A 72089-nucleotide genomic window follows, 5' to 3' on the forward strand; every position below is an offset into this window, starting at 1 on the left:
TTATACTTTCCATTTTGTATATGCTATGACTCAAAGTAATAAATGTTACTAAAATATAAATTTATCCTTTCACTGAGTTACATATAAGGTGCCATGAATACTTAATACATTCAATATGATGTTTCCTCATGTTTTGAAATAATTGTCTTTATTTCTGAAATGCATTAATAGAAGTACAGCATAACAAACAATATGTAAAAATAATTGAAGAACTTTGCTATTATAGTCTTTATGTGTATTAAGATTTCAATTTTAATATTTACTAGCTTATGAGTCTATGCTATACAGAACCTAAATAATTTTAAGAAGTTTGTAACTGGAAGAACACAAGTCAGCAAAAGCATATTCTGTTTAAATCACTCAAGATTTTTTTTTAATTTAGATACTATCATAGGCATAAAAGTATGTTAGTATATTGGTAAGGACTCAAAAACATGCTACTACAGTTTATGTTTCTGACTTGACATTGTAAAGTCACTAAGCTTCTAGTTACAGCAAATTAACATGACAAAGTTATCTTAAAGGAAAGGAAAGGAATGTAAAGAGAAGCAGTTGGATTGTGTCGGCAGGGAATTACCTTATTTAAACCAAATCTTCCTACCCTTTTAGAATCAACCTGCCTCTTGGCAATATATCTGAAAATAATACAATAGATATTTTCTCTGTTTTCACTCCTTTTAAAACTTTATAGTCTATTGCTCTCCCCAGTTAAAAAATATCAACTCCCTAGGATTGCTAAGACTGACAATAGATTATCCTGGTTTCTTTCATGATCCTCCTCTAACTTTTGATTTTAAGAATTTTTTAAAATAAAAATATAAAACCTACTTCGTTATTTTTCAGTGTAAATACAGCTATTTCTCCCTCAATTCATTAAACGTGAGTTTGGAATCTTTCTTTTTAGCATCAACTGGATATGTTTGTCACTGACTTTTCACTGCTACAAGGTATCTTTCTTTTATAAAAAGCTTCATTCAATTTGGTTTCCTTTAATATGTATGCATGCCTTGGTAAGTGAATAAAACTTTGCTTTTGCTTGATAGTAGGCACTTCTTCCTCATTATTGGGACTATGCTAAAACCTTGACTACTTGTCAAAGATTCATTTTATAATCCTGAGATTGGTTTGGCATCCGTGATTTACACAGGGGCTCTGCTTACAATAATTGATTCATACCATACTTAAAACCCACTGATCTCATTTATAGGCATCTCAATTATAGGAAGGCATTTTATCTATTGCAATTTAGACTTATATCAAAAGGAAAAGAAAGAGACACCCTCTACCCCCTTTGAATTTCTGCAACAATGAAAGAATTAGGTCATATCATGTATCAAAATAAAATCCTGTTACTGACCTTTCTAGACTCAAATGGTTACCCTGAAAATGTAAAATAATGAAATGTATTTCATCTTGAGCAATATTTGCATAGTCAAGAATGAAAATATTATCAATCCTGTTATCTTCAGGTACCTATTTTCCCATTAACAATTTTATAGTAGTAAAGTGACAAAAACAGTTTTGACCTATAAATTCTAACATTTAAGTCAGTTTTCTACACAGAAGCTATCAATTCTAGCTACCCAAATTTATGAAATTCAGCATAGTAAGTGTATTTGCTAAATATATGAACAGGCTAGTTTGTCTTTAAAGATATGTGTTATGTGGTATAAAGAATTATTCCATAAACTATTCTGTGAAGATGTGAAAAAACACATCTTCAAACCCAGTTGATCATATTACCTAATGTGTCAGAATGCTTTTCATTTTTGGAGACTTGGATAAAAATGCAGTAGCTCCTAAAGAAAACATGGAAAGTTCCTTTTATAGTCAAATATTTTTGAACATTGAGAAGACAGAGAATAATTGGTGCAATACTGGTTCTGAAAGGCAAACTGAAGTAATATTTTTATTTCATAAATCATTTAAAGGCTATTTAATACAGTACATCTCTTCTAGTTATGTGTTTTTCATTGAAAATTCATCATTGTTACAAAGATTTTTTTAAAAAAATAACCATAATTAGAGTTTATCAGCATTGGAATTTTTACCCACAGCAGAAAACATGTTTTGTAAAATAAAAGGGATGTTTTTACAACAAGCATTTTCAAGCAATTATTAAAAGTTACATTAAAAAAATACAACAAAAATTAGATCAGCATACTTAACGTACTTGCTTGTGAAACATACTCATTAAGTTAATATATCATTCCTATGACTTACCACCTCTTAGGTATGGGAGGACATTTCTCTGGAGGGAAGAGGAAACTTTGAGTTTTCCTGTCAACTGTGAATATTCTTGATTTGGCTGATGGGAGTCTTGATCTCCCAATCCTAATATCTTCAAGTGCAAGGAAATCTAATTCATTAACTTTTCCAAATGGTTTTAAAAGTTTCTGTTCATCAGGGACCATTTTGACCTTCTTTATCCACACCACTCTAGAGATCAGTAATACAAATGACAATAACTGATACCCATTAGTCAGTAGCCCAAAAGCCCTCTCTGTTTGACTAGACAATCTAAAGGCAAATTATCTTTGTACAATAATATCCATATTTAAATGAACTCTTAGACACATGATATTAGATGACAAGTTTTCTAAGATCTGTATAATACCATTTTACATGTTTTGATACCAAAATTGAGACAAAATATTTTCTAAAGTATGTTCACAGCAAAATGTATTTTAAAAATATCTGTAGATAATTTGTCTCTCTTATGTTTAAATCAAACACTAACAGTAAAGCAAAATTCTAATAAATGGCCAATTTTCAGCACAGAGGATAATTGTTTTTGTTCAAGTTACTCCAAATTTAGGAAATAGTGTTTTTCAAAAGCTCATTTATTTAAACAAAAATGAATCAAATTTATATGTATTCTCTTTTTTAGCAAATGATCCCTTAATAATTAGAAAATTAATATAGAATGTCTTCTAAATAATCAAAAGGATAGCTGCATTTAAAAGAATTTTGCTCATTAAAGAAAACTATTTTTAAATGTTTATTTTATTCACAATATGAACAAACTGTTTATAGTTCACTTGTTACAAACTAATAATTTTATAAGTCAATGTAGCTTAACATTTATGGAAATAAAAAGGAACTTTTGTGATTTGAATTTAGAATACAATGGAGTTTCTAGCAGGCAGTAAACAAATAATTTAAAGATTTTTAAAGATTAAGACAAATGAAGACTAATTTTCAAGGTTATCTATGCTTGTGGGTGGTGGTATTCAATTCTCAAGACTATGAATTTACATTTTTTTAGTTTCACAAGGTTGAATTATGCCTTCCAAAGGGGAGGAATGCATAAGTTAGATTTTTTATTCTTTAAAATAAAAATATTAATATATTAGTATAGATATTGTTACTTTCCTTAGCCAACTGGAATTAACTTCATGAAGGGGAGATAAATAAGTAAATCCTACTGCTTTTAATTTAAAATAAATAAATTAAAATTAACTAGAAATTCAATTTTGAATTGTTACTTTCCTTAGCCAACTGGAATTAACTTCATGAAGGGGAGATAAATAAGTAAATCTTACTGCTTTTAATTTAAAATAAATAAATTAAAATTAACTAGAAATTCAATTTTGAATGACTATATTAGTGAGAATAAAAAAACTATCAAGTACTTTAAAATGAATTTATAGGGAGTGAAGGTGTGATGAGATGAATTCTCCTTAAGATTCCTTAATTTCGTATTGCTCAGCCTATTTCTTTTGACTTCTAGAGTTTAAGTTTCATATGCTCTATAAATTTTATTGAAATTATACAACATTGTCCATAAGCAAATATATATTAATCAAATAGGAATTTCACACTGTGCTAATAGTTTATGTCTTAGAACAAACAGAAAGATTTTAAAATAAAGCTTAAAAGATTTGCATAAGATTTTCATTCAAGATAATTTTTTAATTGCAATGTACATTTTCAGTATTTTCTTGAAATAGCATGTATACATGAACTTCTGTTACTCTTGTAGAAAAGATTTTCACCTTTTCAGGAATAACTAATATACTGAAATCACTCCCCCTTAACTTCTATAATTGCAATCATTAATAAACATTTGTGTGGCAGTGTTATTACCAAGCAGTACCTAAGGTAAATACGGTACTTTACAAATTCTGTATTATGTTCTCAATTTGCACTCCATTTCTTCTTTCCACTTGGCTATACTTCTCCCACTTCCCTTGTTTATTTTCTTAATCGCAGCTTCCTGCACCTGTCCACAGAACCACAGTGGGTACAGTTACAGGCACTGGATACCCAAACATTTCTATAGCCAGTTGATAAAGAATATTGATTTATTTTGGGTGCTTTTTCTTGCCACTCAACTGTTTTCTGTCCTTGTCACATTTGCTCCTGGTATTGGACACTTTTCTCTCCGCTGTTTATTTCATCACATACCCCTACCAAACCTCTGGAAAGACTACTCCCAAATCTCATGGATACATTTACTTTAATTTAAAAGACTGGGTTTCTTTTGAGAGTCGGCTTTGTGATTGGGTGTCTTAAAAATCTGTTTACTTCGGGAATCACAGCATTTATGAGAATTCTCTTCTCTTGTTTTCCAGTCTACACCTTAATGCCAAATAAGGTGGAATTGCATATTTTTGTTAACTTTATGTACCCCCAAAATACTACATTTGTAATGCCTAGCTCCTGAACAGAATGTTAAAGAAAAATAGTATGCAGATAGTAACCCCTAAAGATGGTTTAAATTTTTTTTCACATTTGCATAGCAAGATTTAATTTCCATCCCTTAAATATGACGAATTGCTGAGATTTTCTCCAGTTAATGCTTTTAACAGCTCCCAATAAACTTCATTAATCAGGCAAGCTCGAGGCCCAATGTGTAGCCTGGAAGCAGCTAATTTGCTTGATGAGACCCCGACTTTAGTGAATAAACAGGTGTATAATCTGAGGGCTTTATGGCCTTAATTACAGTCTAATCAGTTCAGCAGTTGGCGGGCAAAAGAGAAAGAAAAAAGGTTGGTAGTGGTAGGGGGGACTCAAAGCCACTTTTCCTAAAAATAGGAGACATGCACTCTTTCTTATTACATTACTAGCTCCAATTGATTCTCCCAGTCTGTCTCCTCTGTCCCGGTCTCTCACTCGGCCTTCCTTCTCCTTAACCTCTGTGTCCCTGCTGCTTCTCCCGCGCTGTCTTAGCCTCTCCCCTGGAACCACCCCGCTTCCCGATCTCGGGTTCCGCACCTCCGCGGAGTCTGGTCTCTGCTTTTCCTCAGGCGGTGGGGTCACTTTGCTCCCCCTCTCCGCTGCGTCTCCCTCTTTCCTCCCTTCCTTTCCCGCCCTCTCCTCTCCCGCCGGCGCCTCCCGCCTCCCGCTCCCCGCCGCACATCCTCCCTGTCACCCGTGGGCCGCCTGACAAATCACTTCAAGGGCAGCCGAACTTTGAAGGACAAGACAAAGCTTCAGCATATGGTCCAATCCCCAGATGTTTGTCTTTCTCCCTCTCCCCCCGCCTCCCCCTTCCCGGGGTTCCTCTGGAAACCCTGCTCCTCGCCGCCTGCTCCGCGCGCCGCGCGCCGCTCCCTCTCCCCCACCTCCAAGTTCGGCGGCACGGAGAAGTAGCTTAATTTCCCTTTACGTCTTTTGTTTCGCCGGCCTCCCTTTCTAGCCGATTAGTGGGGGGTAAGGCGCGATTTCTTTAAACCTAATGATTTATGTTTAACTCTGAAATTAAAGGCCGTCTCCCGGTCAGTTAACGCGAAGTCGGGGTGCGGAGGAGGGACCGGGAGAGGCCGCGTGCCGCGCGGGGAGAGGATGCTGCGGAACACTGGAGGGCTCTGGACGCGGCACGGTCCCAAGAGGTCTTTCGCGGCCCCTGTGTGGGCGCCGTCTAGGGGGCCGCTCCGGGTCCCCGCGCCGCGGAGAGCTGGGAGCCCCAGCCCAGAGAAGAGGGCGCTCAGCAGTCGGCTGCTGGGTGACACCCCCACCCCTCCGGGCCCCAGCAGCGGAGGAAGCGAGCCTCCTTCGCTCTACAGACCAACTCCTGCTGTTCATCTGCAGGGAGGATGGTGGAGGAGACACCCCCAGTTTGGGCAGACTGATGCTGCAGCGCCTCGGGTGGGGTGGGGAGGGGTCCCGCGCGCCGCGCGCCGGGTCAGTCTGGCAGGGCATCTGCCCCCTTCCGGGAAACTTGAGGGTCTGGTGGCGGGGGAGGCGGCGACCCGCCTTTGCGCGGACCCAGGGCCACTGAATCCAGCTGGGTTCATGCCCCAGCGCCCACGAGGCTCTCCACTTGGCCGGGCCCCACCGGTTCAGTGACCAGCCCGCATTTCTCCCCTATTTCGGACCAACCAGACCTCCCACCCGGTGTCCAGGGTTCAGCAGATGACCCGGCACCGCCGAAAACTGGTTTGGTGTGGAGTCGCGCACATCTGTCCACGACAGCTCTGGGGCGAAGGAATTGTTCCACTGAGCCAAACTGCCCTGCAGTTTACTTTATTCCACCCCCTGCACCTCCATCCCCTTAGCGGCGAAGGATCCGTAAGCGCCCCAAGTCAGTCCCCCTCCCTTCTTAATCAGCTGCCTCTATACATAACCACACAACTTTACAGGCAATAGGTCAACAAAAGCGCAGAGAGCGGCTAGGAAGATAACCGCAGTGCAAACAATGAAATAAACGGGACGTGTATGTTTGCATATACATTACCTAGTGAAATCCGATTGTCCTAGAACAAGCTAGCACTCAAACGCTGCACTTATTTTATTTCTCAGTAATTTTATTTGCCTATATTGAGAGAAGGTGGAAGGTAATAATCCTGCATTTAAAAAAAATAATAATAATAATAAAAGGCAGTCTATTCTCTTCCACAAAATGTTTTAGGAGTCTGGGCATGTGAGGATGTCCTGTAGCACAGCCAAACAGGGCTCATACAGAAATGCAAATTCTAACCCAAGACACTGAGTTTACATATTCAGATGTTGTTTTTATTGTTTCTGCCCCCACCCCTACCCCCACCCCCACAAACACCCCGGTTGGGGAGAGTTTTCAGTTGAGTGGTGGATGTTTTTGTTTATTCCTCTCTCAAACATTCCTTAATAGGTAACATTATTATTTTAACAAGTATTTAATTATTTTAGAGATCCAAACTCATATATTCATGAGTAAAAACAACATAGTAAAAAAATTATCAATAGTCTATTCTTAACTCCTATACTAGAAAACAGTTCTACATAGAAGTATCAGCTCAAAATACTGACTTATAAAATAGGCACTTTAAAATATATTTTCAGCACGTATAATTTCAATAAGTGGCTGAATTGGCAGATAATTAAAGTATACACATTTTAGTTGTGATTTCTTAAATTAGAAAGGCAGTATAAGAAACCATTTAAATATTGTGATTTTAAATCAGTTAAAAAAAAAAAAAAGAAGAGTGAGAACTTAAAAAAAAAAATGGAAAAAAAATTTTTTTCTGCTACCCTAAACTAAGATCATATAGTCTTTTTGGACAAAAAGTGAGCCTTGACCTTTTGTTCTTTTTCCTTTATGTGATCATAAAGAAACAAATGTCTGTACTAGGACTGGATGAGTGAGACATCTCTAAAAGAATGGCCACGGTCAGCATCCTCTACTTATCTAAACTAAATTACAGCTTAATAATATCGTGTCTTGCTGCACGGGTGCTCCTGTACACCTGAGTGGACTGGGGCATCTTGCTGCCTAATTTCTCTTTTGTATTATGTCTTGATAATCAAAATATATTATTTCTTTTTTTTCAAAATATAATGGGAATCCCTTCTCCCCTGCCCCCAAGTTCTGAAAATTCTCAAACCGCCCTGGAGAAATACAAATGCACAAAGCACAGGCGAAGCAGGCCCTGTGTTCAGCACTCAATCATTTCCTGTCACAGGTGCAGCCACTATGCATTATCCTGCCATGATTGATAGAGTGGGTTTGTGCAGACTGGGGGAGCTGGGGAGGCTCAGATGGGGTCCTGTCATTTGGGATCCATTCCATACTACCTGTAGGGAAAAGGAAATTCTTTGTTGGGATTGGTTGTTTAGTGAGTTTTAAATTTTAGTTCCTCATATATAATGGAAAGTTCATAATTTGTAAAAGTTAAGAGTAACTTTAGGCTTTATCTTAAAGTAAACTTCATGCTGGGGGAAAACAAAATCAAAACAGCTAATTGGTAACAGACTTCATTTAGAGTTGGCATGCTGTAGATGTACACCTACATCCTAATTTCTCAGAATTACATTAAGTATGTAGAGATATTTTTCGTAAACCTTAGTCTTTAAACAGAAAAAAACCAAAAAACGTATTTGGCTTATCCTCTCAAGTAGCTTAAGGATGCAAGTCTCTAATACCGAAACTGGTGTCAATATAAGAAGTCTAAACAGTGCTGTCATGTCATTGTGAATCACTTTACTAGACAACAAATTACATTAGTTGCCATTTAACAATACACTAAACATAGAGAATGTAAGATAAAACAAAGCAGAAATCTTTATCATTTTAGATTGTGGCTATCCTTCATTTTAGCTGGGGAGCAGATTTTGAGTTTGCTTTTGCTGTGATCAGTCAGGATCTTAACTAATTAATGTAAGATCAAAGTTGACAACCATCTCACCAGTGTTATGTAAAACTGTAAAATCCTCTAGGTCCTTCATTTCTTTTTGAAATGGCTAAAGGCAAAATGATTTGCATAAGGAGGTCTCAGATTTTAAAATGTAAAACTTCTTTCATTGGGATTATTAAGTGGCTTTCAATGATGTCCACAGATGTTCAAGCACCCACCACAATGCTTTAATATTTTTCCTTGTGGTTCTTACATACAGCCTGATAAATTGTTTAAAAATGATAGAACTGGGGAATGAAATGGCTTTCAAAATGTTCCCCAATTTTTTGACACCAGAACATTCTTTTATGTCAATATAGCTCCATTTTATAATTGTAGCAAACAATGTTAAATTTTTCTGGAAAAATTACTGACTAAATTATGTTCCCAAATATCAAGTTATGTTTTGCATATTTTTTAACTGACAATTTGAACTCAAATAAGAGTTAAACATTTTAGTCAGAAAATACTCTTTCAGAAAAAAAAACACCATTATTGACACCATTTATAAAACGTTTTTGTTTTTATATTTTTCCTATTACAGAAACTGTCTGGCAAGTACAACAGTTTAAAAATCTGATGTCTCAAATCATTAATCATTTGGGGGTAAAGGTTTATATAAGGAAAATTTATAAAGATATATTAATGGTAATTTATATTGCAATCTTCTCTTTTTTACAAGAATTAAAATGCAAAGGAACATAAAATCTTAAATGTTTCCTAGTATGTTTTCAATGTCTAGCAAATTAATGGACATTTTTTACGTGAGCATACTGCTGAGTAAATATAAAGATTTCTATATTTGTGAGTATATCATACTTAAATATAAACAATATCAATCATTATATTTAAATAAGTGTGCATTAGTTTTATTTGGAACAATTATATTTTAAAAATCAAGACTTTAAATATTTGGAGGGCTTTTAATTATTTTGTTAGGAGAGCGCATTTTAAGATGTTACATATAAAGATAACATTAAAATGCATGCCACTTTATTATAATTAGCATTAGGCTGTACTAGATTCATAGTTAATTTTGTCCATTTTTTTTCATGCCAACCATCAAGCAAAAATAGTTACATAAAGTGTCTGTGTTACAGAATGCTTTAGCATGTCATTTATTATTAAAGGTGAAAAATGTTTTCTACTTTACATAATAATACCACTGCAATAAAGTTCTTATTCAAGAAGAAATAACTGTATACATAGAGAAAAACACAGTTTTCTTGAATATCAGTGAGTTTTAGGTTTGAATTGAATTACATTTATGACTAACAAATAAGATGGATAGAGGTTGAAAGATGATTGTGGCTAAATGCAATGGAAACTTTGTGAGAGGATGCAAGAAACTTTGATTGACATCGGATGTGAGTATATGTCTGTTCTTCTCACAGAGGGTATTCACCCTGTTTTATAAATACTGATAATGGACCTCAAAATTGACTGAGAAACCAAACTCATATTACAGAGAAACAAGTGAACCTCTTTGTTGTGTGTGTGTGTGTGTTATGCTAAAAGCAAACCCAAAGCTCTAATGTGACCATCACCAGGTAAGTTTATCAAGGCTAGATTCTGTGGCAGGAGAAACTTTTTTTTTTTTTTTTTTTTTTTTTTGTCTTTGCAGCTGCTTGCAACAAGAAAGAAAAGTAGAGAGGTTTTACTCCCAAATGTTGGTGGTACTGTTCAGTAAATAAAAACATGCATACATTTCTTTCAAACAGACATGGGTACATACAAAAGCATGCACACATTCAGTGGTATTCTCCGAAGAATACCACAATGGCACATGGATGGGAATGAAGGAGGAAAAAACAGTAGAAGAAAATATGAAAAACTGAAGTGTGAAAAAATTTTGGTTACTTTGAATAATGTCATTCCATTTTTTTGTTTGTTTCAATTTTTGCTTCTTGGGGGCTGTGGACACTGGTTATCAGGTTCAGAGCTCCTAAAGAAGCTTTTGGTTAAAAGCTAGGACAACACCTTTAAAACTCTATTTCCTTGTGAATTGAGGAACCCAATGAGACAGCTACCTAAGGAAATAAGGCTTTTGAGTTCTCTATTGGAAAGTCACAGTTCTCACTTTCTGTATCTCCCTTTTCTCCAAATAGATCTCAGTTCAGTTACTTTTTGTTTAATGTCTTATAGCTTTTGATTCTTCATGGCTTATGAGGCTAACTTTTTTCCCCTGAAAATGATTATGCATATAGTCTGTTAATGAAACTCTTTGAAGTAGAGTAGCATAGTGATTTATTAATAGCAATACTAATATTAATATACATAGGAGTATTTCTTGAGTGACAGCAATATAGTTAGTAATATCGAGAATACAAAAAAGACAGGACTCAAGTGCCTGTCAGAGAAAAAGACAAATCATGTATAACCAAATCAGAACACAGGTGCCCATTCAACCCAATAAATGAACTCAACACTGGTGTCATTATTTTCTTTTTAGTAATTTTAAAAAATATTACTAGAGCTACATAGAGACAAATTGGATAAAATAAAAGCACTTAGGTGGAAACTTCATTTTCCAATTTTAGAATTGCAACTTTCTGGCCTCTATAATAACCTGGCTTGGCTGAAAATACAAAGTGGCCACTGCCATTAAGGAAAGCTGGCAGAGTGTCATTCAAAGCAAGGTATGAAAAGTGTCAACTGTGCATCAGCAGCATAGGCAACATTGAACCGCTGGGTCTCCAGGCCAGACCTAATGGTCAGATTCCTGGTGGGCAGGGCCCAGGAATCTGTATTTTAACAGACTCACAGTTTTTTCTTGAACATAATAAAGGTTGACAATCACTATTTAAGACTGTAGCTAGATATTTTAGTCTTTCTTGAGATTGTATTTTTCTAAATTTATATTGTAAGTAGATTTATATCAGAAGAAATTTCTTACACAAGCATTGAAACTATAAATCTTAGAAATTGTGAATCTGCTTAAATTAACCTTATGGACTATACAATTTATTTGGGTTGAAGTCTTTAAAGTTGAGATGATGTACAAACATTCCCACCTATATCTGTTTTAAGTGTGTAAAGCACAAAAATGTTAAGTAGTTACATTTCCAGGCAGTGGTCATTTAGATGTTTGTACTGACTATATGTGTCACACTAAAGGCTCTGAAAAAGCACTCATTCTTTGTGAGTGTCTGTCACATGTTCGTTTTTCTTGAGTATATCACGTCCCACTCCATCACAAAAAAAGGTAGGAGAGCCACAGAAACACTGGAGAAATAAAATCATCCCAGTGATTGTTGTTTGACAAAAATGACAAACACTTTAATAAATCAGTTAAGTCTAAAATGCCCATAAGAGAATAGGCAATGTAACATAGACTTGTCCACAGAAGTTCCTTGAATGGGTTAATAGAAGTATGGTGAAGACCTCCTTAGAAAGCTTTCAGTCACTTCTTTTATCTTTAAATCTCTTCTGAACTGCAGTCCCTTTCAATGGAGCACATCCTACCAGGGCAGTTAGCAAGTCACAAAGCATGTGACACTATTGCCTGAAGAGATGATGAGTTTGTTTCCCAAGAATCAAACCGGAAGTGTGTGCTGAGTGCCTATTCTATACCAGCATAGTGGGAGGTGCCAAGGAGAAAAATCCAAGAACCAATGGACATTATTTCACCCTGAAGAAATTTTCAACTGTGTAGGAGAGAGTGGTTGCTTTTTTTCAAAAAACAGGAAAGCCAAAATGAGTATTATCTTTTTATTATAAATGCAAATTGGGTTCAAAGATTATGGTAGGGCTCTTTGTTGCACTTTTCAGAAACTGGCTTAAACCCAAGGAGTATACAAAGCTTAGAAACTGAGAGTTTTTGAACTTGCATCAGAAAAGACCACATTGAGTATCTCTCCCATTCACCCAATCTTACATTTTTCTTCTAACTTAACCTACAGCAGAGTCAGCCTCACCATAAGCCTAATTCCCTCAGGTTTCCAAGAGGTTTCCCAGCACCTACATGCTTGTTTGTGAAGGAGGAAAAGAGCATGCATCTTTGTCCCTGTATTTTAGCAAAATCCTAATAATTGTCATATGCCTGTCCCTGAACTAAATACACCACTAAGGCAATTCAGCGTCTGGGTTTAGCCCAGATCCCAAGTCCTACTTTTAGAGCTGAGGATGGATTTAGCATTCTTGGAATCTCGAGACTTGCCAAACAGATCTTGGGGCTGTTAAGAAGGAAGGAATGGAGGATAAAAAGACCAGCACATACATCTAATATAGGGGCTGAATAAAAGTGAGTGGCTCCAGGCTGGTTCCATAAGAAATGACAAAAGGAAAGAAAGAAGAGAATATGTCAAGTAGTGCAAAAGGAAAATGAAGCACAAAGTCAAGAATTGGGAATTAGCATGGATGACAGGAACAATGAAACAGTCCTCAGCAAGACAAGAAGAAAAAAAAATTACATTGGAGAGTACCAGAATTGGTGTTTGGGGCCATATTTTGCAGGGCAAATAAGTTTAGATTTAATGAAGCAGGCAGTAGGGAAGCATTATAGGTTGGTTGAGTAAAGGGAGTCACACTGTAAAAAGTACTTACTTTACACAATTTTGTTCTTTCTCAAACTAATTGCATGTGTCTTTGTTTTTCTTTTTACTCTAAGTAAATTGTTATGCACAAGGTGCTGGATATTCAAAAATAAAAGGCACAGTCAGATCCTACAGGTAGAGTTCCCAACCTACTTACATCAGTAACAGACCTCATTATGCAAACCATGCCAAATGGATTTTAAGTTACCGACTCACTTATTAAAAATATTATTTATATTCTGCGAGAGAATAATTATGTTTCCTGAATTCTTAGGTCTTTAGGTCATTCATTCAAAGCCCTGCTTGGTCTTCTGTTTGGCCACAATAAAATAATTCCAAATGAACTGTGGGTGTGAAAAAGGAATTGTCAAGTCTACGCTGTGAAGGGGCACTCAAGTTATTTTGGGAAAATCATAAACAAAAACTTCAGTGCCCTACAAAGGAAGGTGCAGAGCCGGAAGAGCTCCTGCGTGCTGAAGAAGGAGCCCTCACGTCTCCCAGTGGGCCCCAGCAGCCGGGCTGTTCTGTTCAGCGGGGACGGGTGTCAGGTTGCTGCAGGTGTCGCTGACGGCCGGTGAGTGATTGCGCCATCAGCTTCCTACCGCGATCCATCATGCGGCCCCAGCCGGTGAAGAATCACAGCCTCAGCAAGGTGCTGAGCCCAGCAACATATCATTAAACAAGGTTACCACCGGCAGATTTGTTCCCATGATCAATCTGGTCAATAACCGTTCCACCTCACTGTACAATTTCTCGCCCACCCCCCCACCTTGAAACATAAACAAGTAGTATGAAAGCACTTGAGAACAATGTGAAGCTTTCAGAAGTCTTCATTTCTCCTGTGGCATTCTGCAAGCTTCTTTAAAAACCCTTATAAATCATGAAAAATAACCTTTACTACACGATATATCCTCAGGCAAGTGCTCTACCCTAATTCCATATTTTATTACCTGATACTGACTGATTTTTTTTTTTTTTTTATCTCCAATTGATTACTGAATAGCATTGGGACAATTTCTTTTTTTATTTCCCCTCAAGTCTGCATAGCTCACTAGTTTCTTCCCTTAGGAGGTCCCAAATGAGATAGAAGTAAAACACTTATTGCTTTTACTGCTCAACTTTAATTCTCATGTTTTGCATTTAACTCTTTGTAAGCCTTGGCAGGCAAATTATTCAGTGGTGTTGGGTGTTTGCCTCACAGAAAAAAAGTATCTTGACCTTGTTACGGTGCAAGTAAGATTGGTAAATATTATAACCATTAAAATAAAAAGAATTGAACAGGAATTGTGCAAGAAAAACCTACTCAGTTTTCTCTGCTTGGCTGTTTTGAAACAGAAGATCCTAGTATACATGGAAATAACAAACAAAAACGAACAGCTCAGATATATGAGTGGTTATTCCAGAAAAGAAACAATATCCCCCAAATAGAATCTACCTTTTCTGACTCAGCCCCCGTGACTGTTTCAGAAACCTAAATTTTATTTTGGTATTTATGTGGTGGACAAAATATTAATCTTGCTCAAATAAATATTTCCTTCCTCATTCCAAAATTAATTTTTAAGCTAATTGCACCTTATGGCTCACTTACAGTTGTAAATTTATGTGCATTTAATTAAAATATATATGTATATATTATTAAAAATAAGCATACAGGTGATCCTGGCCTTCTTAAAATCCATTAGAGTTGAATTATATAACCTAACCAATTAATGACTGGTAAAACATGTCACCAACATGAATTCAAATTCCATACCAACTTCCAAAACTTTCATTAATACAAAGATGAGTTTTGTTCTCACTCCTACTTTTAGGCAAGATGAGACTGTCCCAGGGGGATAGATAGAACAGATCTCGTTTTTAAATCTTGCCAGAAAAGGGTTTCTAAAAAGTCCCTCTTACGGAATTCACTGAGTTAGAAAATCCATACAGAAACTCAAGTTGTCTATCTTATTTTTCTTTATTCTTTCCTGTAAATCCATCTACTTCATTACTTCGTCATCTTTTTTGTGGAGATAAATCACAGCTGTGGGTTTAAGCTTGTACAGAACACCATGTATTCTTAAGCATTCATGGATGAAGATTAATTCCTTTAAATGTTCATGGGTATAAAGCATACCACTGGCTTGGTCAGTCTGAGACTTCTTCCCAAGTAAAAAATTCAGATATTTAGAGACAGTAGAATTCATTTAAAAATATGTCATTGTTTCTCCTTTTAAATGTAGGATATATTCCCTATTTACTAATGGGATTCATTCTTTACATTATTTACTTAAAATGTGTCTTCTTTAGATTATTTGTGAATATTCTTGGAGAAATTCTTGCTAGCAAAGAAAGTTCTAAGAAGAATACCTAACCAACATTGATATAACCACCAGGAAATTGATTGCCCACTGGTGTAAAAGATTAAAAGAAGGCCTTGTTCTTTCAGATGTGTGTTAGTCTATTGTACTCTGGCTAATGTGAGTTCCAAATTCTCCTTAGGAATATCATTTCATATATCAAAGCTGATGACATGATAAAAATGTTATAGATTGGTAGCTCTTAATTCACTTGCAGTAGAAAAATAGGAAAGATTTGTAGTAGGTCTGGGTCATTTCTTTAGTTCAACAAATATTTATTGTATGCCTATTGTGTAGAAGGCACTGTGTTTTAGTTTTCTCTTATAATAATTCCTTGGTTGCAGATTACATTGCTATGCTCAGAAGATACTAAATCTGAGTCATGTAGTAGAGACTTAATTTGGTTAAAACAGAGATGACTTATAGTCTAGACACAATATTCATGGCAGCTTCGTAATGGGCTTAGGTGGCTCTTATAGTACAATAATGCAAAAGATTGAAGGAAGCTATTGCTTCCATAATATACTATAATTTGACTTAGGCTCTGCTTAGATACAGTCATCAATAACTCAGTAAAAACAATTTCACATCTAAGCATCAGCTTTAACGACAAAAATGCCTGGACTCTTGAAAGGAAGGTGATGGAAATAAAAAGCATTTCTTCCTATTAGCTATTATCTTTTTTTTTAAATTGATTTAACTAGTAACTTAAATTAAAATTTTTGAAAGGGCATAATAAATATTATAAATATAAATATGAAAATACATTAGTCATAGGTGGAGTTAAAGAACATTTTATAGCACTTTTGGTATTCTCCATAAACTTAGTTTCAAATATTAGTAAATAAACAATTATGTCAAATACCAGCATTTCATTCTCAATTCAGTAAATTTTTTTTCTTTCAGTCACACTAGACTAGGAATATTTATCTGAATTTAGGCATTATGTTAAAATTCCCATTTGGGCATATGTGTGTATTTTTATGTATTTCTGGAGCTGTGTTATAAGCCCCGGTTCTGTGCCTCTCACAAAGTAGATAATTTTTAAAAACCCTCTAACTCTATCTTAAGCACATTTTACTCTCAATGGGAGTATTGTAGGAGTCAATCAAATACTTTTAAGTTTCTTTCATGACATTTACCACACATTCTTTATTTAATTCTTAATTCACAAATCCTTCCTAGGAATTTCATTCATCTCAAAAATTGAATGTGTTAGCCAGAAATGCAACGTGAATCCTGGGAGACTTTCGTGGCATGGGCCATTTGAGTCTTCTTCCACACTTGTTTTTGTCTGGATCATTCTCTTCAGATACTATGATCAGCAGAAAATATCGAGTACACATCAAACTTTGCCTTAACAGGGGTTGATTCCCACTCTCACATCTGGCATATCACGGAGATCTGGTATGTGATGCAATTAGCATAAGGTTCAATGCCAAATATTATGCATTTTAGACCATTCTGTTCTGTCTACTTTGAGTTCCAGTTTCTTCTCAGTAATAAAATTTCACATATGTCCTTAGGTAGGAAAAAAGAATCCCCTTTCTTTTGAGAAAAAGAGAAATGTGTTTAGTTCTGGGGTGAAGATTGGAAGTGGTATGGAAAGCGACACTTTCGTTTTTGTTTTTAATTCCCTTCCGGGCTGGAAGTGAATTTACTAACTTAGTGTAGTAGAGAACAGAATTGTATAAGAGTTTTGGTTGATACTAGTAAAGATGTGAACTTAGTTGATCTTGAAGTACTTTGTCTTGGATTTTCCATTGCTTGACTATGCCTTCTTAGTTTCTACTTTTGAAGCAGCACCAACAGCGATCAACCCAAAAGAGGTCTTGGCCCTCCATCGTACCTACTGCGGAATTCCCAATTCCAGGTTTAGAGTCCTGCAAAAGGCAATAATCTCACAACTGTTCAAACTTTTGCGTAAGACATGGTGCCTCTTGTTCTACAAACATCAGGCAGCTGTATTATGTTTTTGTTATCATTTCTAGATAGAGCTGTATGCACCATGGCAAAACAAGACTAATTGAGAGTTTCCATGTGTCCAATCAGCCGTGATGCATTAAGATGGCTAAACATGAACAGCAGGAACCTGTAAGTTCAGGCTCTTGCAATTCATCTCACTAGAGTAGACAAGTTGCAGGAAATCACATCGTCTAAAGCACTAAATGCACTAGATTTTACCATGGCCGTGACGTTTTGCTTGCTTGCTTGTTTCATTGAACAAACACCACAGGGGACTTCTGCAGGCTCTGTGAAGACTGGGAATTTAAGAACACAAGTTGAGAAACTCAAAGTCTAAGGCAGCAACCTGAGAAGTATTGAGATCATCCCAGGATTATGGAATAAGAACAACAACAAGGGTATGCACAGAAGTCAGGGAGCTGTACTTTTACTATCATATCAGGAAGGGTCTTGTGAGGGCATTAAAAGCATTAAACTGCAATCAAAGCAATGCAAAAGGGCTACCCAAGAAGAGCATAGATGTGGAAGAGCCAATCTTCCCATCTCAGTCCCTGAGGAGGGTCATGTGTGGCTGGACTACCAATTTCCTATAGAGTACAGGTGAGAAAAGACATGGTATTGATGGGTAGGACCCACTTCCTGAAGGAATGTGCTGAGAGGTCTAGATTTAGTGCTGGAAAAGTGCAAAGTAACTAATCAGTGGTCTTGGAGGAGAATTCCACCTCTTCTATGAAAGACTTCAACTCAGTGCACTAACCAATTTCGGAAAAAAAAAATTCATTTCTTGTAATATTACAATTGTAAAAGCAATTTAACTCTTGCTTTCAGTAAAAAGCCCACAGATCTCAGCTTTGTAGAGCTTGATTGCTGCTGTGCCCATTGAAAGGGAGAGCAACTCTCTATGTCAAAGTCATCAAAATAAAGAAGTAAAATTATTATACAAATAGGAAATTATCCAAAGCAGAAAAGGTGTCATTTGAAATGAAAAGCAATTCACATATCTAATGAAATTATAGAGATGAAGTAAACTATGTAAGTCTCTGCACATATTTATTCTTCCTTTAAGAGGTATTGCTGTCTATATTAATCAACTTTTCATTGCTGAGACAAAATATCCAAGATAACTCAATTTAGTAAGGGAAAAGTTTAATTTTGGCTCATGTTTTCAGTTCATGGCCAGTTGGGGCTATTGCTTTTGGGCCTGAGGTGAGGCAAAACATCAGGATGGGGAGTATATTGTAGAACCGAAGTCCTCACCTCAGGTTGACCAGGAAGCAAAAAGAGGGAAAGGAAGGGACTGGGTTTCCAATATCCTTTTCAAGGACAGGCCCTCTTGACATACTTCCATTAAGCCTCACTTTCTAAAGGTTCCACCACCTTCCAGTAGTGCTACAGGCTGGGGACCAAACCTTCAGCCTTTAAGGACATTCAAGATCCAAACTACAGCATTGCCCAAAGGATTTAAAAGGACAAAATGGGAGGTGAAGAGGAGGTTCTAAATTTCTAGGAGGTGTTGTCAAAAACTATGGCCAAATTGATTTCAGGTGATAAAGTACTAGATACATTCTCTCCATTTGTCAGCTTCTCCTCTGCTAACTGATGAGACTCCTTCTTATTTCTATTTCGACAGTGAAAGCAGTTCTGCTTCAGTGAGTGGGCTGAGTTGGGCCCAGGTACAGAACTCAGTGGTTAGGAGGACAGATATGAATTTGGGGAAGGTGGTCCCCAAGCCGTCAATAGGAAAAACTTTTTACTAAACATTTATTATAGCAGTTAATTGGAGAAATCTTCTCAAGAGAGGATATTGGAGTTAAAGATGAAAGATCACATATTTCTATGAGGAGTATATAGAATAAATAAATAATTAAAGCTATTTGACTTTGGCCAAAAAACCCAAAGTGGAAACAAACATCAGACAAAATCCTGAACAAAAGACATTCAAGAACTGACTTTCTGTTCACGTTTCAGTTTCCAAGATAATATTATTTTAGGCCTATGTCTTTGCCTTCATGTGCGAACACTTGGAGAGATCAGATAAAATCTATTCAAAATGCAGGCTTATTCTTATTATCATATTTGCCTTTTATGGAGTTAATATGGTTGGGATCATACTGCATATATTTTTTGCATATTGCTTGTTTTATTTAATATTATGTTTGTGAGATTCACCCCTGTTTTATGTGTACCAGTCTTTCATTTTCCTTAGTATACAATATTTCATTGTACCAGTAAATGTCATGGTTTGGATGTGAAGTGCCCCCTCAAAGCTCATGTGAGACAATGCAAGAAGGTTTGGAGGATAAATGATTGTGTCATAGCCTTAACCTAATCAGTAAATTAATCCCTGGTGGGATTAACCAAGCGGTATCTGAAGGCAGGTGGGGTATGACTGGAGGAAGTAGTTCATTGGGCGCGTGGCTATGGAGTATGTATTTTGTATCTGGAGAGTGGAGTGTCTCTCTGTCTCTCTGCTTTCTGATCATCATGTGAGCTGTGTTCCTTGGTCACACTCTTCTGATATGATGTTTTGCCTCACCTTGAGCCCTGAGGAATGAAGCCGGACTTGTATGGACTAAAACCTCTGAAACTGTGAGCCCTCAAATAAACCTTTTCTCCCCTACGATTGTGCTAGTTGGGTCTTTTAGTCACAGCAGTGAAAAAGCTGACTAAAACAGTAAACTAAAATTTATTTTTTTCACTAATGAGATTTGAGTAATTTCCAGTTCGGCTCTATTATGAATAGTGTCATCATGAGCATATCTTTTAGGGAACATACATATAAATTTCTGATGGGCACAGGTAAAAGTGGAATTGGTCATTTGTACTGTGTTTGACTTTAGTTATTGTTTTTGAACAGTTTTGCTATTGCTGCCAGGGATGTCTGAGAGTTTGTTGCTCCATATTCTAGCTAAAATTCTTCTTTTGGATAGTTTGAAGTGGTAACTCATTGTGTGTTTATTATGCATTTCTCTGATGAATGATGTTGATCACTTTTTCACAGGTATATTGGCTGCTGAATATACTCTTCAAAGTACTTTGTTTAAGTCTTTTGTTATTGGGATGTTTGTATTTTTCTTAACTGATGTGGAGAGGTTCAATTTATATTCAGGATTTAAGGAATCTGTTGGATTTATATATATGTCATTTTTTCTCCCATTCTGTGGCTTTTTCATGCTCTTGCTTAATGCTGTCTTGATAAATAGAAGTCTTATAATCAGTGAGCTCTAATTTATCTTTTTTTTTTCTTATGATCGTTGCTTTTTTTTTTTTTTTTCCCCTCCAGGGATTGAACCCAGGGGCACTTAACCACTGAGCCACATCCCCGTTTTAGATTTTATTTAGAGACAGGGTCTTATTGAGTTGCCAAGGCTGCCTTTGAACTCACAATCCTTCTGTCTTGCCTCCCAAACTGCTGGGATTACAGGCGTGCACCACTGCGCCTGGCCATGATTGTTGCTTTTTGTTTCCTGTTTAAGAAGTCTTTGCCCCTTTCTTAGATCCTGCATATACTTTTATGTGTTATAGTCTAGAGGATTTATTATTTTACTTCTCGTATTTAAGAAACAGTCTGGAGTTGATTTTGTGCTATGTGTGAGATGGTAATTAAGAACTTTTTTTTATGTGAATATCCATCTGAGTCCTTTATTGTACTAGAATATCTATGCAAGTCTGTTCTTGGACTTTTCTATTTTACTAGTTGGTTTACCTGTTCTTGGACCAGTGCTAAATTGTCTTAATGCAGATGTGTAAGTCTTCTGATGGTTCAAGTTCAATTTTATTCATCTTCAAGGTTATTATGACTGATATTTATCCCTTCCATTTTTCTTATTAATTTCAAAATCTTTTGTATATTTTACATTAAAAAAATCTGCTTTTACATTGGGATTATTGTTTTTCTATAGACTAATGGGAAGAACTGACATCTTTACAAGATTGACTCAAGTCATCAGCATGGTATATTCCTCCATTTATTAGGTCTGATTTAAATTTTAGTAATTATTTTGTATTTTCTGTGAGATATTGCACATACTCATTTTATTTACTTAATTTTATTTTTATATCATTAGTGATATGATTTTAAAATGCCTGTCTAATTACTTGTTGCTAAAACCTAAAATACAATGATTTTGCTTTATTGACATTTTATCTAAAAATCTTGCTAAATTTATTTAATATTTCTGATAGTTTATCTCTTGATATTTTAGATTTTTCTATGTGCAAAATGAGTTCATCTACAAATTATAGCAAAGTAATTTCTTCTTTTTTATCCTTTCCTTTTACCATTTATTTCTTTTTCTTGATTTAAGGCCATCTCAGTTATTTCCAGTTTAATGTTGATAGTAGCAAATATCCTTATCATTCTCTGTGTTATAGGGAAAAGTTTTCAATGTTTTCTGATATGCATGATATTTCTTATGAGTGTTTTGAAAATATACTGTGTCAGATTTTTTCTTTCCTCCTATTTTTAAATGCGTTTTTTATCATGAATGGGTGTTAAATTTTATCAAATGCTTTTTCTGTAACTTTTTAAATCCTTTATTATGTTAATGTGGCTAATTGCTTTGATTTTTAAATATTAAAACACCCTTAAAATTCTAAAGTAAACTCAACTTTATCATAATTCATTTTATTTATTTTGAGAAAATATAATCTAAAGGATTTTAATTTACATTCCAAAGAGTGTAAGCAAAAGGGTTTCAAACTAACAATTCAAGTCCTGGGGAAATATTACACTCCATTTTTTCCCATTGAAATTTTTAATTTATGGAGATTATAAAAAACAGGTCAAAATAGGTCGATGTTTATTTTTAAATGAAAAAGAATTCACTGTGCTTGAATATACAAAACTACAGAAAACTATTGCACCATATTTGGAATTAGATAACCTTGGTTAAAAATTGGCCCCATAATTTACTTATATGACTTTAGATAAATGACTCTGAGTTCCAATTGTTCAGAAGTCTTATTTTCAGTTTTATTGTATGACTTAAATAAAATCGTGTATTTAAAATCTAGTTTCTTCTACAGAACTTATGTATTTTTGGTCAGTATGGAGTTTTTAGTAATTTGAGTGATGCTCTTCATAATGTGTTAGTATGCTTTACTGATGCACATCGATGCAATGTCCCATCGTTCTGAGGAGATAACAATTTTCAACATTTCTAGGAATACTAGCCAAGAAAAGACGACAGCACCAACAGCAAACCAAACGGCGACCTTGTTGTTACTACTGCTAACTTTGGTCAACTTCTCTTTCATTTTTCTATTAAATAAAGCAAAATTGGTTGGGGAAACTTGTATTCTGAGAAAATTATCCAATGCTTATCTTACTTAAAATATTTTGTTATAATTTGGAGCAGTTGCTATAATAATTACAACATGTGATCTTAATTTATCACAGTCTACTTTGGGTTAATGATGATTTATTTCCAGTTGAATGTGGGAATTTGCTCCAATAGTGCAAGATTTTCTACTCCTTACTTTGTGCTATTATTGTCATATTTTATTTCATATGTTATAAATCAAACAATAGAGAATAATATTACTTTATACATATGTAACACATGAATTTTATGTTTTTCAAAGAAACTAAGACCAAATAACTTCCTACACATGTATAGATCTTTTATATTCACATATTTATATTTTTAGTGCTTTTTATTTATTCCTATAAATCCAAGAGATCATCTGGTATCATTTTTTTTTTTCTATCACGAAGGATTTCTTTTAGTATTCATTTTGAAGCAGGTATGGAAGCAATGAGTTTTCCCTGCTTTTCATAGTCTGAAAATGATGCTTCTTTACTCATTCTTACCTTTTGAAGTAGAGTTTTGCTGGATATGGAATTCTTGGTTAACAGTTACTTTTCTCACAACTTTTGAATATATCTTTACACTTCCTCCTGGGCCCTGATACTTCTGATGGCAAGTCAACTTTTAATATTATTGTTCTCTTTCACAAGATGAGTCAGTCTTCCATCTATGCTTAAATTTTCACTCCTTTCTTTCTTTCTTTTTAACAGTTTGACTATGCTATATATAAGTGAGGGTCTCTTTGTTTTGATTCTATGTAATATTTCACTGATTTTCTTGGATCTGTAGGTGAATGTTTTTTATCCAGTTTGGGAAGATTTTAACCCACATTTTTTTGAGGGCCATATATACTGTTTCTTCCTTTCTCCCTTTCTCCAGGACTTCTCAGAATTCCATCAGATGTATTTGGGTCTGCTTGATATTATCAACATTTCTATTAATTCAATTTTCTTCAATATTTTCCTCTCTTCTCTTAAGATTAAATAGTTTCTACTAATGTACTTTTCAAGTTTTCTAATTCTTTATTTTACCACCTGAATCCTGCTGTTAGGTCTACATAGGGATATGGGTGAGTTGGGAGGTCAAATTCAAAGTTCAAGAAGTTTTCAAGTCTTCCCCAGCTTTTACTTTCTGGCAGGCCCATTTGAACCTGCCGGGCAGGTGCTGAAGCTCCCAATCAGACACAAGAATGTGAAAAGAGGTCCTCTCAGTCTTCCCTGCACACGTGTGCAACCTTCTATTCAGCCAGGGTCGTGTGGAGCACACTGAGCTTCTCTGCTCTCTCCTTGCCAAGTTCACGGCCAGTCCACCAGCATTTTGCACACTTCGTGGGATGGCAGCCTCCATCTTCCGTGTTTGCTGTGCTCTTTTCCTCACTGTGTTTACTACTTTGTTGACAACTAGGGAGCTCTCCCAATGTTCCAACTAGTTTCCTCCCTCAGTCAGAAAAACTGCTGATTTTTTGCCGCCAACCCTGCCCTGGAAGCACAATGGCATCTACTAGAACTGGGGGAGCTCTTAGCAAGAATCCCCTGTTCTTCCTTTATTCTTACCTGAAGTTAGGCATTTCTCATGAATAATGCCCCAAATTTGTTTTTTGCTTTTGGCCAATTTCCAGAACTCCAAGATGGCAGGTTTTGGCAATGCTGCCCAGTTTTATAATTCTTTTGTGGAAAAAAGAATTTGTCAATTGCTTAACTTTGTTATCTTCAGGATCATTTCACTGCTATCCCCTTAATGGAAATTTCAATAAAACTTTGTTTTGTCTGGCTATTGTCAGTTAAATTATGTCCCCCTCCCAAATGATATGTGTTGAAGTCCTAAACCTTGGTCCCTGTGAATATGACTTTATGTGGAAGTATGGTCTTTGCAGTTATAACCAAGTAAAAATGAGATCCCACAGATAAGGGTAGACCATATGCCAGTAACTGATGTCTGATAAGAAAAAGGAGAAGGGAGATTTCTACACACAGACAGGGGCACTGTGGGGGGAAATGGCCTTGTGAAGATAAAAACAAAAACTGTGGCAATGTGGGTACAAACCAAAAAGTGCTGAGGATTGGCGGCAGCCAGCAGAGGCAAGGAAGAGACAAAGAACTTTTCCCCAGTCCTTCAGAGTGATCATGGCCCTGCCGGCACCTTGGTTTGGGACTTGTAGCTTCCACAGCCTATGAGAGATTACATTTCTGCTGTTTTCATACCCAGTTTTGGTACTTTGCTATGGCAGCCCTGGGAAACTAACTCAAAGAGCAAATAAACATAAACAGTAAGAAAGGTATTGACTATCTGAATGACAAAATTAATGAGATCTATTTAATGGATTTTGAAAGTTCATTATATCTAACAGAAAATATACATTCTGTAGCATACATGTCATATTTGAAAAATATAAACTCCAGGCCATGAATCAAGTCCTAATTAATTTCAAAGAATCAGTATCATACATAGGAAAAATTCAATTAAACAGTGGTTGAAGAAATACAAATCATGATAAATATCTGAAAATCTGCTCAAATTCCTATTTACCAGATAAATGCTAATTAGTTCTATAGTGCGATAACAATTTTGCATCCATTTGACTGACCAAAGTTAATGAGCATGACAGTACCAAATACTGGAGTTTTACTCATTGCCTCTGGGATTATGAGTTAGTATGCCAGTTTGGAGAACAAATTGACTTAGCTTGTTAATACTGAACTTTTGTTTAACTCGTGATCTAGTAGTTTCACTCCTGATTATATATGCTAGAAATACTATTATTCGTGTGTACCAAGAAATATACGTGAAATAATCACAGCTGTAAGGTTCATCATTTCATAAAGCTGAAAAGAATCATGGACCTGCTGGAAGAAGAATGGATATATAGTATCTTGTCACAGGATGAAATATTATGTTGCAGGGAAAATGAATACAGCTAAATGCAGTAACTTGAGTGAAATTCAGAAATGTACTACAGAGTGAATGAAAGCAATTTCTCAGAAGACATATACAGCTTAATGTTTTCATGAAGCCTGAAGATAAGCAAAAGTTTAACAATACATTTTTAGAGACATGCGCTATAAGTATAAACATAAAAAAGTATACTTGAGAATAATCGTCAAGTATTGAAAAATACATTAAGGAAATCACAAAACATCAAAATTACTTGGGGTAATGGTAGAAGAAGAAGATGGGGTAGAGATGATGCAATAGGGCTGGAGCACATGGCAGATATGATGGTTTAATATTTAAATTGTGTGGTAAGTTTATATGTGTCCACATAATTATTTTGTTTCACATCTTAGATATATATTTTATATATACCATTTAGCTTGAATCAAACGTTATTTTTAAAAATTTGGTAAAAAACAAAATCTAATCACCACCACCACCACCACAAAAATAAAGATCCATTGAGCAAATCATTTCTTTCTTTCCAGAAGAGTTACCTAGTAAGCATACCCTTTTTAGAGCTTTTTGCTTCAATTCTTTAGCAGTTTTATCTTAGTGTTACATTTCTTTCTTCAGACTGTCCCTCACCCTTTCCAATCCCACATCTAAATCTGGAAACTGCTTCTTTAACAGTCTGCTCTGGCATCTGTGTCTCTCACACAGTAATCTGGACCTAGACAATGGCAGACTATGGTAAATAGTTGTTACTTTTTCTCCCTAAAATTATCATGTTTAGTTTGCATTTCAATCCATCAGATCATCAGAAAAATTTTTTTTTCTTAACTTACTGTCACATAACCAAATACCTTCACATTATGTGTTAAGTTCAGTGATATTTGTTCCCCACTTTGGGAAGCTGTGCTCAGTCCAACTGAGACAATCAGCAATGATACTTTCTCAGCATTCTAGATTTTAAGATGCTCTTGCAATTGATTGTAGAAACTGTGAGAAACTGTAATATTTGATGAGGTGCTGTACTAGTATAGTGACAGAAGGAACAGCACTTGAACAACATTTCAATTCCAAGATGCAAAATGATAAATTTTTTTAAATTAATTTTTTTGAGATATAATTTACACTTCCTAAAATGTTCATGTTTTAAGTGTGTAATCTGACTGGTTTTGACAGAAGTATATATCCACGTAATGACTATTCCAATAAAGATATTGAATATTTCCATTATTCCAAGATCATTATTACTTCCCTTACTGTCCCTAGTCCCAGGCAACTCTAGATCTGGTTTTTGTCATTTCTTAGTATTTTGTCTTATAATTTTATATAAATAAAATAGCACAGTATATATCCTTGTGTCAGGATTCTGTTTTTATATCCATCCATGCTATTTTTTGGATCAATAATCCATGTCTATTATTACTGAGTAATATGTCATTGTGAGAATATTCTATAATTTATTTTTTCATTTACCTGTTGATGGACACTTGAATTATTTCCAGATTTTAGTTATAAATAAAGCTTTTCTGAACATTGCTAATGACTATGATGGCAAATAATATTAAGCACATAATATTCATATAATTATTGGCAGTTCACAAATACTACTTTTTGAAGAATGTTTTTGAATCTTTTGCTAATTTTTAAAAACCAGGCTTATGTTTCATTATTATTCAGTTGTAAGACTGCTTTCCAAACTGGACACCAGTAGTTTCTCAGATACGGACGGTATAAAATCTGGATTCAGAATATTTTCTTCTCTTTGGAGTTTTTTCATTTCTTGTAGTGTCTTTGCACAGCAGAAGATTTTAGTTTTGATGAAGTCCATTTCCTCATTTTTCTTTTATGGTTCTTCCTTTTTGTATCCCAACTAAGAGTGAACTGCTCTAAGGTTAAGAAAAGAAGGAAAAAAACCTTTCCTCTTGTTTTCTTCTAAATATTTTATGGTTTTAACTTTATATTTAGTTATACGACCCATTTCAAGTTAATTTCAGTGTATGCTATGAAAATTGATTTTTAATTTGTTCTTCATATTGATATACAGCACCATTTGTGGAAAAGACAGTTCATTTCCCAATGAAAAACTTTGGTACCCTTGTCATGCATTAGTTGTCCAAATATATGTGGATCTCTTTCTGGGCTCTCTTCTGTTCTGCTGATTTTTACATAGATACTACACTGCCTCACATACTGCAACTTTATGTTGTCTTGAAATCAGAGTAGTGTAACTCCTCCAACTTTATTCTATATATTCAAAAGTGCTGACTATTCTAGGCCCTTTGCATTTTCATCGTAAATTTTAGAAGCATCTTGTCAATTTTTCAAAGTTCTGTTGAGATTTTGACTGAGATTGTCTTAGATCTATAGATCAATTAGGAAAATTCAATTATCTTCACAATATTGAATCTTCCAATCAATATACATAGAAAGCCTTCTGTTTCCTTAGATTTTTCTTTAACTTATCTCAGCAATAATTTGAGAGAATTTTCAGTGTATAAGTTTTATACATAATTTATGAAATTTATCCTTACATGTTTCATGTTTTGAAGCTATTCTACAATTGATTTTTGCTCATTGATCTTACATTCTGCAAACCTGCTAGATTTTCTAATTAGTTCTAAGATTTTCTTTATAGATTCCTTATGGTTTTCTATTTATATGATCATGTCATTTATAAATAAATATTTTTGTACTTTTTCCTTTTCTAATTTATATGCTTTATTATCTTTATCATGCTTTATCAAACTGGCTAGAACCGCCATTGCCATATTTAATAGAAGTAGTGCAATTGGATACCTTTGTTTTTTTTCTGATAGAGGAAAAGCATTTAGTCTTTCACTACTAAAAATGATGTTCACTATAGACTTTCAAAAATGGCCTTTGTTGGGTTGAAGAAGTTTCCTTTTGTAACTAGCATGCTCATCATTTGTATCATAAATGAATGTTACATTTTACATTTTTCCACATCTCCTTCTGTACTATTAAGTAATCATATAGTTACCATATTTATCTGTTAGGATTGTGAAATACCTTGATAGATTTTTCAGTGTTAAACAACATGGCATTTTGGGGATAAATTCCACTTAGTTATGTTACATTATTATATTAGTCAAGATCTGATAAGAAGAAAATAAGCCTTAGACTTGAGGTAGAATATGGAATTTGTTGAAAATTTGTTATGTAGTTGTGAGAGTTAAACTCTTTATGCATTCTTATTACTTGAGTCTTTGGTTCTGGGACTGGCCCAAGTATCAGAGAACCTAAAGGACGAGATTCACTGTATGCTGGAAGAGTTATGGGTTTACCAGCTGCCCTAGGATTTCCACATGCGGGCCAAGGATACAAAGAACCTGAGGAAGTGATCTGGCAGTAGCTGGAGGAGCTGCAGGCTCAGCTGCTGCTTCCAGAGCTACCTGCAGTGGTCCTAGATTTAGTAAAGCTAAAGGAGATGATCCCACAGGAGCTAAAGGAACCAAGGGCCCAGATTCTTTCCAATTCCAGCAAGATTAGCCAGCAGATCAGTGTAAATATGTGAGCACTGCTACAGGATCAGGTGCCCCCACATTAGACTCCCATGCAATGTAAAATTAAATCACAATATAATTTCAATCTTGTGCATATGTGAGAATGTACAATTCATCCCACTATTATACACAATTACAAGGCACCATTAAATATATATTCATATATATTTATATATATACATACATACATACATGTATATATATAAATAACCAAATGTGGTTACAACTTAATTTCCATCTTCCATATCACCATGCAAAGTGTTTTCTCATGACATTGTTAACTTAAGATTATGGATGGATACAAATTCTGGAAAATGCATCTCTAGCCAAGCTAAGTTGAAACACAAATTCACTATAGCTATCCTTTTACATATTGTGTGATTTGATTTAATATTATTTTGTTAAGGATTTTTGCATCTGTGCTCATGAGGGTTTAGGCCATTAGTATCTTTTTCTCATATAGTTTTGTCTGGTTTTGGTATCAGAATAATACTATATTACAAAATGATTTAGAAAGAGTCCTTCATCTATTATTTTGAATCTTTATTTATTCACTGATTTAATATAATACAAGTTTATTTAGTTTGTTGCTCAAGTGTCCTCCTGTGTCCCTTTGACATACTCCCATCATTGTATGGGTCAGTTTGTTTACTTGTAACACTTATTTACTCTCTGTCCCTACAAGATGCTGCAGGCTCATCTTGTACATTGCCTGCCCAAGATCTAGTAATAGTTATTTTTCTAAAAAGCCCTCGTTCTTTTCACTGGAGAGTGGTGTTAGAAACCAAGATATGGAAGATGCATCTCTTGCTACTAAGGTCTCATTGTTTTAGGCTAGGTTCCTTCAACTGACAGAGAAAAGAAATATGTGTTTGTGTGTATATATATATATATGTATATAACCCTAATCCATTAGTTACATGGATCATTCTAGACTCCTGCTATGATCTGAATGTGTTTGTCAATCTGAATGTGTTTGTCCAAATTCATGCATTGGAAACTTGATTCCCAAAGCAATAGTGTTAGGAGGTGGAGCCTTTGGGGAGGTGGTTAGGTCAGGAGGGTTATGCCTTCATGAATGAATTAGTGTTGCTATACAAGGGCTTTACAGAGGGAGATTTTTACCTTTTCCTTTTTTTTTGCCCCCCTTTCGTTCTCTTTAGTATGAGGACTCAGCATTTCTCTTCTCCAGAGGATGTGGCTATCAGGCTCCATCTTGAAAGCAAACTGGTCACCACCAGTTTTTAATCTTGGACTATTATTCTCCAGAAATAAACGTACATCCTTTATAAATTATCCAGTCTCCTGATAATTTGTTATAGCAGCACAAACAAGCTAAAACAGAAATTGGTAACAATTGGGTCGTTGTTATAATAATTATTAAAATAATATGGAAGTGGCTTTGGAAATAGATAATGGATAGAGACTGGGACTGTTCTAAAATAAATACTGGGGAACAAAGCCCCATATTGCCATGAATGAAGAATTAAGGATGATTCTGATGAGAGCTTAGAAGAGAAGAGCTATAAGGAAAGCCTCAGTATCCTTAGAGATCACTTAAGTTGTCATAAAAAATATTGGATTGTGAAGATTATTCTGGACATAATAGAAATATAGACAGTGAAGTGATGTAATCTCAGATGAAAATGAGAAAGTATTAGAACCTGGAGGAAAGACTATTCTTGCTATAAGGTGACAAAGACTTGGACAAATTGTTCATGTATCCTAGACTCTGAGGAAAACTCATCTCCAGAGTGATGAGCTAGGATATTTAGCAGAAGAAATCTGTAAGCAGTAAAGTGTTCAGGGTGTAGCATGGCTTCTCTTAACTGCTTTCATAACACAAAACTTAAAAAAAAAATGATTTAAAATGGAAATGGTGATACAAAAGGAAGTAGAATGTAAAGATTTGGAAAATTCTCAGGCTGACCACAAATAGAATAAGAAAGTGTGTTTAGGAAAGAAAATCAGGAATTTTTATTTTATTTTTTTTGCCAAGCAATACTTTGGTAAGAAAAAGCATATGGATAGAGGGAGCCAGATGCTAGTCACCAAAGCAATGGAAGAATGGCTCTAAAGGAATTTCAGAAATTAGCAGTACTTTCACTCCCAACACAGACCCAGAGTGCCAGAGCCTTGAGGGCAGAAAGGTTCTAAGGGAAGGGCCCAGGCACCCATGGGACCCTAAGGCGTGCTGCCCAGAGCCTCTGCTGGAAGCCAAACCTGCTGGTGGTTTGATCATAAACTCCCACTTTCCAGGACTGTGAGAAATAAATTTATGTTCTTTATAAATTACCCAGTTTTATTCCAACAAAAATCCCCGTGCTTCAACTATTCAATCCTCGCTTTTCTGCCAACCCCTGGCAAACACTGATCTTTCAATGTCTCTATATAGCCTTGCCTTTTCCAGAATGTCATATAATTGGAATTACATTATTTAGCCTTTTTGAGATTGGCTTCTTTATCTTAGAAATATGCATTTAAGATTCATTTAAGATTCATTCATGTCTTTCATAACTTGATAGCTTTATGGTAGGTCTTGAAATCAGGTAGTATAAGTCCTTCAACTTTGTTCTTCTTTCATATTCTGTGGATTTGACGTTCATTGAAACAGGCACTATGCCATGTATGTTTTATAGCATATCTCAACCCTTTAAACATTTTTATGGTATAACATACTTAACTACTCCTTTAGAGATGAGGAGATTATGAAACCATACCATTCAAATGCCGCTAAATACTGTGAGTTTGGTGAATCTCATATTTATGACTTTTGGTTTTATTAACCAAGGCACCAAAAGTTCAATATAAGTTGCTCATTGTAGTTTTGCAGATAGAATATTTGATGAGAAGCAGAGTGATCTAATCCTAGCTCCTTCAGTTACCTTATATAAGACCCTGGTAACATACCCTCTCAGAACCCCAAATTCTGAAGCCAATTTTAACTAATAATGGAAGTGTTCTTCTCAGTCTTGTGTGTTCATGTTGGCAAATTTATCTTCCCACCTGGAAGGATCAATTCCAATGACAGGAATGGCAGTTCTGAGAGGATGTGGAATTCTGTAAAACTGGCAAGATCTCATGAAAACATTCTGGGAAACGAGCCTGCTTTCCTTAATGGCTTATCCTCTTGGGCATCTGGCCTCCTGGACTCAATGTCTTTCCAATAGTGAGCAAAACAAATTTAGCCAGCTCCGCCTGATTCCCAGTAGATTATTTATCCAAAACCACCTCCCAATTCAGCATAACTGCCATTCTTAGGGTGGGGGTGGGGGGACAGTGCTAGGAAATTAGGAGGTTGTGTAGGACAGAGGTCCTGCACCGTGACTCAAGGAAAGGAAAAGTCATTGACGAAATGCTGTCTACCCTCTGGCTTTCTTAAAGTCACTGCCTTAAATGCACAGCATCTGGGAATAGAATAATTCTGCCTACTCTAGCTTTAAAGGTGAATTTTGCAATTTTTGTAAAGGTCCTTAGAATCACATTGCAGAATTAAAGGGTGTATTATAATTATCAATATCAATAGTAATAAAAGTTTATTAAAGGTCATTAAAATGAAAGGGGATGGCTCTAGATCCCATCAATCTGAATTGACTCCCTCCTCTTGTGTTAATTAGAAAACTCAGATAATGGTTCTATGGGGGAGTACAGGGAAAATTTAATTACGAAAGTTTAATGGGCCACTATCTACTTCCTGCCAGATTAAAAACTGATGATTTACACAATTTTAGATACTACCACAAGCTTTTCTAACAAAACATGTTGCAGAGTAATGTAAAAGTTTACTTGAAAATATTTTATTCATTTTAAAACAATGCCAGCAAAAGCCACAGTTGTATGCTCCTTAGAAATGAGGCCACCACTGAAAGTGAATATTCTCTGTTTACTATACTTACAAATTTAAAATAAATAACAATCAGAAAATGTAGGGTTTTCCAAATATATAGGTTAAAAATGAAATTAAGTGTTTTATCCTTTTGGAACTGGGAAAAGGAATACATTCGAGGGGAGAGAGAGATTTTAAGCTGAAGGAAAGAAACTACATCTTATATTTCTGGCTCCTGTTTTTCATTGAGAGCAGTACTCTTTCTGAGTCTCTGCATCTCCATCATTTCCCTGACCCAGGGCTGTCTGTGCCCAACTCAAAGTGATAGGCTCTATGGAAAATATGGAATTTAAAGAATGTGGATGAAGAAAATAAACAATGACAGAGCAGAGGAGATGAGTAGAGGGAATGAGGAACAGCTTATTCTTAACTCTGACTTATTATTTTTTAATGGGGGAGCATGGGGTCACTGAGGAGTTAGTTTTCCATCCAGGCTTAGAAAGTGTTGGACATCCAGATCACTTACATAAAACCCATAATCTCATGAATTTAGGATTGTTAGCAAGCCCTTTAGATCTGCACCATTCAGCTGTTCAATGACTATTGAGCACTTAAACTATCACTAATCCAAATTGAGATGTGCTGCAAGTATCAAATAAACATAAGATTTTGAAGACTTGGTATTTTAAAAATGGGGGTAAAATATCTCATAATAATTTAATACTGATTCCATGTTGAAATGATTTATCTATTAAATTAGATGTATTATTAATCAATTGTACCTGCTTTTTTTTTTTTAACCTTTCTAAACCTTTTTTTTTTTTTTTTTAACATAGGGCATGCTAGACAAGTGTTGTACCACTGAGCTACATTCCCAGTGCCTTTTCTATTTTCCTCAAGGTTGTACTAGCAAATTTAAAATTAAACATTTGACTTACATGCTATTTTCATTGGACAGTGTTTCTTTTGATATTTGAGAAACTCACGGGAAAGAGGTGGATTCCAGGATGGAACTCTATAGCTTGATGGATAACTTTAGGAATCAGCAGGGCTTACCTTTGAGGAATGGGAGAGTGAGATTCGGCTAGGGAAGGACAAAGAGGGGCAGAACCACACAATGTTAACCCAGCTCACAGCTAGAGGGATCTGAACAGGTTTCTGAGAAAATGTAGGAGCTTCACATCAGAGACATCTTTAACTTGTGTTAATAAGAGAAAAATAAAGAACAAAGAGAACAAGCTGGAGAGAGTGAACAACTTAAACAGAACAGTGATTCTGCTCTGTTTTTCATTCCATTCTTTGACCAAGTGCTCAGAGAGGAAGATAGAGTTCCTTCGGCCTCAGCTCCTTTGAAATTCTCACAGCATGGCAGTCTTTTCTGTGAGTGTTTTTCTAGAAACTGAAGAGCATTCCCTTAATCTAGCTTGTTCACCTCATGCCATACATGAAAAAAATCTATTGCACCAAAGCTGGAGAAGATGGTAGCTGTGTTGTATTTATAGAGATTACATATCTGCATTTAGTATTTTGAGTACTAGATCAAGAACTTTCACCATGCATGAGTTTCACCATATATAAGAACTTCTCTGAATGGAAAAAAATTTTTTTCAAACAAAAGGAAAACCTGGGAAATGGATTATTTGGAAAATATAGTTACCCAGTCTTATACCATCTGCCTAAACAAGTTCTACATAAATTAAATACAAAAAGTTCCACACAAAGCATCAAAACACACACACACAAAGACACATAGTTGAATATTTAACTGAATTTGGATTTAAAAATACTTTTTTAATACTTTTTTAATTTTAAAATACTTTTTTAACATTAGGCATATTCCCAAAGGAAAGCATGAATATGAATTTTTATTCGACCAAATAAAAATTTAAAGTTACTGGATATAAAATAAACAAAAGTCAAACAACTAAAATGGTATAATTATCTGAAATAGATACAAATGATAAGGGATTAATATCTTCAAAATATAAAATATCTGGTTTAAATGAGAAATATATCAATGCCAGTTAGAAAATGAGAGAAGGAATATAAACTGATAATGCATAAAAGCAAAAATATAGTGAAAAAATTTTGGAATTCAGTTTTACTAATAATTAGCAAATAAATACTAATTAAATAATTAAATACTATTATTTGTAATACTAAAAATCATAACTAGCTTGTTAAGCAAATGCTAATACTTAATTATTGTACCTTCAATGCATAGGACACTATTTTAAGTTTTCAATATATATTTTTAAATTATTTTTAAGAACTGGAAAAATACTTGAAATAAAAAAACAACAGGCTCCTAAATTATCTATACTATATGATCCAATTATGCAAAATAAGCATAAATTCTTATTGGCAAAAGATTTGAATAATACCATGTAAATATCATTAATGAGTAAGATACCTCTCAGTTGTGCAATTATAAATGATTTTTAATATTTTTGTTTGTACTCCTCTATTTTGCACATTTCTTCTGATGCACAATACACTTTTATGACACAAAAGTTATATAAGAAAAATAAACAGAAATATTTATTCTAACTAGTGGTTAAAGAAATACAAGTTATTACAGGAATGTATTGCCATTTTACCTTTTAAATTCCACTGAGTAATGAAATGAGTAAGTGTGGATGAGGTGAGACAGAATTCCTGTGGAAGTGTGGAAAGTGGCCACGGATCAAGAGGGGCCAGCACAGCAGGACTCCTTTCATGAGCTCAGTTTAAGGAATGGACTTAAATTTGGGTAAAAATTCATCGTACCAAGATGTTGACTGAAATTAGAGGGCAACATTGGAATCAACATGCAACAGTAGTGATTTATTTAGAAAATATCCCACAATTCTAAGACCTATAAAATAGTCATCGAAATAGTCATTGAGAGGACTGTCAGTGGCGTGGGAAATATTGATAGCATTCCACTGAGAGCAAAAGTGAGAAGGCAAAACCATACACAGTATCTAATCCAATTGTGCAAAATACTATATTCTCTACTAAGAAAGAATGGAAGAAATCCGAGTGAAAAAGTTGTTAACTTTGAAATTATATAGTTAATGAAAAGTTTTTCTTTGTTACCCTTTCATTATTTTTTTTGTGTGTGTGTTTTCAAAATCAAGAAAAATATTTTTAAAGGGTTATGGTTTTAGTGGACAATTCTCTAAGATGCTCCTCAGGGGCTGCGCTGAGTGGTTCAGGGACTGAGGAATTCACAAGGCTGAAGAAAGATCTGTTAAGGTAGGAGTGCTGTTCAGAAGCTGCTGCCAGGAAGGCAGGCATTTATCCTAGGGAAGGAGGCCCTGGTCAGTCGCTGCCTCCAATAGGAGTTTTCAGGAGACCTCCTCATCATTTCAGAGAACTGCCCTGGGAGCCATGCATGACGTCTTTATGCCTGGAGGTGACCCACCCTCTCCATCTTCCTCCCAAGCGGTAGGCCCTCTCTTTTCTGTTCAGTTTGTCTTCTTAGGGAAGAATGAAAACTGCTAACTTTTCATTACAGTCCTCCCTGTAATGAAAAAGGAACTATTTATGTAATGTAATAGGAACTATTTATCTTTCTGAAATCTGGTGGTTTTGAAGTCTCCTCGAGATGGAGTCTTTCAGATCTTAAGTAAAATCCTTGTCTTTAAATTCTAATCAGAATTGTGTGGGGAAAGAGTTGGAGAAAAAGTTACATGGCTTAAATACGTGTTCATTGTAAACATCTTTGGTGTTAAATGTCATTTAGATTAAGTAGAATAGTGTTCTTCAAAATGTTTTGTCTCATAAACTCATCAGACTCCTTATGTAAAAATGTTTACTTAAAAAATTATATAATGCCCTAAAATATGTTTATTACAACCACACATGTAAACTATGAATGGATACATACATCCATATGTACATATAAAACCTACATAAAATAGAAATTTAAAAGGGATATGGAAATATGATTAAAATAAAACATTTAAAATAATTTTTATTTATTAATAATATAAAAAACAATGTAATTGACTATGCAATTGCATATGCTTCATTAGTTTGAAAATTCTGTTTATGTAGTGATTTAAAGGTCTGGTGTTAAGGTCTTTATTTTTGTGCAAAGTTTTAAGGAATAATATTGCTGGGAAAGAGATCTCACAAAAAAAAACGGATCCAAATGGAAGAAGTTTATTCTTGGCTCATCTTACTAAATCATGATGCTCATTTTTCAACTCAGCTCAATTATGCAAAGGTATTTACTGTTGGCAAGACTGTGGGGAAACAGACACTCTCATACATGCTGGTGGGAGTGTAAATTGGTACAACATTTATGAAGATAATTTGGCAGTATCTTTCAAAATTACAAATGCACATGCTTTTTTGATCCAAATATTTGGCCACTTAATTTATGCAAAAATCATGACTAGCATGTGTGTAAAATGGCACATAAAACAGAATTATCCACTGCAACATCATATGCAATAGCCAAAGACAGAAACGACATAAATATGTATCACGTGTGCCAAGTGCTATGGCATGTACCTGTAATCCTAGCCACTTGAGAGAATGAGGCCAGAGGATCCCAAGTTTGAGGTCAGACCAGGCAACACTGCAAGACCTCATCTCAAAAAATAATTTGCATTCTGTGGGTTCTGGTAAATCAATTATGGCAGATCTATAAAAAGGAATATCATGTAGTCACAAAGAGGAATGTGAGAATGCTTTATGTATTGAAATAAAATTCTCCATGACATGTGGATGCTACTATTTTCTGTTATAAAAGTAGAGGGTAGAAAGGGGACTATGAAGTCACAGCAATCATATATGCAGAATACATTTCTGGAAAGACCACAAGACACTGATACCTCTGATTATATCCAGAACTGAGGACTAAAATCAAAAGTGGACAGACATATGGCTTTTCATACTTTAAAATCTTAGGTGTTCTGGATTTATACAATATGAGGGCATCACTGGATTAAAAATGTTTATATCATTAAAGGGACTTGTTTTTATAAAATTAACCACATTGGTATCATCCAATAGCATGTAAACTGTAATACTGAAGCTTGTAAATTCAAACCCAAGAGAAGTGCTGTCCACCCTTCCATTGCATGGTCCTTCCACTCTTTGCTCAGGATATGACAGATACTATGTGTCTCAGAAGCTATAAAATGGCAGGTGGTGTCTATCCTTACATTAAATATCAGTAAGGTTTAATTTATTTTTATAGCTTATACACAAATATAAATAAAAGCAGTATAATTATTATTCCTTTTACCTAAGAATTCTCACAAATCCTCTGGATGTAGGCATCTTGGTTGGGAGACTACTGGTTATAGATTTGTCAAAAGTCATGGACCAAACATTAACCAAACATTCGAGTATTAACTAAGGGATAAGAATTCAGTAATGTGTCCTATATGTTAGTAATAGCCAATTCTTCCCATGACATAAATTCTATATAGTAAAAGCTACTGTACAGTGGAAGCGACACTTCAAAGGTCTTTATGTCATCCTCTTTCTACAGCACTTACATTAACTATGGACTACATTCAGGTCAGTTTGGACATGAAAATGGAATAACTATTTTGATTAATCATTTTAACATTGGAAATATTTTTTCTTTAAAATAAAGAGACATTTATGCAAAGGACAACAAAGGAGGTGCCCCAAAGCAAAACAGACACAAAGAAAAACTCGGTTTGTGCTTTTCTAGTGAGTTTCCAACATTCCAAACTGAAGAATTTTGCATTATAAATCCAGGGCTGGGTTGTCAGCTCTAATTTAGGTAACTACAGACAGTTTTCCACAGCAGCTCTTTGGCCTGAAGCTGTCTATCTGGTTTCTAGACACCACTGTGTCAAGAGCATGTCCTTGAACATATCGAGAGTAGATAGAATAAGTTCACACCAGACAAAATACCAGAAAGTAAGACACCAGGTAAGAGGAGCCAGGTAATGGTAGTGGATAACAGAACCTCTTCATAGTCTTATTTTACAATGTGTTCAATGAGTCCTAAGACTCAGACGAAACACAGAAAAATAGTCATACCATGAACACTTAATAAATATATTGCAAGGAGCCTCTTCCAAAGCACTGTAACATTTTCTTGGAAAAGGAAAGAACATCACAAATAATAAAAGAGTATAAACTGAGGAAAAATTGTCCAGTCTGTATCGCAAGACAGATGCTCTGTCCTTTCTACATTTTTCTTTGCAAACACTAAATTCCAAATCAGACTTGCTCTTTCCATACAGCCTGTTTGATCAAGACTCAGTCATCATATGAATTGTAGCCTTCTGACTAGAGTCTTCCTCAAATTTATCAATCCCCATCCTAAGGATGCAGAATAATGTTCCCTTTTTCTATCCCCAAAGCACTTCTGGGAAATGTCTATTCTTGTACTTCCTTGTTGCATTCTGGCTTTATCCAAATGTGCAGCTCTCAGTTGGAATGAGTTTCTCAGGCAATGAGCATGCCTTAAACATGTTTGATTTGTTTGATTTTTCTGGTGCCTTAGTGCTCTGTCTGACACTTGGATTTTTCATAAAAAAATTTTTAGAGTGAATGAATCAATACAATTGATATACCTAGAATGCTTTCCTCTCAAATATTTTTATATTATTTTGATTTTTCTAGTTACCCTTTCAGCCACATTGTCATGCCATCATGACCTACTCTACTGCACCTGTGCACACATCATGCATTCATAGTGCTATTTTTTTTACTATAGTTACAATAATGGTTGACGTATAATAAATCAACGAATAGAAAATAGTGTGCACTGAGTGTGGCTGAGCTCCAGGGTGTGTGGATGCCACTTTGTTGCCTGAGTGGGGTGGGATTGGGGGTGGGGGAGGAGGTTAAGGTGGTCGAAGTTTAGTGCTCCTTTGGACCAGCAGTTGCTGCTGCTGCAGTCACTTCACCTGGTAGCCTTTAGCCTAGAAGTTGTGCCAACAGCAGCCATAAGCTGTGGTGTATTTGTGGGAGACAAAGTTGGAGCCCTTGTTTTTTTTTTTTGGTGCTGGAGGTTGAACTCAGGGCCTTGTGCACGCAAGGTGAGCACTCTACCAAGTGAGCTATATCCCCAGCCCCTGGAGTTCTTGTTTTTGACATTGGATCCTATACTGTGAGAGCTGGTTATGCAGGTGAGAACTACCCCAAGGTGGATTTCTCCACAGCTATTGGTATAGTGGTAGAAAGAGATGATGGAAGCACATTGTTGGAAATAGATGGTGATAAAGGCAAACAAGGCAGTCCCACCTTCTATGTAGATGCTAATGCCCTGCATGTTCCAAGAGAAAATATGGAAGCCATTTCACCACTAAAAAACGGGATGGTCGAACGCTGGTGTAGTTTCCAGCTTATTTTGGATCATACCTATAAAATGCATGTCAAATCAGAAGCCAACCTGCATCCTGTTCTTATGTCAGAAGCACCATGGAATACTAGAGCAAAGAGAGAAAAACTGATAGAGTTAATGTTTGAACTTTACAATATCCCGGCATTCTTTCTTTGCAAAACTGCAGTTTTGACAGCATTTGCTAATGGTTGTTCTACTGGTCTAATTTTGGACAGTGGAGCCACTCATATCACTGCAATTCCAGTCCACGATGGCTAAGTTCTTCAGCAAGGCATTGTGAAATCCCCTTTGCTAGAGATTTTATTACTATGCAGTGCAGAGAACTCTTCTAAGAACTGAACATAGAATTGATTCCTCCATATATGATTGCATCAGAAGAAGCAATGATCCATGGAGGATCACCAGCAAACTGGAAAAGAAGAGAAGTTGCCACAAGTTACAAGGTCTTGGCATAATTACACATGTAACTGTGTAATTAACAGGATTTTGAAGCGTCAGTACTTTAAATGTTAGATTCAGTTTATGATGGACAAGTAGCTGCACAGATGCCTCCTGTTCATTGTGAATTCCCCGATGGCTACAACTGTGATTTTGGTGCAGAAGGGCTAAAAATTCTCCAAGGCTTATTCGACCCTTCCAGTGTAAAGGGACTCTCAAGAAATACAATGTTAGGAGTCAGTCATGTTGTCACTACAAGTGTTGGAACATGTGATATTGACATCAGACCAGGTCTCTATGGCAGTGTGATAGTGGCAGGAGGAAATACATTTATACAGAGTTTTCCTGATAGGTTGAATAGAGAGCTCTCTCAGAAAGCTCCCCCAAGTATGCTGTTGAGAAATTGATTGCAAATAACACAACGGTTGAACAAAGATTTAGTTCATGGATCAGTGACTCCATTTTAGCTTCTTTGGGCACCTTTCAGCAGATATGGATTTCCAAACAAGAATATGAAGAAGGAGGCAAGCAATGTGTGGAAAGGAAATGTCCTTGAAAAAGAGTTCCCAAACCTCTCACCTTCCTGTGTCACCTTACATTTCATAGCTTAGTATACTCAGGAAAGAACGACCATCTTTTGCAGAATGTTTGTACATTTTTGCATATTTCAATTACCACTTAGACATTTTGAGACTTTAACTAGCTCTATAAATTGAATCAAGTTTGTGCTTTGCTTTGAAATGCACTTATTCTTATTCTAAGCATTTCATAATTTTGTATAAATGTCTATTTTCTCTAAATATTTTGCTTTTAACAAAATGCTTTCCAACTGTTTAGTATATTAATTACCAGTGGATGGTAGAATTCCTTTTTATTGACTAGTAAAAGTTACTGACTATGCTTTTTACCTCAGGCTTGCAAATTAAAAAAAAAATTACTGGTCATTACAGAAATTAAAAAAAAAAAAAAAAGAAAATAATTTGCACTGATTTCAGAACCACTTTCTCTAAGCCGTTGAATAATTTTCATCAAGAAAATTTCCCAGCTCCAGAATCTATAGCACAGAAGTTATACTAATCAAGGACAACTGAAATAAAAATTAATTTGGCAGATTATTGTCCTTGTAGTTTCCCAATTACCCTTTCTCTGTTTCTGTCCACTCATATCCAGACTCTCTATTCCTTTCAATTCATTTATTTTTGCACAAGTGCCAATCTTGTGTTATTTATTGATGTATTTATTGATTGATTGATTATTTTTTACTGGAGATTGAACCAGGGGTACTTTACTATTGAGCTATGTCCCCAGCCCCTGTTTGATTTCTTTATTATTTTTTTTTAATTTTGATACAGGGTCTTAACTAAGTTGCTGAGGGCCTTGCTAAATTGCCAAGGCTGACCTCAAATTGTGATCTTCCTGCCTTAGTCTCCTAAGTCTCAGGGATTATAGTAATGTGCTATCAGGTCTGGTTCGTGTTGTTACTGTTGTCTGAAAATCATTTAAAGAAAAAATAAATTTCTAGATACAAACTCTTCAAGATTCAATGCTAATGAGTATTTTCATTTGATTGGAAAAATATTTGCCTACAAACCTCAAAGGAATGAGTTTTGAAGACAAAGTTATGCTTGAGAATAAAATGGGTTCTTTGTTGAATGAATGAGATGATATAGTATCCAGATCAGGAGATCTGGATCTACCACCAATTTTTTCTTTATGTCATAGATTCTAAGATATATATTTGGCACAAATGGATTGAAAGTTTATGCCCTCCCTCTAAATGCATATGTTGAATCACTAAACCCAGTGGTTAGGATCTTTGGGAGGCTAATTAGGTCATTAGTGTAGAGCCCTCATGAATGAGATTAGCAACGGTGTAAGAAGAGGTCAGAAAGCTATGCAGTTTTTTTCCTGTCATGTGAGGATATAATGACAAGTTGGCAGTATACAGCCTGAAAGGAGAACCTAGTCACCCTGGCACCCTGGTCTCAGACTCTAGACCTCCAGAACCGTGAAAAATCAAATTCTGTTGTTTGTAAGCCACCCAATCTGTGGTAATTGGTCATAGCAACCAAGACCAAATAAGACATTTGACCATCTTTTAATATCTTTGATTTCTGGATGCATCTAATAACCAGCATACATAATTTAATCACTGGTGTTTTTTCTTTATTAGAGGTGCAAAAAATATGGTGCATCATGCAACCTATGACATTTTAAAATCATCCGAACACAATAAATGTAATGTTGGACAATTCATACATTCATACATTTACTCATTCTTTTGTATTCTTATATCTTCCAAACACAGTGGAAGTGGATCTTGGTAACCAGTTTGAGCTGGACACTGTGATCCTCTAGACTTGGCCTTATGAACTCAGGAACAATTTCTGTCCTAAAGTTTATAATCATGTGAAGATGGGAGAGTAACTATGTCTTCATTTACTCACGAGTAAAATGGAGATTGAATAGATGACTTCTAATATTGACTTTAACACTTTATGACCTTTAACAATGAAATCATATGAAAGGCATTGGAGAATTCTTTTCTTGGAAAACCATTTATTTTTTTTACCGTATTTAGTAGTAGGAAAGGATAGTAACACTTATCATGTGCCAAATACTGTAATATTGCTTCAAATATATTAATTCCTTTTTTTAATTAAAAAATTTTTTTTCTAATTAGTTGTATGTTAATATCTTTCTTTTTTTTCTTTTTTTCTTTTTTTTCTTTTTCTTTTTTTTTATTATTGTAAACAAATGAGATACATGTTGTTTCTCTGTTTGTACATGGCGTAAAGGCATTCCATTTGTGTAATCATAAATTTACACAGGGTAATGTTGTTTGATTCATTCTGTTATTTTTTCCCTTCCCCCCCACCCCTCCCACCCCTCTTTTCCCTCTATACAGTCCTTTCTTCCTCCATTCTTGCCCCCCTCCCTAAACCGAACTCTAACCCTAACACTAACCCCTCCCACCCCCCATTATGTGTCATCATCCACTTATTAGCGATAATATCTTTCATTTTTATACTTCTGTTGGATCACTATTATCCCCACTTTACAAAAACAACAGTGAAAGTCATAGTAAATATTTTAAAGAATTTATAAGAAAAAAATACTTGCTTGGATAAAAATGTGGGGACTCTCAAATGAGATATGAAAACTGTGAAAGAAAATGAACTTGAAGTTCTAGGACTAAAACGTGCACTATCTGAAATTAAAGATTGGTTGAATGGGGTCTTCTGTCCAACAGCAAAATGGACAGAGCAGAATGAAAGACCCAATAGAAGTCACATAAACAGACAAAACATAAGTTGAAAAAAATGAGCAAAGTCCCCAAAGAACCATAAGAGAGAGTATTAATGACCTAAAATACATGAGTTTCAGAAAGGGAAGAGGAAAAGAGAGAGAGACATAAAAATATTAAAGAAATATTGAATGAAAATTTCTAAATTTATTCATAAATAGGAACTTACGGATGCAGAAACTAAATCACCCCAAAGCAGAATATATACTAAGAGAATAACACATTCCAATCAAACTGCAAAAGATCAAATATAAAATGAAAATTCTAAAATCAGTCAAAAAACAAAACATGTTACCAATGGGGTACTAGGTCTAATTTGTACAGTTCTAAGGGAGCATATTGTGCATGACTTTTCCTAGCTGTGTTCCATAATGTGATGTTGATATCTTAAAATTGGCTGTGGTGGTAGTATTTACACCATGGACATCAATCAGTACATACTACAAATCAGGGCTGTGTTTTTCCTCCCACAGAACCACTTGTTAAACATTTGTCAGTTTGAGGTGAGTATGGTAGAGCATTTGCCTAGCATTTGTGGGACCCTGGGGTTAGATCCTCAACACCAAAAACAAACAAACATTTACCAGCTCACCATTGAACATTACATACAGGAAAATGTCAATATAAATGATGGATGTCTTCTAATAAAAAATGATGGAGGTCAAAGGAAAACAAAGCACATCCTTAAAGTGCTGAAAAATATTGCCAATCTAAAGTTGTATCTTGAATAAATAAATCAGGAATAAAGATAAAGAACAGATGTTTTCAAATATGAAAGCTGAGAGTCTGTTATGATATGAACTGCACTACAATACACACTACCAGCAGTTCTTCAGGTTGGAGGGAAATTTAAATCTGGAGAGAAAAAGAAGAGCACTGAAATCAATAAATGCACGAGTAAATGTGAGATAATCTTTAATCCTTATCTCAAATTCCTTAAAATTTAGTTGACTGTTTCAAACAAAATAACCACATTGTAGTTAAGTGGTATAGGGCTTAGGACAATATAGGTAAATATATACAATAACAATTGCACAAAAGATTGGAAGGAATCTAAGTGGAAATATGGTAATATAATATTCTTACATTGTGTATGAAGCAGGTAATAGTAATTTCTGGTGGACTAGGAACAAAGATGCAAATTGAAATCTCTAGAGTGATCATTAAAAAATACAAACCAAGTACAAGGAAAACCAAATGGAGTAGATAGAGTGAAATACTAAAATATTATTTGCTTAACTCAAATTATTACCCTGGGATTCCAGGGTAATAAAAGAAAAAATAGAGAAGATGAATATAAAGCAATAGAAAGATCATAAAAATAGCCAGATTTTATTGTTAATACATTAAATAGAAATGGAGTGAGAACTCCAGTTCAAAGATAGAAATTATCATGCAACAAAAAAAATGACACAAATACTCATCACCTTAAAAGATATGCACTTCAAATATATATATATATATATATATATATATATATTTTTTTTTTTTTTTTTTTTTTTTTGCGGTGCTGGGGATCAAACCCAGGGCATTGTGCTTGCAAGGCAAGCATTCTACCAACTGAGCTATCTCCCCAGTCCCTGCACTTCAAATATTAAAACACAAGCATACTGAAAACAAAAGGATTTAAAAGATCACCATCCAAAACTAATTTCAAGAAAATTAGCTACATTATTATTATCATATAAAGTAGATTTCAGTACAAAAATTATTTATAGAGAAACAGGATCATAATGATAAAAAGTCAAATCATCAAGAATACATAATAATCTTAAATGTGTATGAATCTAATAACACAGTTCAAAAAACTTAAGCAAAACTGACAGAATCAAAGAGAGAAATACAAAATCTATATCATAGGTGAAGATTTTAGTACCCTTTCTCAATAACTGATATAATAAGTAAAGAACATATCAGTAAATATGTAGAGATTTTAAGCATATTCTCAATCTAATTGACCCAAGTGATTTTATAAAATAGTATACCCAACTACTAAAGAATGCACATTTTTTTCAAGAGCCCACACAATATTCATCAAGATAAATTGTACACGGGACCATAAGATGTTTCAACCAAATGATACCAACTAGGGCTAGAGATATAACTCAGTTGGTAGAGTGCTTGCCTAGCATGCAACAAGGACTTGGGTTCAATCCCCAGCACCACCAAACAAACAAACAAGCAAACAAACAAAAAAACCCATGCCAAGTCTATGCTGAACCACATGATTAAGTATTGATAATAAAAAGACAACTGGAAAACTCTCCAAAATTAGGAATTAAGTAACATAAACTTTGTAATAACTAACATGTCAAAATCACAAGAGAAATTAGGAAAGATTTTTGCTGAATGATAACGAAGACATATCAAAATTATGAAGAACATTCTGAAAAATACTTACAGGAAATTTATTGCTTTAAAATGCTTATATTGAATGAGAGAGAAGTTCCAAAATCAATATATAAGCTGTCACCTTAAGAAGTTAGAAAAAGACTGGCCATAGATGGTGGAATAGAGGAAGTAGCTTTCCTGACTGCTCTATGGAATGAAACCAAGAAAGCAGACAGGCAGCTTCTCAGTGAGGTGGGTGAACCAAAAAACAGCATGTGTGTGGGACTTTACTGAAATTTAAAATTGGACATTCAAAGCAGAACAAGTGCTCAGGAGATTAGATATAATAAAATAAGGAAGAAATTCCCAGCAGCACAGCCAGTGCTATGGCCAGTCCAGAACCACCAGAGAGAGTGGTCCCTCCATGAGCAAAATCAAAGGATAAGGGAATTAAAGGAACCACAGTGTTAGGAGACCCGAGGTGTGTCTGGGTGTTGAGCACTTAGAGATCAAGCATATTGCCCAACTACACTGAAATACATGTTGCACAATATCTTTGTGTGGGAAAGAAGCCGTCATCTCTCCAGGTGGTGTGCCAAGGACAAAAGAAGGAACAATTTTGCAGCTGCAGCACATAGGCCAGCAGCTGAGGGAGTTGATTTCTGGCAAACCTGAATTTGGCCCAAAATATAGACCCAGTAAACACACACTGTATACTATAGAGTATGCTTAAGTGACCAGGAGAAAATCAACTGTGGAGAGAGATTTACACACGGGACAACTGGTCATGGAAACCCACCTGCTCTACCCCTTCCCCTCCAACCTGGGCTGCCTGCTTGCCAGCTGGGAGAGTTATGTCTGGCCAGGAATTCAGAGGGGCAGGGGTGGGAGAGATTGAGTTTGGAGACTAAACTTAAGACCAGGGATCATGGGGACCTTAGGTGACACAGAGGACTAAAAATTGGCTCCTTCACCACATGAATGAAACTCAGAGGAGATCACTGGGATACAGTCTTCCAGTGTGGACCAGCAAATACTGAGCCCTGGAGATTCAATGATTTAAAATCTGCAGACCAAATGGCATTCAGTGAAGAGCCTGGAGCCCACCTAAGTCTAAATTCTGCCTCCAGGAATTTCACCTACAGGACTACCTCTCTCACTCCAGCAATCTAGGGGATGGAGCATCACACTCCAGATGACCCCACCTAAAACTGCTGAGAAGAGAAGTTGAAGATCTTTTGAACTCCAGTGGAAAGAATTCTTTAACTTTTCATTGAGTTTTTTTTTTTTTCTCTCTTTTAAATTTTTTTCTTTTTTTCCTTTTCTCTGTTTAATTGTGACCTTAATGGTACATGAACATTTACACATATTCACATTTGTTTTTTTTCTCAATTCTAGCATTTTTGAAGTCAGTTATTTTTCATGGATAAGTTTTTTGAGGACTAGGATGTTTAGTATTTTTTAGTTTTGTTTTGTATTCTTTTATTTTTATATTTAAATTTAAAAAGTTTTTACTTTATGTATTTTTTCTCTTACCTGTTTCCCTTCTCTTTCTCTCTTTTCTTCACTAACAATCTCTATTGTTCTCTCCTTCACTCTTAATTTAATTTTTTACTTCTATCTTCTCTCCTCCTCCCTTATAACCATCACATCCTATATTACTTCTGTTCTCTCCCTGTCCACCATTTGAAATTTTCAACACTTTTACAAACTTGCTGTTTTCATTATAGGCAAAAACTGATCACATCATTTCTGTTTATGATAATTAACACTGTAGACATCATAGTAGCAGCTATTTGGTTTAATGCTGTATATTTTTTGCATTGGTTATTATTTGAATGTCTCCCCCAAATGGTGTGAGACTGGAAACTTTCAGGGACACTACAAGTCTACAGGATTAGAAATTCTACTACCTCAAATCCATTCTGCTAGATGGGTAAACACAAAAAATAACATGAAAAAGCAAGGGAACAAATCAACCCAAACAAAATGAGATACTTCAACAACAGAATTTAACAACACCACAGTGGAAGAAATGTCAGAGAAGGAATTTAAAATGTACATCATCAAACTTATCTGTGAAGTAAAGGATGATGTAAGGAATAAAATCAGAAAAAAATACAGGAAGTGAAAGATCACTTCAATAAAGAGAGATTCTGAAAAAAAAAATCAAGCAGAACTCCTCAAAATGAAGAATTAATAAACTAAGTTATGAATTCAATGGAAAGCATCACTAACAGAGTAGATCACTTGGAAGGCAGAACTTCAGGCAATGAAGAAAAAATATATAATTTTGAAAACAAAGTTGACCTTGGACAAAAGTTAAGAGACTATGAACCTGACTTCAAGAAATATGGGATAACCTGAAAAGATCAATTTAAGATTTATCGGGATGAAATCTCATAAATACAAACCAAAGGAATGCATAATCTTTTCAATGAAATAATATCAGAAAAATTCCCAAACCTAAAGAACAAAATCAAAAATCAAATACAAGAAGTTTATAGAATACCCAAATATGCAAATTGCAACAGACCCACACCAAGGCATATTATTATGAAAATGCCTAACATACAGAATAAGGATAGAATTTTAAAGGCTGCCAGAGAAAAATGGCAGGTAACATTTAGAGGGAAGCCGATCTGGATTGCAGCTGATTTCTCAGCCCAGATCCTCAGAATTAGAAGGTCTTGGAGTAATATATACCAAGCTCTGAAAGAAAAGGGATGCCAGCCGAGGATACTATACTCAGCAAAATTCAACTTCAGAATTCATGATGAAATAAAAACCTTCCATGATAAACAAAAGTTAAAAGAATTCACAACTAGAAAGCCTGCACTACAAAACATTGTCAGTAAAATATTTCCTGAAGAAAAATGAAAAATAGAAGTGAAAACCCAGCAAAGGGAGGAACTACACTAGAAGAATAGTCAATCAAAGAAAAAAACTAAAAGTAAAAACCAGAAATAAATCAAAATGGAAAGGAATAAAAATCATTTCTCAATAATTACAGTGAGTGTAAATGGCCTAACTCCATCAACAAAAAACATAGACTGGCAGATTGGATTAAAAAACAAGACCCAACTATATTCTGTGTTCAAGAGACTCACCTTATAGGCAAAGACACCCACAGACTGAAGGTAAAAGGAGGGGGAAAATATATCATTCACATGAATCTCAAAATAAGCAGGGATTTCTAGTCTCATAACAGATAAAGTGGACTTCAAGCCAAAGATAGTTGGGAGGGACAGAAGGACATTTCATACTGCTTAAGAGAACTGTACATCAATAAGACAGAAGAGTCATAAATGTTTATGCCTCAAACAATGGAGCATCTACGTACAACAAACAAACCCTTCTTAATTTCAAGAACTAAATAGAACACAGCATAATAATACTGGGTAACTTTAACATGTTTCTGTCACCACTGGATAGATCCTCCAAACAAAAACTAAATAAAGAAGCTACAAAAGTAAAAATACAATTGATAATTTAGACTTTATGGACATATATAAAATGTTTCATCCATCAATGACTAAATACACTTTCTTCTCAGCATCACACCGATCCTTCTCTAATATAGACTATGTCATGTAAGCTATCACATATGTTGGCATGCAATTGTAATATTACCTTAATATATCTTTAACATCTACAGGATTATTTTGGTAGCTCCCTTTCCATTGATATTAATTTTTATGTCCTTACTTTTTTCTTGATTAGGCTTGTTTGATTTTTATCAACTTTTAGCTGTTATTATTTCTTCTCTATTTCATATATTTCTGCTCCTACTCTTATTTTTTCCTTCCTACTACCTAATTTGAAAATAATTTGATTGTTTATCTAGCTTCTTTCTGATACAAGTACTTTAAGTTACAAATGTTCATCTAAGTATTGTTTCATCCCAGAGATCCTGATATCTTACACATCTATTATCACTTAATTCAAAGCACTGTTTATTCACTTCTCTTTTGCTTTCTTCCTTAACCTTTGAGATATTTGTAAGTGTGCCATTTAATTTTGAAGTAGTTGACATGTGAGGGTGGAGTTCTATATATCTTAATATGATTGATTTCTAATGTAATAAATCATGCAGGAAACACAGTTTTCATGATTTTAAATTAAAAAAGTAATGAAAATGCTTTTTGTTATTTATGATAAAGTATTTTAGGATTATTTTTATTGTATTGGTTACATATGTGTCAAAACATGTCAAAACTGATAAAATTACATACTTCAAATATATGTATTTTATTATACTTCAATTTTACATCAATAAAGCTATGAAAAACAATTAGGTTGAATTGATGAGGTTATAACTCTCTCATTTCACCTACAAACAGTCTTGCATTAATGCAGGAGCTTTGGTGGAGACACTTCTTGTCCAAAGAACAAACATTATTTGCTGGTGACCCTTTCCATAATTTAAATACTACATACCTTTCCACAAATGCAAGTCTGTACAGTTTTCCTCTGTCTGGACCTCCCTTGTTCTTTCTGAAGTTTGTGAACATCTTGCAAAATTCACTTCGTTTTTTCTTCCCCTTTGCAAAGAATTTCTGATTTTCCCACATGCAATTACTTCCTCATCTAGTTCTCCAGTTATACCGGTTAAATCCCACTCATCCCCACAATTATTTACTCACATGTCTTTCCCTTATCAGACTAAGATCTCTTAGAGACAAGAACTGTGTCATAATTCATACTGTTAGCTCCAGGAAGTGGTGCATTATTCAGGACATATTATAGTAATTGTTAAGTGAATCTGGAATGTTCCCCAAAGTTTCATGTTGAAAGCATGGTTCCCAATGCAGCAAGGTTCAAAGGTGGGACTTTCAGGCAATGACTGGATCATGAAGTCTTTGGCCTCATCAGTGGATTCAGCATTCAGTCAAAAATGTGGGGGTGGGGGAGGGCAGGGGTTGGAGAAAGAAATGCAAATTAAACCCAAAGTAGCTATAAGCAAGAAAATAATAAAGTTAAGAATGAAATATAAGACAAAGAGAAAATCAACAAAGGGAAAAGTTGGTTCTTTAAAAAGAGTATAATTAATAAACCATTAGATTGATCAAGGACAAAGAAAAAACATCAATCACCATTAACCAGATGAAAGAAGGATATCACTATAGATCCTACAGACATTGAAATATTTTGCTTATTCATTATTTTTTCTTAGTGGTTCCCCTAGGGCTTACAACATGCATTGTATCATATCTACTTCAGATTTATACAAAATTCTGGAAAAAGTAAAAACATTACCCATTACCCCAGTATGTCTCTCCTTCATCTCCTTTTTAGTATAGTATTGTGATACATACCATTCTGGAGAAACAATTTTGTATTTTACTGGAATTTAGAATAAAATCCGAAGTAGAAATTATAAACACACATATATATGCATATATATATACTTGTTACAAGTACATATATGCATATATAAAAATATATATACATAAAAATATATATGTAAGACAAACTAAAAAATATGTTATAAAAAATATATATGTAAGACAAACCCAACAGCATATTGCAATTATTATTTTATGTAATATACCTTTTAAAGGTACTAGATGAAAGACCACAAATACAGAAAATATACATTTATAATTTCAGTAAATAAATAAATAGAAATTGTACTGCCTTTGTGATTATCTCCATAATTACCTTTATCAAAAGTCTTTTTAAAAGAATAGATTTAAATTATTGTCACTATCAATTTTTTTCAGCTTGAAGAACTTCATTTTGAACTTCTTTTTGGAAGTTCTGCCATCAGAAAATTCTGTTTTTGTTTTACTGGGGATATCTTTATTTTACCTTTTGAAAGATACTTTTTCTGTACATGAGATTATTGACTTTTTTTTTCAGTACTGTGAATATGTCATCTTACTGCTTGCTAGTGACCATTATTCTGATGATTAGTCAACTGCTAACTTCACTGTAACTTTCTTAGGTACTATGACTAATTTTCCCTTTTCACTGTTTTTAAGATTATTTTTCAACAGTTTGACTATAAGGTATCAATGGTATTGATTTCTTGAGTTTGTTCTACTTGAAGAATATGCTTGTTGAGCTCTTGAATATGCAGGTCAGTGTTTCTGACTCAATTTTGGAAGTTTCCAACCATCATTTCATCAAACAATGTTTCATGTTCCTTTTCTCTCTCTCTCTCTCTCTCTCTCTCTCGTACTTCTGTTATATGTATATTGGTGATTTTGATGGTGTTCCATAATTCTCTGAGGCTTGTTAATTTCTTTTCATTCTTTTTCTTTCTGTTCTTCGGAATGTGTCATTTCTATTGATCTATAAATCATTAATTCTTCTGCCAACTCAAATCTATTGTTGAGCCCCTTTAGTGAGTTTTTCATTTAGGTTATTTAAGCTATTATACCATAATTACATTTGATTCTCCATATATTAGTGAACTTTTTATTGTATAACACTTAAAGTTATACAGATAAATTGCAAAGTTCCCACACCTAGTTTCCCCTATTATTAACATCTAACATTAGCAAGGCATATTTAATTTTTTAATAAACTGATGTTGATATGAGTCACACATTCCTGTTTCTTTGCGCATCTCATATCCTTTTGTTGAAAACAGTGTCTTACACAAAGCACTGCAGTAATTTTGGATACTGATTACATCCCTCTGGAACTGGTTATTGTTTGCTCAACTGTTTTTTCTTTAAATATAATTTTTTAGTTGTATATGGACACAATACCTTTACTTTATTTATTTTTATGTGGTACTGAGAATTGAACCCAGTGCCTCCATATGTGCTAGGTAAGCACTCTACCACTTGGTTACAACTCCAGCCCCAGCTATTTGTTTTTTAATTGACTAGTTTAATTCTTTGAAATCTATTTTCTCTACAATGTTCAGTGTATGATGTTTTCAGATTTTCTCTCTTTTTTCATCTTTTAATTTATTTATGAGTCAACTTAAGTCATCATAAGTCTTTTATCGATCTAAGTTTGTGTTTAAGCTCCCTTAGCCAGTTAGATTTTACCCTTTTCTATTGGATGCGTCTTCGAGACTGCTTTTACTGCTTTTATAGTTTTTCCCTGCATTTAGCCTACAACTAGTGGCTCAAAGATGCTCTTTCTCGGTAGTCCTGAGAGAATGTAGTCTTGGGCATGCACACAGCCTTCCATACTTTCAAGGATGAGTGTTGTTTATTTTTAATACTAGATTCCCTGGAGTTGCCCCTAGGTCAGAATGGCTTATAGTTCATCCAATGGTTAATTAGTTGAAGGTTCTGCTGAAGTCCTCTGAACCATTAAGTCTTCTACCATTTTCTAATAGATCTGTGTGTGACATGGGAAATGCTTTAATGTTTTCCTCTTGTCCTTCTCTGATTGGTTTAAGAATGTGAACACAACCTAGTGTACAAACTTAGTCTTGCAGACTGAAAAGTTGACAACCTGAGATTCCAGCAAGGCTCTCCTTGACCCTTCCTTTCCATAATCTATCTTCTAAATGTATTACCATACTGGGATTTTTATTGTTTCTTGGAGCAACTAGCCTCCTCTTAATTTCAGTTCATCAAGATCTCCATTATTTTTGGTAAGGACATTAGGTGTGGAGTTCTCTGCATTCTGTTCTAAATAAAGGCAACCCCCTAAGCAGAGATTTGGAACTTTCCATTTTTACAGTCTTCCTCTCCTCCCCTGTGCTGAACCTTAAAGTCATTGCTCTAGAGTTGGGGGTAGAAAGAGTGGCCCACTTGTCCAGATGCCATCTCTGTATATACTTAGAAGGAGTGATAACTCGTGGTCCTTTGGTTTTCCCCTCCCAACATGGAACCTCTGGCCTACAAGCAAGCTGAAACAGGGCCATGAGATATAGGGGGCAAGGAGGCATGAGCCACACTAAATATTGGCTATGTGAAGTTAACATAGATATTCTGACCCAGGAGCTGAATGGTTAAAGGGAAAATAGTCTTCGGGGTCACATCCACTCAGAATAGAACTTCTGCCAATAGAACTTCTGCAGCTGGGAAGAGAAATACTGGTGATGTACTCTTCCCATGCTGAGAACTGAGGGGAGTTTCCATAAAATGGAGATGGTTGAAGGAAAAATGGAGACTAGACTCTTGTCATTCTTATGCTATATAGCAGATTTTCTTGAATTAACATTTCTAAATTTGCTGGAGATATTTCCATGTTTTCAGTCTTCTAAACACTTTAAAATTTTATAATTGTCACCAGTTAAATTTTTGTATTACAGGCAAAATGTTAGCCAAGCTCCTCACAGAACCTTTCCAGAAATACTCCTTCATTAGATATGAAAATTCAATAATGGAGTACATACTCTGAACAATTTTGTGCCAATTTAGATTAAGTGAATAAATTCCTTGAAAACCATAGCTGACAAAATAATCCTAGTAAGTAGTAGAAATAATTCTTCATCTATTTATTTGAACACTATAATTGATATAAAATGTAGATTACAATAGCTATTAGATTTCCTTTTGATAAATATTGGGGGTGGGGGAGAGTGGATAGAAAGGAACACTAGCATCCATTTTGGTAGATGCTTCATTTAGTTCTTAGTAGAACAATTTCTCTATACACTATCAGGTTGGTTTAAAAATAAAGGGTATGATTTCTAAAATTATTTAAAGAATAAGCTATGCTTTGAGTTTGTTTGTTTGTTATAGTATTCAGGATTAAACCCAGGGCCTCCTGCATGGTAGGCAAGTGTTTTACCATTGAACTACCTCCTTAGTGCATAAGTTATTTATTTATTTATTTAGTGGTGGTGGGGATCGAACTCAGGGTGTTCTACCACTGAGATTCATCCCCAACCCTTTTTATTTTTGAGACAGTCTCTTGCTAAATTTCCCAGGCTGACCTTGAATTTAAGATCCTCCTGCCTCAATTTCCTGAGTCTCTGGGATTACAGGAGTACACCATCACACCCACTACCACATTTTTGGTTTAAAACTATGATAACAGATTGTATCTAAAACCATATGAATATTAAATTATTTGAAAATCAAAGAATCGTTTTATCGTTTTATCTGATTTCTTCAAGTGAATTTGAAGAGTAGTTCTAAGAAGCCACTGCTTGTGTTTATCATTTCACTACTACTCTTGAGAGCACCTTGGGACCACCACTTTCAGACCTACCTAATCTGCAAAATTGGTTGTGATATATAAGTTTCTTTCTTTCTTTATTGTTATAAAGTTTCTAGAGGCTTCATTAGAAATTCGGAGTGGAGGGTATAAAGTGAAAGGGATCATATTTGAAAGAATGACTAAACACAGAGCATTCTAGATTTATTGTTTTATAAATCATTTCTACTCATGAAAAATGAAGTAGAAAATTGCTACAATTTTGTTATTTTATGCTTAAAAGTTCCAAATACTCCTGTTTAAATGATCAAAATGTTGATGCTAAAATATGCGTAAAACTGGGTAAGTTGCCTCGGTTCCCCCAGACTGAGTGAAGAAACACCACCCTAGGAGAACTGACTGAGGAGGGTGTCCAATAGGTCTCTAGCTGCTGCTCTCTCTAAGTCTAGGAAACAGCATCATTAAGGATGATAAATGACAAAGTTGAAGGACAAGAGGTGAATTTGGCAGGTTATCCTGGAATATGGTAATGGAATGTTGTAATCGCACTTGGATTGGCTTCAGTAATTCCATGTGCAGAAATGTCTGATACATCTGGTCTCAAATTATTGACTTCCTTTTCCAAGAAGAAGTGATATTAAAAATCTACCTGGGTCTTTCTAGCTGTGATAGAGATTTAATAAGAGTCAGTAAATAAACTTATACAATTTTCCTTAATAACGTTACCATTATTTCAGGTCTTTTGCAAGTCTTTAATATGTTTTTTAATTTGTTTTCTTGTTTTACCAACAAACTTCTGCCAAAGACTCCCCACACTACATAACTGAATTTTTCATCCATTATTCCAGTCTACTGAGCCCTGTTGAAGCCCGATTTTATGATCCAATAGATCATTCATTTCAGCTTTATGTCATCTCAAGATAGGATCAACATGTCATCAGGCATACTCTGCCCTAGTTTCCTCGTCTGTAAAGTGAGGCTAATAATAATATCTAATCTAAAGGGTTCCTACAACTATCAAGTGAGCTAATAAGTGAAAAGTTTAGAGTAAATTTTCAGTATTTGTAATCTTATTACTATAATTATTACCCTGTAAGTTGATTTAAAGTAAAGAGTTCAAATCTAAGACTAAACCTCATGAGCCACTACACAAGCTATTAAAACCTCTTCCAAGAATAGTGGTCTAATAAAGAAAACTGAGTTGTTTATCCTACAACTTTTCTATTTAGTTGGAACTCCAGTCAGTCCATGTTCTCCTTCTTCTCATCTGAATAAAATGATAGTTTTTGTCACATGGGTTGCTCAAATAAAGATGTGCTATGGATTCACCTCATATAAATAAATACCCCAGTTCAAACATGAAACAACTTTTCATTGTGATATTTTCCCTGTGAATATCTGGTATTCTAGAGGTCTTCACTTCATAACTACTTAGAGATTATGAATTTATTCTTTGATTTGTTGAGAACTTTCTATGCACTAGGCAATGGCCTATATAGGAGAGAAAAAGAAATGGCTCTAAGTTATCGTTTTGTGTAGTAAAGCCTGAGCAAACATAGGTTTTCATAAATTTATGGGGAAATGGTGACTAGAGGCCATCATGGCCACACAAAGGGATTCACGTGAGGTTTCCTTGAGACAGAGCATTTGGACTAAGTCTGAGGACAAATGAGCCCAAGTAAAAGGAATGAGTAGTGTATAAGAAATGAGGGTGTTGGGGAAAGGGATGGAGGATGTGAGAGAAGCAACTGTTGAGACCAGGGAAGTAGCCAGTGTGACCTGTAGGGTTGCAGGAAATCAGTAGGAAATGATAGTGAAAAGGTGGGTAAAATGGATAGACACAAATCAATTAGAGAACGATACAAACATGCTTTAATACTAAATTGATTGTTAAGTACCATGATGGTAAAGGAGTCCATGACAGCGGATAGTTCTGGAATGGGGAAAAGTTATGCAATTCCATGGACAACAGAGACTGACGAGGATGGCCGGACTCCCAGAACTCTGAGTCTTAATCCTATAAATGTGGTCTCCTCCCAGGGAAAAGGTCATGTGGAGGTCAACCTGCTGCCTTCCTCAGTGCAGACCATGAAACCCAGGCAGCCCCAAGGACTGTGTTGCCTCTTACCGGCACCCTGAGGGGCAGTGGGCAATGACTTCCCATTCCTGTGACAGTCTCGGTGAAAACAGCTTACTTGAACAGAGTTCTCTGTGTTTTATGCAACAGCACAAATTAAATAGAAGTTCCATTTTAACTAGGGCCTTTCTTTATATGTGTGAGTTTGTTCGTGTTCCACACACTGGAAAATAAGAAAAACTTGGTAGAGTAACATCAGAATCATTATTTCATTTCAGTTTAGTTCAGTCCTCACTTCTGACTCACAAAATTTTCTATTCGAGTTTCATAGTACTTTTTCTTTCAACTATCAGAATAATAAAAATAAAATTTCTCTCTTGTACACAGAAGTTTTAATTGAATAAATTTCCTAGGACCTAGCCCTTATGGGACATAAAATTTTCTTCGTGTTGGAACTTAAGACTTCAATGAACGAAAATGTATTAAGGGTCAAAGAGTGTCACCAACCATTCCGACCAATTCTGGCTGACTTAAACCTACACTGATTAGTTTAGAGAACCCTAGGAGGTGTCTTACTTCTTAAGATTGTTGTCACAAAATCTTAATGGTCCCTTCAAGTGAAAATGTACCTTGCAGGCCTAGTAACTGACCTATTTGATTCCCACATAGATCATAATAATTTGACAGTGTCACTTATTTTAGAGTCTGATTGCCTTCTTTGCCTCCGGGTGCTAGAGAAAAAGGGATTTGTGACTGAAAGGGTTAAGTGGATTTTATTATAATGTGCTCCTATTTCATTTCCCTCCCTTCAGCTCCTTCACAAAATGTTAATCTAATTGTGATACTATCACTTTGATGACAATATGACAAGACAGACAAATTTGATTTTATTCTCCACAGAGCAAAGCATATGCTGCTTGGGAGGCTTTGACAGAGAGAAGGACATAAAACAAATGGAGTTCATGAATATACAATTTTTATTGTACACAGTAGTGACATCCAAACTTCAGAGACTAGGTGGGTGAGACTGAGACTTTACTATTGAGATTAATGGGTACGTAAAAAGGTGCCAACAGAGAGTACTACAGTTTATGTTAAAAATGTCGATGTGGATAAGAATAATTTTCTCCTCAAGATGAATGATACACTTAATGGCTGTGAGACATTTGTGCCCAGTAGCAGTTCCTTCAAAGTAATTTTTTGTTGTTATTGTAAATTACATAATCTTAACTGCAATTATAGTCCTGTTTAGGTAAAGGTCAAGTTAGTGCTGTGGATGGTTATAAAGCAAAAAGGAAATTGTTATATGGATTCCCTTGTTGATAGCTTATGAGTGATTTCAAGTGAGATGATTTTTTGGTAACTCTATTTCTCGTTTAATGTAATATAGTAAGAAAAGACAGCACACATTAACAAAACATAAATTAGATTTCTCCAAGTAAACACGTATCTTCTAAAGGCATGGGGCTCTTGGAGAAAGGACAGTTTGAAGGTTAAAGACACCATGCAACCTGAGGAAGCTTATTTTCAAGAAAATCAGAAGCATGAGAAGTATTAAGAAACTCTCATTGTTGGGTTGAAACTTTCATTTTTTAATTTGGCTTACTGAAACACAAAATCAAATATGGTTCCTGCTCTCTGCTTTACAAAGCCAACTCTGACATTGGAGATCCACCTCGTGAAAGGGATAAAAATGATGGTCTGAATATCTTGGTTGCTAAGCTGTAGTATTTGGATCTGCATACAATAATGAGTTTGGAGAAATTCCAACCAGGTCCAATTTAAATCTCAAAGTTTTTTCTTCCCTTTTCAAAGAAGTACCAAGATCATGAAAAGTGAAATAAGTGTGCCAAACTTTAAAGCTATTTTCAAAATGTAATATTTTCTGAAATTGAAGACCTGAAAATACACTTGAAATTATTAAAAATTACTTTGTCTTGAGAAATACAAAGCTTTAAGGTTTAAACCTTAGCATGATTAATGATGTCATTTCCTTCTACTAGAGCTTCATGTGATTCTGATTGACAGGAACACTCAGAGAAGATAATGATCAATGTAAGGGCATAGGTTGACCTCCATCTTTAGGGCCTTTAAAGATCATCCAGTATAATCATAGTTTCTCCTAGTAGTTTACATATCCTTTGTGCTTCAGTTCAGCATTTTATTATTTAGAAAATGCCTATCCTGCCTAACTTCACTCCTAGGCTCTGAGAGGGATTTTATGACCCAAGTCTGCTCTATACTGACTTTCCCTAAATCATTCACTGGAGCACTCAGGAAGAGGTACCCTCTTTCTTTTCTTTCTTATCAGTTGTCTTGAATGTAATCTTGGAGCTCTTTGTCACCTCTAGAGTTTTAGATTAGCTGAGCTATCAGTTTTACTGTTCTGAGTTGATGTAATTCCAAACCAAACCAAATCGGATGACTTGGCCTGTGCTGGCTCAAAAGGAGCTAAGTACATACAGAATTTATATTGGGACTTTCAAAATACTGAAAATATTTCATGGACCCCTTTTATTATCTTCAAGGGAATCTTTGGAAAACACTGCCTTGGGCTGTGATAAAGGTCACTTCTGGATTACATTAGAATCCTCTTCAGCTGTAACTCAGCATCAACTTTGACAAGGAGTTCAGCTGTGTTACTGGATGATGTTAGTTATAAACCACACACAGACTGGTAGCTATCAATGTGACTTTGTTCACATTTTAATTTGACATAAATTGACTTCAATTAAAACATTTTTAATGTTATATAAAGGTAGTATCAGAGCTACTCCATCATATTTAGAGGCACAGCAGCCTAACCTTGTGATTGAGAAGGTGGATACTGGCACTAGGTTAGGTTTGAACTTGACTCCTCACTAGATGAATGACCTTGAGCAAGAAAGTTAATATATTTATTTGCTCTTTGTCTTTTAGGTGTAATTTGAGGAACAGGATGGCATTACGCTGGAGGAAAATGAGTGAACATGACACTATGTGCCTCACCATGGCTCTTTATTATTTTTACTTTCTCCATCTGTACTTCACCTGAAGGGGATCAAAATATGTCATCCCCAAAATATGCCCCTTTGACATAAAGACTATTTTGTGCTGAAGTTAATCAAGACAAAGCAAAGAGAAGAAAAGCTCTCTACCTTCCCTGGACTTGCATAAAAGCAGTCTACATTTCTTGTGTGAGGCACCCCACTCTTGTACCAGGAGAGGGGGAGCGACTTTTATCATTAGAGATGGAGACGGCAGTGAGATGAGTCTGCATAATAAACCTCACCAAACAAGCCTTGTCTCCATTAGCTTTCTGCCATATGCATATCTTCCCACCCCTTGAAGCTCAAACCTCTTTTCCTTTGTCTTGTCACTTCTTCACAATTTATTGCCCTTTGGGAAAATGGTATATAAAACTCCTGACTATAACCACTTCTTGGGTCTTTACTTGTTTTCTATAAAGGTCTCTATGCGTGCAAAAATTAAAATATTAACATTAAATAAAAATTGTATATCTTTCACTAATCCATCTTTTTTTAAGTTTAAGTTACATGTCTGATTGCAGAATCTAAGACAGTAGAGGAAAAAAAATTTCTTCTCTTGTATACTTCTAACAAATGAGTAACTTCTTTTTCTGCAGATCCTTCCAGGTTCTATTATAAGTTATAATTAACTACCCAAACTAGTTGTTCTCACCTTGGCTACCCAGTAGAATCACCTAGGGAACCTTTTAACATTGTTCAGTCTAGACCACTGACCTAATAAATCGGAGTATCTGGGAGGTGGAATTTAGGCATCAGGATTTAACAAAGTACCTCAAACCTTTAAGGTTTTAAGGTTTAGTTGGAGTAGGTTTTAAGCAATATTGATTCTGAGTCTCTACTTCTGTATTTTGGGGGTTAATTAATCTGGAATGACACCTGGAATGGATGCTTTTAAAACAAGTTCCCAAATAAATCAAATGCATAATCAGGACTGAGACCCGCTAGGGCAAAATGCTAATTGCCAGAGGTAAAACACTAGTAAGAAAATCATCAGAGCAGGACAAACTGGGGTTCCCAACTAACTTTCAGAATCCAGCTCAGGCATGGGGAAGGGTATAAGACTGAGACGGTAGAACTAGGTCATATGATCACAGCATGATCTGAAGAAGAAAAAAAATGCAAAAAGATTAAACTTCGAAGTAGTTAAAGAGACATCTCCTGGGAGAGTAAGAATAGGTATGTTCCAGGGAACATATGATGGATGGTATGATTGGAGCAAAAATGGAGAATGATCTGAGATAAGACTGAGAAAATAGGGGTTATGGCGGATAAAGACTTATAAGCCCCGTAATGAGGTTGATGTGCATTTTAAGAGTACAGCACGATTACCAATTTTGAACAGGCAACATTAGGAACAACTTTTCTCCCTTTTATCTGACTACAGTTTTCTCCCCAGCACTTACCACTATCTTATATACTATAAATTTAACACATTAAGCAATATGAAATAACTGGCATTAAATCATTGCAGCCTACAAAAATAACAATTGCATGTAACACAAACACTTGTTTAGTTTCATTCCTCTCCCACTGGAACGAAGGCAGGTATTTTTGTCTTTCTTGTTTATTTCAATGTCCTTAGAGATTTTTTTGTGATTAGCATAAAAATAGTACTCAATAAATATTTGTTAAATAAATAAGTAAATTTTATTGAAAGGGCTCACTGAGGATTAGAGAAAACTAATGAAAATGATTTATGTTTATGTTTGCTTGTGGGATGTTTGGATTTAAAGGATAAAGAAAAACATGTCTTTACATACTCAAGCAAGAATATAAAAAAGAAAAAAAAGAAGACTGATTCCTTATAAAAGAATAAAGAAATCCCTTTTGTATCAGATCTCTCCTTGCACTAAATGAACCAGAAACCTTTGTAATACACTTCCCATAATTTGATGAAAAGAACAATCACCTCCAAATTCTTTATCCTGTCTTATTTTTATTTATGTGCAAAAGCATATAATGATTCTGACACATAAAAGGACTAAATAAAAATGTATTGTTCTTGAATTTTCTGGGAAACAAAAATCTCTCAGGAAAACTGTGGAAGACTGAGAAATGAGTCATAACAAAGAACTTAATGGATAATATGCCAAAATGCAATAGTATTTACTTTAACAGTGAAAAAACATAAATACCTCAACTGTTCAATGGAGTAACAGTTAATACAATATATTATCTATAGATTAATATAAGTATTAAAAATAATGGTTCAGCTGGGGATATAGCTCAATTGCCTAGCATGCACAAGGCCCTTGGGTTCAATCCCCAGCACCACCAAAATATAAAAATAATAATAAAATAAAAGTATTAATGGTTATGTTGATTTATTATCATTGAGGTAAAGAAAGAAGTAATTTGCAGATCAGTATCCTTTAACCTATTCCTGGGATCCACATCTTCTGGGATGAAGTTTTTGACTGATAATTGTTTTAGTAGAATATATTCTTACCTACTTAGGTTCTATCTCATGTGTATCTAAAATAAGCTATGTGGAGTTTTTTTCTTTGTTTTTTGTTTGTTCGTTTGTTTGTTTTATTATCCGAGTTTCCTATGATCTTAAGTCTGTGTTTTCATTTCAATGTTTAGCTACAAAAAATAATATGGGTACTACCTAAGACCATTATGAACTGAATATCATAATGTGATTTTGATGACCTATTTCAAATATGTTATATGTTGGTGCTAGATTATAATATATAACTTAATTTATGAGAATTAAGAAATAAGAAATAAATACATCTGAGCTGGGAGGAAAAAAAATAAAGAACTTAAGAAGAAAGAAGACCCAGTTAGAAAAAAGATAGTGCTGGGGCTGGGGATATAACTCAATTGGTAGAGTGCTTGCCTTGCATGCACAAGGCCCTGGGTTCAATCACCAGCTATACACACACACACACACACACACACACACACACACACACACACAAAAGTGCTGATCAACAGAACCATAAAATGTAGGACTAACCCAGTGTCATAGTGGGTATGTCCATGGGGTTCCATTCACATTAGTTGTCAGCATGGTCATGAAGCAAAATAAATTTCAAACTAATGCCTGAAAAATATCCAAAATTCCAAATTAGCTTAGTAAATATTTGGAACAATAGAAAGGTTTAAGGGAGCATGATCTATTTTTATATACATACAGATACAAATATATTTACATATATACTAATATGTTTTTATCTTGAAATTTCTACCTCTGGATCTACTATCTAAAACAACTTCAAATTAAAAGGAAAATTTGGAGGAAATACCAAGGTTAGTTTATTGACTGGGTTTACATTCTTAAAAATATTGTATTTAACCTTAGTGTTATATAAGAAAAAAAGCTAACAAATAACTGATACTATCCTCTCATATCCTTGCCATATTGATGGTATGCTAAATATTTCATCCTTGAAGTATATGCTTTTTTGTTAGAAAACTATGAGCCAAAATGTGTTTAGGTTAATTTGCCTCACCAGTAGATTTTTAAGGAATAACAATTCTTTATAAGGTTTCCTTAAACAAGAGTCTCTGTGCTCCTCAGTTAGAAGGAAGGGCAGTGTGTGGCTTCCCATCCCATCCTAGGTAGAAGGCTGGCAGAGAGTTCATGTAACTCATCATAACTTCCAAGGCTCAGCTGGAGTCATCTGGCTTTGCTCAGAATGAATGCCAAGGCTGACCTCCCTCCTTTTCCTTTCCCCTGATGACCTAAGTCATTCTCATTAACCAAAAATTTGTGAAAAATGAATTCTCCTGCTATTTGCATGCTTTTGGGTATCCATCAATGTCCTGTGCATTGATGGTTTCATAGTGCAGTTGTGACAGAGCTTGAGAAATGCCAGTTTTATCAATCAATATGTAGTAGAATTATAAAGCAATACTTTACTATGGTATATTCTTTTCTTTGTTCTTTTAGTATCCCCTTCTTTTGAAGTAACCATATTTCCAGGGGTATGTCTTTATTTGGCAAACTAAACAAAAACAAAAACTTGCCGATGTGCAGTTTAAAATCATCCTGGATGTGCAGTTTAAAATCTGGGGCAATGCATGGTGGATGGACTACAGCAAGTTTCAGGAATAATGTACTTGGCACAGCACAGTGTATTCCATTTCTTCTTGGATGTTGTTATATTTCAGTTAAAGGATGAATGAGTTACAGTTAACTACATCCGAAATACCTGTGTTTCTGACTCCTCTACTGTTGTAAACTTTTAAAGACATTTCCTATTTGATTATGTATCCCTTCCATCTTCTACCTAATGCCAGGTAAAGAATTTAAGAATTTTTAAGGCTGAAAAAGGATTGATTTCCTTGAACTTCATTTTCCTTCCAGTTACTCCATCATAACTGCATTTTTCTGTCAACACACCATTTGTAATTAGATACCAAACTCTGATCATTTTGCGATCTAAGATATCATTTTTAAAAAACTGAGGTTGAACACAAAAATGCATGATATATGATTTATGAGTGTTTTATTCCATCATCTATCTGTTATCTGTCTTCTCTCCATGTTTACCCTATAAATCCGCATAATCGTCATCCCAATCATGATATAGAACAACTCAACATCTTGTCCTTTCTGGGGCAATCTTCCACCTCTTTCCCTCACTTCATAAGAAATTACACATTAAATTTCTCCCACTCTAGATTTATTTTTCCATTCTTGAACTTTTTAAAAAATATTTTTTACTTATAGATGAACTCAGCTTTTATTTATTTTATTCATTTATTTTTATGTGGTGCTGTATGCTAGGCAAGCACTCTACTACTGAGCTACAACCACAACCCCTTTCTTGAACTTTTTTGTAGAAGAAATTCTAGAATATATTTTTTTTGTCTCCTCTTTCACACAACATAATGTTTTTGAATTTTATGATTTTTCATATAACAGTTCATTTTTTTGCATTTATTTGCATGAGTGATATTTGTCTTTAATTTTATTTTCTTATATCTTTGTCAGGTTTTATTAATAGTTATTAAGATCTTTTAAAATGAGTTGGGAAGTGTTCACTTTTTGTCTTGTTTTTTAAAATAATTTATGTAGACGTGGTATTTATTCTTTCTAAAATATTTGATAGAATTCACTAATGAAACCATTTGGGTCTTAGGTTTCTGAGCTAAAAAGTTTTCTGAGGACAATTTAAATATTTCTAATAGATATAGGGCAACTTGAATTTCTCTATTTCTTCTTGTGTCAATTTTGGTTAGTTGTTTCTTTGAAAGAAATTTGTCTACTTCTTCTATTTGTTAATTATTGGATATTTATAATATTTTCTTTTTATTATTCAAATGCCTTCAGTATATTCTTTATTCTTGACATTGGTAATATTCATTTTTGTCAATTTTATTATCCTTTATAAGGAACTTACTTCTTTATTAATTTTCTCTGTTCATTGATATCTGACATTGCCTTTATTTCATTACTTCTATACACTTTGCATTTAATTTACTCTTCTTTTTCTAGCTTCTTAAGTGTAGGCTTATATCATTTTGTTTTTTTCCCTTTTTTTATTGGTGCATTATAATTAGACATGGTGGAATTCATTGTTATATATTCAGACATGCACATGATATAATAATATAATTGGCCAATATAACTTAAAACAAAACACGAAGAATTATGAAGATGTTTTCTATTTTCAGCACTATTGTACTATTATCCTGTAAAATTTGTAATTTTTCAATTATTTTTCTTTAACTTTTTTCTGTGCCATATCTCCTTTTGCTTTGGAACGTCTAAATACATGCATATTAATCTTGCATATATTGTCTCATAGATAACTGACCTTTGATGTTTTTTACATTTTGTTTGAATTTTTAAGTCTTTTTTCTGTGTTCTACAGGTGGAACAATATCTGACAATATTTACCTATTTGTCTTCAAATACATTGACTCTCATTGTTTGTCATTATTGCTATTGAGCCCTTTTAGTATTTTGTTTTCTTTGTTTTTGTGTTAGTATTTTGTTTTCTTTTAAAATATTAGATGTTATACTTCTTAGATATAGATGTTTCCACTTGGTTCTCTTTTTCTTATTTCCTCATCTGAAATAATAAACTGAGAATCCCTATCTCTTCACTCAAAATGATCTATTTTTTCTTTAATCCTTAGAGTATAATTACAATAACTTTTAAAAGTTTTTGTTTTCTAATTCTAATACCTAAGAAATCTTAAGTTCTATTTCTATTAATTGCTTTTATTCTTGACTGTGGTCTGTATTTTCCTACAAATCATGAAATTTTTAAATCATGGATAGACTTTGGGCATTGTGTTGTAGGAATTCTGGATAACATTAGTTTCTTTTTTTTTAATGGTATCACTTATTTTTGCAATCTTTTTTTCGATTTTTAAAAATTTGTTGTTTTTAGATATACATGACAGTAGGGTATATTATGACATATTAGCTTCTTTTAAATGGTGTTTCATTTTATTCTGGAGAACAATTGTATTACTGGTGTCTATTGAACTTGTCAATTCTGGTTTTATCTTTTGTTAGAGTGAATCCTTTTTAATTTTGATGTTAGCCCTTGAGTGTGGCATTATCCTTCATCCTAAATTGTATCTTTTTGGGAGTCTCAACCAAATTCAGGAGAGGCTCATGAGATTTCTCTTCTCTGGCTAAGCTGGATCTCAAATTTCTCCAACGCTGCAGAGGTCACTATCTGCTAGGTCTTACAGTCTTTTCTATTCATACATAGCTTACCCTCAAACTAAGATTCATAGTGAACTTCCATGCAGACCTTCAGTCACCTTGTTGTAACCTGGGTACAATTCTCATTTCTCAGGTACCTTGTCTTATAAATTCTTGGTGCTTTGGCAGCCTCAAATTCTGATCTCTTTCTCCCCAACTCTGTGACTGCTGCTGTTTGAGCTCTACCTCCTGCATCAGCAGTAGGGAAAGCGTCCCCATTCAGAGGACTGAGTCATTTATAAAGTTGCCTTCATGAGTTTCTCTTCTCTGAAATTCTCTTACTTAATACCTGAAAATAGTACATCGTATATTTTGTCCAGTTTTATACTTGCTTACTGCAGAAGAACAAGTCTGATAGCAGTTTTACAATCATGGTAAAAAATACAATCTTTTATATATATATATATAAAGCCATTATATATATATATATATATATATATATATATATAACCATTTTTCTGTATCCCCAAGCTGCCATTGTTTTTCATATTTTATGATATATCCTACTAATTAGCCTAACAAAATTGACTCTGTTCCAAAATTGACTTTGCTACTCATGGAGAAGTCAAACTGTTATTTGTCAAATGTTAATCATTAATTCCACCAAATTGCTTAAAACCCTTGGATGCTTCAGTTTTTTAAGATTGAAGGTAAAATTCCTCAGATGAGTGACTTGGCCTTGTCTGAGTGCACCTTTTCAGCATCTTCTTAAACAAAGACTGCCCTGAATCTCTCTCTGAGACATTCTAGTCTTTACCAGATTCGTATATGTAGGGCCTTTACATATTCTAGTCCTTCTCCCAGAACTGTTTTCTGAATTATCTTCTCCAAAGGTCAATTCAAGCATCACTTTGTAGAAAAGCATTCCCTGATATCCTGGACAAAATCGGTTCCTGCCTAAGTAAGCTTTTGTAGGGCCACATACACCTCCTTCAAAGACTTTTCATTGGTGCAATCACATATATATATTTCTATAATTACTAGACAAGTGCTGTCTCTTCCATAGCTGTAAGCTCTACTGGGGAAAGGATCACACCTGGTTTTGCTCACTGTCATATGTCCTGGTGCTTGGTGGTAACAAGCACAATATTATTTGTTGGATAAGAGAATTCCTATACTATGTCACTGGATTCTTTGGAAATAAATTTATATGTAATTGACATAATTTCTGCACTATATGGTTAAGAAAAGCCAAAAGTGGATTCAAATTAGGGAATTCAGCAAACACTATATAAACAGTGTATCCAAGAAGAAAAGCTCTTTTTTATGCCTGCACAAAGTCACACTATACAGTGAAAATATTTTAAAAGTCAATTAGATGTTTATATGTTTTGAAACCTCTATATGACATCCTGTTTATTTTTTATTCCCCAAGTGTCTATAGATTTAAATCAGGAAATTTTCCATATGATTCTGGATCTAAAAGTCAAAGCACACAAAATTCACTGAAATAATTTTATCTGATGAAATAATTTTACTCTTTCATTAAGATATGAGAAATTGTTCCTTTTCTAAAGTTTTTTTTTTAATTAATGCTTTATAGATAACTATGAAAGTGAAATTCACTGGGGTATATTCACACATGCACAAAGGATAGTTTGGTCAATTTCATTCCACCATTCTTCTCATTTCCCCTTCCTTCTCCATCCCCCTCAATCCTTTTCCCCTACTCCAAAGAGCTCTCTTCTTCTTTCATGGGATCTCCTCCTTTTTTCCCCTCATTTTGGTCTAGGTTCCATGAGAGGAAAACATTCAACCCTTGACTTTCTGAGTCTGGCTTTCTTCACTTAGCATGATGTTCTCCAGTTCCATCCATTTACAAGAAAATGCCATAATTTCATTCTTTTTTATGACTAAGCAAAACTCCATTGGATATATGTATACCATATTTTCTTTACCCATTCATGTGTTGATGAGCATATAGACTGGTTCCTTAACTTGGCTCTTGTGAATTGTGCTGCTACAAACATTGATGTGGCTGTATCACCTAAAATCATATGATGATTTTAATTCTTTTGGAAAAATATCGAGGAGTGGGTAGCTAGGTCATATCATGGTTCTTTTTTAAAGATTCCAAATCCTAAATTAATACATCTGGTCACTTATAACACCTGCATTGTATATTCTTGGTAGAAACAAGCAAATTTAATTGAAATGCTGTAAGAATTTAAGCTAGATTTATTGTGAAAAATATTTTAAGATGAAATTGACTAAGATACCACATTAACAAGATGTAAGTCATATTGCATTACAAGAAAGTATACACAGTTATAAGACTGTACATATTCTCGTATCCTGATCATCATTACTTTTACTTTGCTCAAATATTACTAGAAATGCCATCAATCATAGATATAAAATATTTTAATTGGGTTATATGACAAGGTTTTACTGTTAGTCTTTACTTCCAGAATATAGCAGTTAAACTCTAAGTAACTTGACTAAAGAGAGTTATTATTCATATATTTACATATGTAAGTTTATACAATCATCCTTTGTTATCTGCAGGGGATTGGTTCCAAGATCCTTCACAGATACCAAAATACATGGATGCATAAGTTCCTTACATAAAATGGTGAAGTGTTCACAAATAGTCTATGCACAACCTCCCATAGACTTTAAATAATTTCTAGATTGCTTATAATATCTGATACAATGTAAATGATATGTAAATGGTTATTATACTTCACTGCTGTGAATAATGACAAAGTAAAAAGTCTATACATGTTCTGTAGAGGTGCAGCTTTTTCCTCCAATATTTTCAATTTGTGGTTGGATGTATTCGTGGATGCAGAGCCCACAGATATGGAAGGTCAACTACATATGTGTTTCTGTGCATGTGTGTATGTATGGTTTATCTAGCATGGTATCTATTAACTAGCATGGTATGTAGTGAAGTGTCAAGCAAAATTTACTGATTGAGTGTTGAGGGAAAGCATAAATGTGAACTTCACTCAAATCAACCAAAACTGTCTTGTAACACAGTAAGATTGCGGTACATCAGGATCTCTGCTATGATTTTTGTTATGAATGTTCCATTCATATTTTCTTTAAGCTGAATTAGTTAAGACAAACAAATTGTTTTTTATATAGTTCAGAAATCAATAAATGAATTGGGTAATTGAGTGGCAATTTGACTATAGATTTCTCACTACCACCATCCCAGTGCTAGGAATTAAACCCAGAGCTTTGTGCTTTGCTAGGCAAGTCCTCTATCACTGACCTACACACCCAGGTCCTTGACTATGGGGTCTCTACTTTTGTTTAGAAGCATACATCAATGATGAAAGATTATGTATTAAAAAGAAAGTAAAAAGGAGTAGGATTTGTGTACTGAAAAATACATTTTGGGAAAAGTGAGTTTCTGAGCATCTTGTATAATGTTCATAATTTCCTACTTCCTACCATAAACTAGAAGATATTGGGGTGGGAAAAATATGGTAAAAATGGAGGGTGTAGACAAAGGAAAAATATATTTTCTTATTGTTCTATTTTAGCAGCACTTAGATGCCAACCACTTTAGATAAATTACCTAACCATTTTGGAACCAACTCTACCAAGTAGATTTTGCTATATATTTTTTTATTTTAAAGAGAGAAAACTGAAGTCCAAGATAATTGCATACTGTGTCAATTATGAAGACCCAATAAGGCAGGCTTGGAATGCCAGATGAACTTGGAAGAAATCCTGAGACCTTTCTGCATAATTCACAGGGAGATCAATCTAATTCTTTAAAATATCTATAGTTAAATATTTTACCTATTGCATTAGCTATCAAAAGGACACTTTAATAAGATGTGATACAAACTTAGGAAAAAGATTATTTTCTGTTAACAAGACTGGAATGTTTTCTCTAATGTGCTCAACAAGGGAACATTCTTGCTCTGTCTGTTATCACTGTCTGAAGTGGATAAACTGCCACTTAGAGGACTTGCTGGAGCTGAAGTGGACTTAGGCATATGGGTGACATGTTGTCTTCTCTATCCTTGTAAATGCCACACCTCCCAACTCCTAGTGGGCTCCAGGTTTCCATAGGCTTTTCCTCAGCATCCCCTCCTCTTTGAATGTGGATTTGACTCAGCTGATTTTTCTCACATTTATAAAAATGTTGCTATAGCTACAAATAGACAATTGTTTCCCAAGCAGAGTAAGATATATATATATATATATATACAAGTATGTGTGTGTATATATATATATATATGTAAATTTCAACCCACAAAATTATTATTTCCATCAGTTCATCTTTGAAGATGAAGAGAGAGCTCCTTACAGACATATTTGCATGAATATTATGTGTCTTCTGGCAAAGTTGAGTAGTAGTTGGTTATATTAAAGTAAGTGAAAAAACTTCTGATTTTTCTGTTAACCAACCAAAAGATCTTACATATGGCACTTGAGTTTTCAGTAGCTCAAATTTCTCACTATAAAAAATGCACAATTAGATGGATACATGTGTAGGTAGCTAGTGAGGCCTCCTCATTCATCAAGCCATTTCTATGCTGTCCAAACTCACTGTTAATTGAATATAAATTAATTTTATTATAAGCCTAGGTACATCACAATTAGGAAGATAAATGTTCCAGTAAAGGCATGTAGCTCAACCTCAAGTCAAATGTATGTACACATGCATATATATGTACATGACTTTTGTGAATTCCGTATACATGTATAAGTTAGTTGTTGTTTTGATTGATCTCCATCAGCTTCCACCTCACTTGCTGTATTCAAAAGGTTGCTTCATCTGTGTCGTATTTTACACTTTGTATTACCCACCAGGACTCAACTTCCCATAATATGGAGTGGCTCATTCTAACCCCGGAAGTTATTCCTTTC

The 72089-nt window shown here is 34.7% G+C and overlaps 1 pseudogene; it reads left to right on the forward strand.

Annotated features, from left to right (window-relative positions):
- The first annotated feature begins 6360 nt into the window (after positions 1-6360).
- Positions 6361-41305, forward strand: LOC124961397 (actin-like protein 6A; annotated as a pseudogene).
- The last annotated feature ends 30784 nt before the right edge of the window (positions 41306-72089 follow it).

The sequence above is a fragment of the Sciurus carolinensis genome, chromosome 12, assembly GCF_902686445.1.
Source record: "Sciurus carolinensis chromosome 12, mSciCar1.2, whole genome shotgun sequence".
Classification (NCBI taxonomy): Eukaryota; Metazoa; Chordata; class Mammalia; order Rodentia; family Sciuridae; genus Sciurus; species Sciurus carolinensis.